This window comes from Diorhabda sublineata, chromosome 6 (genome assembly GCF_026230105.1).
Source record: "Diorhabda sublineata isolate icDioSubl1.1 chromosome 6, icDioSubl1.1, whole genome shotgun sequence".
Classification (NCBI taxonomy): domain Eukaryota; kingdom Metazoa; phylum Arthropoda; class Insecta; order Coleoptera; family Chrysomelidae; genus Diorhabda; species Diorhabda sublineata.
Genome location: NC_079479.1, coordinates 32,551,521 through 32,623,609, shown reverse-complemented (window position 1 = coordinate 32,623,609; position 72,089 = coordinate 32,551,521). Strand labels below are relative to the sequence as shown.

The following is a 72,089-nucleotide window of genomic DNA, read 5'->3' as shown; positions in this document are numbered from 1 at the left end:
AATTCTCAGATTGAGTCATAATTTTTGTTATTTGCATACAATTTGTATTCTTATAAAAAATGCACAGGTAGAATTGTATCAATATTGAGATAATATTCATTACGAAATTAATAGTGCTGAAATTAACTTCCGGAAATTATTTCATGGTAATTTCAATTAAAATCTGAATTCATAGTCGTACTTCTATTTCTTGGCAAAGTCTTTCGCTAGGATATGTTAAACAGTGATATAAAATGATGTGTCGATGAGCTTGGATCAGTAATATTAGCAATACAGTATTTTCTCCACGATGTTGAGATGTTTAGGTAAATCTTGAGAGAATCAGTCGAAGAATCACGATTTAATTGGCTCCAGATTTGTAAAATTGCTTACAATAGAGAAGTGATTAGAATTATAGATTATATAGATATAGACGTGTCCGTTTACTGAGCTATTTTTGTACCAACTTTTTATCTTCTTCCAATCCGGATTGAGATGATATTCGGTGTTTTTTTGCTTAACCCGATCGTGGATTCCGAAAATCTCTGACATTTCCTGTATAATTGTGGACGCTACTGAAAATTTATGAGAAAATGGATATCCCAAGGTAAAAGGTAGATATCAACCGACAAAAGATATCGACGGATCCTTCAAACAATGGTTCGGCAGATTTTTCATCTGATATAAAACCAGCCATCGACCGACGAGATTGCGTTCATTTAAGTTAGAGATAAGTGAATGAGAGTTTGATAATACTAAAAAGAAGAAATTGTGAATTAATATTGCGCAAATGTTTGATATAGTAAGTAGAGGTGTTAATTAATTTTAACAAAACAAAACAATTTGAGTAATTATATAAAGGTAATGAAGCTATCTCAAGGAATGTCAATTGGATCTTATACCGCTTCAAACTTGTATTTACCAAATTTGGGTTTTTTTTTCAAAAATTTAAATTGTAGGTACAAAATAATACAAAAATTTGTACAAAATAGTTTGATTATAATAATCAAATTGTATTTTTTATTCCCATTATACTACGTTCTTCACCAAATGATACTGGACGAGCATTATTGATATATCAAAAGAACGATTTTGCGATATATTGACTGAAGAAGTATGCATGAAGATGAAGCCTGCATCCACTACCATACTACTGAAGTGAAGACAGTGCATTGCAGATCTGCTCCGAAAAAAGCAAAGACGGTTTTGTCGACCGGAAAAGTGATTGCAACTGTTTTTGAAGCAGTTGAAAAGACAATACAAAACAAAAGTTGAAGGAGGAAATTGCAAAGAAAACACCGCATGTGAAGGAAAGTGCTTCTCCATAAGGACAACGTACCTCCTCATTTTTCAGTGATCACCATGGGTGAAATTCATGAATTGGTTGACTACCCATCCTTTCCATCTGATCCGGCCTCCACCGACTTTTTCTGGTTTCCTAACCTAAAGAACTGCGGCACATGCCAACGCCTATTTTGAATAAAATATTTTTCTTCAATAGGATGGAAACTTTTCAAATAATCGTCGTATTATATGAATTAAGTTTGTCAAATATATTACAAGACGAATTTCTAGATATGGGAGCCATAGAAAATCTCGTAAACTTCGATATAGGACTACTACGTGAGTTTATAATAATAAAAAAAATACAAAACTAATTGAAAATTGACATTATTGATAAAAATAAACGAAGAATCATCATTAATGGTAAAATAAATGGGACGTAATACAATGAAGTGACAAAGGCCGATTCGAAGTTTGTGTTGATGATAGCAAATCTTGACTTAATCGCATAAAACATAGAAAATTTCTTCCAAAACCTCATCGCTCATAGTGTAGGGTAGTATATTATCAAAAAGTGTAAAAAAATCGAATTTTTTAAAAATATTTCAATAGAATAAAGCAGGGTTTCACACTTGTAAAAAATCCCTAAAATCAAACGTATTTTGGAATTGTGTAAAGTACCCGAATTTAAACAAAAATGCCTCATTTCTTGTAAGGCTTTATTATTATTACTTTATCATTTATTATTATTTATTTCAACGATTTAATATTCATCTTCTCGCCTTATATTTACTCATGCTATTTTTTAGATCGTTGCAGAAGAACTTTTTAGAGGATCTAGTAATAATAAACACCTTCCAGAAGCATCTAGATTCCAGAACATAGTTCAATGGTTACCCAATAGATGGAAACACGCACCAATAAAAAACTGAGCACTTAATTAAATTAAATTTTCGATCTACAAACACAAGTTTCCAAAATTTTAATAGGTGGGTCAACTGAAATGGGAAGCGGGTCGTGTTCAACTTTTTAAACCTTTCAAATTATTCAATGTTACGTTCCTGAATATAGATTTCAATGTTTGAGCCTCATTTTTATTTGATGAATGAACCCAAGAAGTTACGAATTTATGCAAGTGTATAAATTAAAATACCAAAAATTACTTGGTAATTAGCTTCGCCAGTTGAACTAATGAATCATAATAATTAATACTACAAAAAAGTACTGTGGATAGTCTAAGGATAATAACCGCAAGATATTCACATAACAGGATGAAATATTTTCTTCTTCTTGCATTTCAGTCGATACTTTTGACTATGTCACCTTTTTAGAAAACGCCATCTCGGCGATTTCGAATTTACACGTTCAAGAAACTAGTCTACTGGTAACGCCTTTTTGAAATACGAAAAAGGTGTATTTCAGTATAAATGGCAGTTGCAGAATTTGTTATAATCTAAGCTGTAGGTATCTAAAGCGGCGTTATTGTGACAATTCTATTCCTGATGCATTCACAGATCAAAATATCATCAAGTCACATCGTGTAATCTATTATTTAGTAAAATGAAATTTGTTGAAAAGTAATCGCATTTCAGTATCGAAATGTATCATTTGGCCTGTTACGATTTCCTTCAAATATTTTAATATTCCTCAGTTCGATTCGAATTTGTTATCATCCTCCCACTTCATTCAAAGAATTAAATAAAATCCCGGTTTCGATGCTAAAACGTCCTCTATATATCTACATGCTTTAGTTGTAGAACGTAGAGAGATAAAGGACGTTTTAGCAACGAAACCGGGTTTTTATTGAATTCCTCGAATGGGGTTGTACGTTGATACAAAATTAATTTCATTAAAAACTCTCACGTTAGAATTAATAAATCAGAAGTGGCATATCACAATCCTTAACGCAATCTGCTTATCATACAGGGTTTGTCCGGAAAGTAATAGGACTGATTTTCTTCCGCCGCGATTGTACTTCAGAGCGTGTGCGCACCGACTGGATTCGGTAGAGGGCGTTCCTAGCTAACAAACGAGCGGCTGGTCAGTTGTCTCCGAGCACCTGGAGAGTCAGGACAGGTATTTTCGCGCGACGTGTTTCTGTGAGTTGTGCAAGCCGAAAATGCAGCGTTCGTTAGAGCAGAGGTACGCGATTAAATTCTGTGTGAAACTCGGTAAATCTGCGACAGAGACGTTTGATATGATCAAGTAGGCTTACCCAGATGTTGCTTTAGGAAGAAGTGGTGTTTCGGTGGCACCAGGCCTTTTTGGAGGGCCGGGAAGAGGTCGCCGATGAAGACCGTGCTGGAAGACCTTCGACTTCAACAAACACCGACAATGTGACTCGTGTGCGCAAAGTTTTGAACACAGACCGTCGACTGTGTCGAAGTGCTCAAGAGGCTAAAACGAAGGGTCAATCGGGTCCGACAAGACATCGCAGCAGATTGGAAGTTACACCACGACAACGCCCCGGCTCACACCGCCTTTCTTGTGAACAGCTACCTGACTAAGGCCGGCATTCCAACACTTCCGCAGCCGCCCTACAGCCCAGATGTTCCCCCCCCCCGGACTTTTTTTTGTTTCCTCGCCTGAAAAGGCCGATGAAAGGCAAGCATTTCGAGACGACAGAGGGGATCCAAGCAGCATGCACCGCGGCTCTCAAGGCTATTCCGGAGAATGCCTTCCGTGACGCCTTCAATGCTTGGAAATCGCGTTGGTAGCGCTGCATCGACGCAGAAGGAGCCTATTTTGAAAGTTTTTAAAGAATTGTAACGATTAGCTCAATAAATTTTTTTAAATCGACTCAGTCCTATTACTTTCCGGACAAACCCTGTATGACATGTTGAAAACGTGGTGTCTTTAGTTCAAATGTGGTATACAGTTGATTATGCAGGTGGAGCTTAAACAAGAAAAAGTTGGTCCAAAAGTCCATGAATATTAGCAAATTCGAAAAGACATCTGTATTAGTTTTTTAAAGAATTAGAGAATGGATAAAGATCATTGGAAGTTTGACTAAAATGATAAAAATTCTGCAAAGTTTTTTTGGAAATTACTACGAGCTAATTCTCAATGGATTGAGTCAACACTAAGATATAAAGATCAAAATACAGAGTAAGGAATCTATGAGATGATTCGTAGAAAATGAAAATATTTACAACATGAATTGTTGAATGTTTCATTTGTAGATGACGATGAAATTAAGATAAATGGAGTAATATATAGTTGGAAGTAAAAAATATACGAAATTTTTTTCGCCCACATACTAATTAAGAAAATGATAATTAGGATTCACAACAATGAAATTTCCTTTATGAACATCATAAAAAATATACGTACATATTGGTATTCTCTACACCCTTTTGTATTACCAAAATACATTGTTGGTTTAGATTCACATTTTAGTCAACTCACGAAATAAAAATTTAAATAATAGTCAATCACCTGAGGGTTACAGCTACCATTCGGCGGGCTTCAAAAGGCTTTAAAGGGAAGTTCGCGTATTGTTGCTACTTCAGTTTGTCATTATTTCATTGTTTTCAGAGGTCGGTCGACATGTACGGCCCTGGGCCGTTTTGATGTTCTCTGTTTTTCGGTATTTTCTTCTTTGTCTCTCCCCAATTCAGTTTTGATATAGGAAAGACTTTCAAGTTTTTTCGTAATTGATATAAAACGTCTCCGATTATTTAATTCCTTTCAATCATTTTGTTTTTTGACTCGATAGTGTTAGAATACTCTGGAGTTTTTTAGTAACATTGCAAGTTAATTGATCTTTTTGAAAACGGATTTCTATCTGACCCCCCATTCTAAAACAAACCTTTTTTAAATTAATTAAGTGTAATCAATTTATATCTTGAAATTCAAATAAGTAAATTTTGAAAGTTAGCAAATAGGAAATCTTCACCGTTCCACATTCTGTTGAATTGATTTAATTAATATATGAAAATCGATAAATTAAGAAACTTGATTCGACCTTGAACTAGTGGAAAGGAAGTATTCAAAATTGATAACAGATGTCAGAAGCTACAGAGGAGCGGACACGGATTCAGACAACATATTAGGATATAGGAAAGCCTCAGGATGTCGTAAAATAAGACATAAGGGCAATTTGAAAATGCAAATCTGAAATACAAAGGGAGGGTATCGAGATATGTTGACAGAGATTGAGAAAAAAAGGAAGAATGTGACCCAGCAAGAGCTAGGAACATTGGAGAATAAGATGATTTGATTAAAACTGCAAACTGGAATTACAAGGAAGAAACCAAGCAAGACAGAAACTGTTTAAAGACCCAAAGGACGAAATAAACAGGAGTACGCCTAGGAAAAGAAGAAAACAGAGAACGAAAGCATCTGGAGGAAAACTGGAAAAGGATTGTGAATAATACAGCATTATACAGAGTTTTTATATATATTTTAATTATTTTTATGCATCTCAATGATAAAGAAAGTACTTTTCTAATCATTTAGCTGCTTTCGGAGCTTCTTTAATGGTCGGCGGATAAATATTTATTGTTTGTCTTCCCTTTTCCGAATGCTGCTTGTTCTTCTTCCAGTTTCTTCATCCTCTTTAAGCTTCCTTCTATCATCTTAGTGTATATTATGTAGTTTTTTTGTTCTCCTTTTTTGTAGATTGGAACTAGCATCCTTGTGACATTGTTTCTAACATTCATGCTTCCTTCATCATCTCCCATATCCATTTCTTTTCCTAGATATTTGACCATTTCTGGATCTATGTTTTCATTATTGGGAGTGATATTATAGAGAGTATCATTACATAACAAGTTAAAATAACCAAATTAAAGTGACTGAAACTCTTCAAACGTTCTCGTTAGTTCGAGTGACGTTACATGGAGATTGCACTGTGTTTATAAATATTCTACTTTCAATAATTGATGGAGTATTGCGTGTGTCCCGGTGATAACCATCACACTTGTCTCTTGGGTTTGTTTACAACTGATCGGAAAGTAGGATGGACCGAAATCCCCGGCTACGAACATATAAAATAAATCTAAAATAAATCACGAATTGCCCCCTCCTTCCGGATGCTCCTCCTCGAAAACGCTCTGCCACGGGAGACGTTTAATTACAATAAATGAAAACCAATTATAAGATATGTAATTTATGAGAAAGGACAGTAGCGGGTTAGTTTCTAACCGTTTTGAAACAATTAAAACTAAAATTTAGTTTGGGCTTTCGAGAGGAAAGATATAAATTTGTAACAGAAGAAAAGGTAATTAACAATGGTAACTTTAAATATTGAAGAAATATCCACAGATATGGTTCTTCAGATATAAATATATAAATAATATAGTGAAGAGTTGGTAATATAACGACTCCTATCAATCAGGAAGACCAACTAAATTAGAGAACGAAATTCTAAGGGCAAAAATAGAAGGGAATCCGTGCCATCTACTCAAACGCCCTTAAGCAATCTTGGCCGACAATCTACTCACATTCAGGCGTCAGTCGGCGTTGTGCTACAGCCATGTGTGCATTGTGATTCGTTTTCTACAGACTGAAGGCCATAAAGCCGCAAAAATCCATCGGAGAATGAGTCGTGTGTATGGCAAAAACTTCATGAGTGATGGTGTCGAAAGATGGCCGTAGTCATGTGTCGTTTCCGATGACCAGGTTCAACGAATTGACAGAATGATTAAAGAAAGCCATAGATTGACAATTACTGCTTTGTCTAGGAAATTTCCGGAAGTTTCAAGGTCTGTAGTAGTGTACCAGTCTTTTAGTAATAAAATTGTTGTTTTAAATAAACTTGTCTTTAATTTATAGCCTATAGGAAGTTGAAAAAAAAAAACGATGAATGAGAGATGGGACGTTAAAAATGAAATAAATCTGTAAAAGATCGTCAATGCCAACTAAACAATAAAATCACAAAACAGAAATGAAATTATTTAACCTCTTATACATAAAATTGAACCCTCGTACATATGAATTCGAAGTAACGATAATGAATTTCATAAATAAATAAAACCCAATAACTTCAATACATTATATCATCTTCGTTCACTCGGTATAATGCTGTTTGTATCAGATCAGGTAGTTAAAACATACCACTTAATCATGTTGGTTTTTAGTAAATAATAGCGTAACCGCCTTCTCATTGATTATCATTGATAAAAAGACTAAACCCGGTCGGAGGAGTCTCACGAATCCGCTTCGGGCAAACAGAAGCTCAATAGCTTGTTACTAACCACCAACAAAAATATTTTTTAATCTCTATTTTGGTTGTGTTACACCCTAATTGGTAATTGGTTCAGCGTCTTATTTTTTATATGTTTTTCTTGCCAAATGGTATCTTTTCAATGAAAATTGTATTTTAAAACAGGAAGATTGACGTTTCGAACTATAGATATTGTTATGGTATAAATATATCCAAAATAAATTATTAAATAATAATAAGATATAAATAAAGCAATAAGTTCAGTTCTGTTATTCGGTTATTTAGAGCAGTTTATCACAATAAAATAAATAACATTCTTTATATTAAGTTTTGGCCAACACTATATTATAAATTATTATTTAATTTTGACAAATCCTGTATAATCAAAGAATTTAATCCATAAATTGACAGATAAAAACAGGAGCACCAACTTCAAAAATTTGTGTGACATACCAACATAAATTTTAAGGTTATAAATGATAAAATATAAAAATTTTGACAACTGCAATGATAAAATTAATAACATAGGAATGAAATAAATATAACAAAGAAATTATAGAATAATATTATTTGAATAAAGTCACAGTAATTTAAAAATTTAGAAATGACAATTTAGTAACTAACTTTTAAAATAAATATCATTGGTTAAATAAAAAAAAAATGAATAAAAAAAAGAGAAGGAAGAAGAGAATCAACAACGGGAAAAAAAAATTTGTTTTGGCAAGAAAAGAAAAGAGTAAAATAATTTTAATTGAAATTTAAAAAATTAAAATCTTGATAAAAAAGGCATAAAATATTCAAAGGATTGATAATTAATAATTGTATAAGTGTAGTAATAAGAAATTAGTGAAAACAATTAAATAAAGTGAAATAAGTAAGAATACTCACAAAGGGACAATTTCCAAGATAAAGAAGTTGTAAAAAGGAAAAGAACGGGAGTGGAACTACAGCGGAGTATCCGTTTATTCTGCAAGGCCGTAACAATTACCAATTTAAAAGAAAAATACAACATAACAAACACTTTAGGTACTGTTCTATTAAGTTTAAGTATTTCTTCTAGTATATAATATTTAAGTTCACATTTCCATATAATCTAGTTTTATGAGTGTAATTACGAGTATGAATGAATGAATGAATGTTTGTAAAATAAAATAATTGTAATAGCTAGTTAAGAAATTGTATATTTTGAATATTTTATTCATTATAAAGAACAGACCCGGTCTTAAAACTATTAGCATCTGACCTTATAACCATAACAATTTATCGCAATAAAATTTTTCAATTTGACCTCACAATATAATACCCTGAGAAGAAAAAAAATAATAATAACATAATAAAATAAAGAAATTCAAATAATTATTAATGGCGCCCAAATTAAAATCTGATTTTATTTAAAAAAAAAAATTTATAATAATAAACATTACACATTATCATACCATATATATATATATATATATATATATATATATATATATATATATATATATATATATATATATAACATAAATATCAAAAAAGAGATCTGTTAACTACAAAAAAAATTTTCATTAGTTGTTAAATTAAGCAGCTCTCTCCAATTCTCTATTCCAATTTTCTATTTTTCATGTATTTGTTTCCGTTTCGTTAATTTTTGTGATTGAATTTTTTGATATTTCATGCTTTGTTTAACGAATTACATTTTTCATCGTATTGATGATCTCTTAATCTTTTTTCCAAACACCGAGATGTCTGTCTTATGTAATATATAATTTCGTGTACAAAACTTCCTACCACGTCCGATGCCTAATTGAAACTCTTTCCTGTCGGTGCAGATCGTACATTAATAGATATTCTTGTTCCATGCTCCAGCCATCATAATCTCGGTCTTCCTTTCTCTATGTTCTCCTGTACGATCCACTTCATTTTATACTTTGCCATCTTCAGCACGTGCCAGTACCAAATCAACTGCTCTTTCTCAATATGTTCTAGCTTTGCTTGTTTCAGGATTATTTGAACTTTAATTGTGTCGTTTCTGACCGGTCGTCCATACTCTAAGTTTCCGATTTATACTAACGTCTCCTAATTATTGCATAGTAGATCCTCAGTTTTCCTTATTTTCCTAATTCAGTATTCCATTTATTGATTCAGTAATTATTTTTGTTCTGTTTATCCTACATTTGATTTCGGAGTAATCTATCCCTTCTTGACATTTCGTTATAATTTCGTGGGTTTTATCCTCTCCTACACACAAGTATTCTGTCTTTGCTACGTTCACTTGCAAGCACGATTTTTCGTATTCTAAATTTGCACATATTATCTAATCATCTGCAAACTGGAGAGTGTATAGCCAGGTGTTATAGTCGATTTTGATCCCCATTCCTTTGCATTTCTCCTTCGGAGTTGCTAGAGCTTTCGAAACACATGTTTTGAAAAATATTAGGAAGATCTAGCAGCATTATTTCGGCCCTTTGTTAATTGCGAAGGATTCCGATACAAATATATACATTTTAATGATTTTCGATCAACAGCATTCATTCATTCATGTAACATCGGAGCTGGTGGATACATAGTTTTTTTCTACTACTACAAGAATTCTTTAGAATGTCATAAAAATAAAAACTCTTTCAGATTTCCTTTCCATATTTGATAGATCTTTATTTATTTATACTTCTTGGACTCCCAAATGCATCGTACTTCTTTCTATATTCTTTTTCAATATTCTGTTGTCTTTTCTTGTAATCTTCCTTGCTTCAGTACTGCAAAGATATACTTCTGCTTTTTTCATTATTACTTTATTGTCTATAATAATTTTTTCATTCTCCATTATAACGGTTTCATTTTTATCTGTTTCTTCTCCTTTGATTCCCTCATGTTAATATTTCATTTGCTTATTAAATTAAGAAATTTACGAACATACATTACATCATAATTATTATACTTTTTCCCTAATTTGCAATCCTTTAATTAATCAACTGATTTGATTATTAGCAACAAGTACCGCAAAAAGTATTTTTATCCAGTTTTGCAATTAAAAAAAAAACACGTGTCGGTACTCACAGAGCTTTTCTTTCGTTAATGGTAGAGCTTTATCGACTTGACTTATGAATACACATGTCTTCACATCAAGGTATTCAATCTCGATTCAAATTATTATAATCCTTTTACCGCACACGAAGACAGATCTTTACAAGGACGAATTACTCCAGAGAGAAACTATGATTCATTAGAAGATATCATTCAAAAGCATACTCTGGAGTTTAATATTTTCGCAGAAATAAATGTTTATTATCAATTTTTTTATGTTAATTTCAATTCCAAGTTTTTCTATCTCTTCTAATGAAATTTTAGCTAGTGCTTATATAGTAAGCCTTCTAAGTTTATATCACACGCTGTTTCTTTGGATTAAATCGAATGCTGTTCTTAGGTCTATGAATGTTAAGCTAAGTTCAGCATTTCTCATTTTTCGTAACATTTTTCTATTATATTTCTTAGTGTGAAAATAACATTTATTGATAATCTTCCTTGTTATTATTTTTCCTATTAAATGGTATTTTTAGCGATCGTATTTTTAGAATCGATATTATTTAAAAAAATCTTCAACAGCTGCTACATCGAAAATTATTTTACACATAAGCTATAGTGCCAACTTGTCAAAAGTTAGATATGATAATCCCGATAATAAGTAACTGTCCGGGTAGAGAATATGATACAAATGTTAGCAGCAGCAGTTATCTTTCATATGTAATAAATCATATTAAAAGATATCAAATGGCCAAGAAAGTTGTCAGCCGAAGTTGAAATGATAACGAACTTATGGAATTAAAGAAATGGAGACAAGAAAGAAACGATGGTTCAGAAAATCGCGTATAGATGGAAGACGTACAGGATTTAAAGCGTCCACTAGAAGTTGATCGATGCTAACCGAATGAGATAGTGTAAACTTCTCGCCACAAGCAACTTCCGTTGTCCGTTTTTGCGTCCGAATCGAACAGGTCTCGAACTTCGAGCAAAAGCTGCTCGTGAGGTTGCGTGAGTGTGTGGACTTTCCGCCAATGAGACGATGCGTGGTTCATAACAACTCCTGACTTTGGTAGAATATTAAGTAGTAGTTGTTCTTTGAGTCAATGTTGAAATCAACCTGCTGTCATCTAACGATAAGTTAATAATTTCTGAAACCGTTGGATATATTCAAGAGACTGAAGGTGAACTCTTTCGGGTATGAAGATGAACTTGCCAATCGAAGCTCCCATAAGAAAATGTAATAGTGAGTTTTGGTGTGGTGGTAGGTTGATGGTTGTTTTCATGATAATCATCCAAGCGTAGTTTTATAATGAAAAAATACAAAATCATTCCATTTAGAGTAGATCCCATTATTCCAGCAATTTCTGTTATTTTCTATTCAACCGTAATTTACTACATCATTTTTGGTCACAAACATAAATGATTAATAGACGCCATTTTGTATTGTTATTAATTAGTTAATGAAATTTTCTGAATACTATTAAGGTTATGATCCCATAATTCAATTCATTTTTATTTTATAATTTTGACTAACTGGCCTTTTTTTAAACACCGTGTAGACCGAAATTTTGACACAGAGTTGGTAACACTATGGAGAGGCATTTTCTGTCATCGTTGGTTCGCCTTACTGTTAATAAAGTTAGGTTAGGTTGAGTTAGGTTAGTTTGAGTTAGGTTATTATCAATTTGTATTTCATTTAAAACCTCAACCAACTATAAGGTCATCAATCTATAAGTACTATGCAGTCAGTACTAATATAACCTGAGTTTCAATGTTCTCTTTACTGGGTAGGGTCTCGCAGCTCTTTCCGGGGGGAAGGGGCACTCCTCGCAGCTCCTTACGGAGGCGCTGAGAACTTCTAAATACGTTTGCATATTATACTGGTCAGTACCTACTGATTTATACTGGACATAACCTCAAACATTACCTCACAATTAGAAAAACTGGAGGGCTTCGCAACCCCCTTCGGAGCAGGACCTTTCCCCGCCCTCAAATCACTATAATGAACAGTGTACTGCATATATCACATAATTATTCAAGAAATCATTCCGTTTCTCATTTAAACGTCTCCAATTTACGACGACATTTATCAAAAGGACGTTTGTCAAACCCAACTCATGCTACTATATTTTGATGTCAATTTTTTCGTATATCAAAATATCCTTTAGGTATAACGTCATGTTGTATTGAGCATATTTTTTAATATGACGCGACGTGACAAGGAAGCTCCGGATGATTAAAATTCTCAGTCGAAACGATACGACATGAGATTAATCTGCTGCTAAATATATAAATTGCTCTGGAATTCGACTATTTACAAACATAGTACCTACAACCTATTTCAACATTAAATTTCAATGCCCGTCCCAGGTTTGGTTAGGACGTCATATGTTTTTCATAGTCGTCCGTAACTATTGCAAGAGGAAATGGAAAAGTAGCCTATTGAAATTTTTATAATAATCGATAATTGGTTCACTTAATTGGTACAAAAGTGTGATGATCCGAGCATCAAGATGACCACCAGTGCGTGTATTCAGACCTTAAGGGATACGCGTAATATTTATTCTGTTCTCGTTATTTTTGTTAGTATAATTAACATGTACTGATTGAATTTCATTCTAATTCTATTTAGTGATGTTTGTATGTTTGTTTCGTCCCGCATTTTCCCTGATGTCCTAATAACTGTGTCGTCTGCAAAAGTGTTTTAATTTAGGAATATCACAAGGTGAAAAGATATAGGGTAATACATTTTCTTGTGGTACTTCATTCCCTCATATCTCAACTGTGCTTTTTGCTTCATCACCAAGCATTTTTTTATGGATATATGATTCTAATAATTGGGCCTACAGTCTTTTCATTTTCTATTCGAGTATTTCGAATCAGATTTCTTGGAAGATTTGTGGCTACATCGTGGAAATCCGTAGACCTAAACTTCTTTTCTTTCAAATATTGGTAATATCCGTATTTATGGATTGTGAATACTACAATAGGAAGATGAAATTAATAAGAACATTATTAGAAATCAAGAACTTATTGAAAAAAAAAATATCAACAGAAAAACTAGAAGCCATATGATAATTTGTTAGTACTAAATTCGTTAAAAGAAGTTTACTTTTGATTGACTCATGTTATCTTTTTCGCAATGAATGAATTCTTCTACAGATGGTTGTAGTTTTTACTATATCAGAATATATAATTCGATGGCAATATATTACATCCGATTCTTCTATGTAGAGTGATTGCAAGTGTCATCATAACCGGCAAATTAACAAACTGATTATATACTCAAGACAGTAAACTATTTACGAGGGCCGTTTTTTTCCAACCTCCGACACACTCCACACGCCATTATTGACGTTCAGGCGTCAGTCGGCGTTGTGCTACAGCCACGTAAACATGTCCGCCTTTATTGATGCTCCCGCCAAGTGTGCTTAGTTTTCTAAAGGCTGAAAGCCATAGTGGCTGCAGAAATCCATCGGAGAATGAGTCGTGTTTATGGGGAAAACTTCATGAGTGATGGTGTTGTGCGTGAATGTTGTCGAAAGTTTATAGATGGCCGTAATGATGTGCATGATGAAGGGACGCAAATCTCTAGTTTCAGAAGACCTGGTTCAATGAGTTGACAGAATGGTTGAGGAAACCGAAGATTTACCATTACTTCTTTATTTACGGAATTTCCAGAAGTTTCAAGGTCTGTTCATTGGTGGCAACTTTATTTAAAGAGGGTATTGAAAAGCTTGTCCACAGATATGACAAATGTATTGATCTTTTCGGTGATTATGTTAAAACTTGTCTCTGTGAATTTTTGATATAAAATAAAAAAAAAACTTAATCTCCGCCTCTGTACGTGATTTCAACAGCATGTGTTCTCTTACAAACCAGACATTAGGAATATTTTTGTGTATAATAGTGTTATACAGTGACAAATAGATGCTTTTTACAAGACATTTTACTAGCGATACTCTAATTGGCAAAAGTTTAACACAGATTTTACATTTTGAATTATGAATGTTCCAATTAGTTTTTCCAAATTTGAAACCAACTAGAGAGCGCATAGTTTTAAGAGCGTTGTCATGTAACTCTGGAAGGGACAGTTTTTTCTTTTATTTTCAAATATGAACCTAGAAAAAATTTATAGTAGTCATGCAAGGAACATAGTACATAATAGGCCAATCAAATTAATATATTGTGAGGAATAAATTACTAGCAAGCTGGAAATAGTTTTAGAACCTTTATTTGATCCTAAATGCGTTTAATCTTGGTCTGCACCATCCCAGGTGGTGAGCTGAACATTTGGTAGCCAAAAAAAGGTTGAGAATTCCTGGCCTAAGATATTTCTCGAAACCGTCAGGATATCTGATAATTGTCGTCATTCAATCTAATTTAAATAAATTGAAAACTTCGTTTAAATAGAAACTTTGTATATGTAAACTAATAAATTAGCAAAGTATTAATAAGTCGCCAGTTGCAATTATAAAAACTAACCTGCATACTCTGAAATGGCAGGTGTAGCAAATGATTGCTCACACATTATTACTATCAAATAACTTGCGAAAACAAAAAATAGACAAAATGGCATATACAATGCTATTGAAAAACCTTTTGCAATATTTATTTAAGACATAAATGACAAACAAAAATTTAATATACATTATACAGTAGAAAATGGAAGAAATGCACGTAGAAGACACTTACAAAAGAGGAAAACTTTTGATAGTATCCGAAGATAGTCCTTGAAGTACCTAGCCTGACCTAGAGCCGGCGGTAGTTGCTTTATCAAGATTAAAGACGCCACGTTGTTTAGTATTTGTTTGGCAGCCTTCAATAGTGAAGGTTTTCAGTGAATTTGGAACTCCAGAAATGTTGAAGTAAATCCAAAAAGCATAAAATATTTACTCGGCATCTAACCAACGTATTACGCCTTACACTGGACTGGATACAGAGTACCTCTCCATTTAAACGATATGTACTATAACGTGATTCATTGTAAGTCATAGAAAAAGCGCGCAGACCACGTTAGTGTATTCCAGATGAATAATAATACTGCAAGGACGTGAATTGCTACTTGCAGCTATAATTTCATCTGTGTTATTGATCTCAGCTAGCATCAACAAACAATAAACCAAATCAACTTTCATCATGAAGATTTGGTAAAAGAGGTCTTCGACATTCTACTTAACGAAAAGCTACTTTATTTGGAAAAAAACTGATGGGTTAAGTAACTATTGAGATTAAAAATACCAATAAATGATTGGTTGAAGCCACATATATATATGGGTTGAAATCTTAAGCTCTGTGATTGAGATTGCTACCACTACCGCCTTTAAACAAAACTGGAAAAGATGAACATTGCATTGCCCAACAGAAAATAACTTTACCAGCATAATGATAATATTATGAACATTGATAAAATGGATTACACACCGATTGACATTTCTAAGGTTGACAAAAAAATATTGCAAAAAATTATACGTGACATGATTTTTTTTAATTTTTAATTTAAACGTATAAACCGCCACTGATGCTTATAATTATGTAATACCTGAAAAATAACCGTCCATTTTCCCACAAAACAGTTCGCTGGTATCCGTTAATAGAAGAGTTCCCGAATGCGGGTCACACGTGCAGGTATTATATTCACCTGCTCTTAATTATTTAATAATTAATAAATGTTTTAAGGACGTTTACTACGAACAGTACTTACTTTGTATGGAAAGAACTTTTTTAGTTAGGAATTATTCCTCGGATAAAATATATAGGGTGATTCGGGACTTATACGACCCCTTTCTGAATTATAGGCATTTGAAATTCAGAAATGGGAACTTATATTTAAATATATTTTCTAAATTATACATTGGAACAGGCAGTAGAGCAAAAAAAGCAATAAATCCAAAAGAATGGAAAAAGTGAAAATCAAACACATCTTTAAACCTATGGGAAAAAGATCTCAAAAACTGGTGATATTATTGATGATAAAATTAAGGGATTTACTTGCTGCAACCGTTGTTGTTCCGAAAAATCTCGCACGGAAGAATTTTTCTTGTATTATTAGAATTTAGATTCACTGCAAAGACAACATGGTGTCTTGTAATGAAACACTGCAACTGAATTTCGCTGCATTTCTACTGTATTTAGAGTGAAGTTTAACAGAGAAAATCGCGAAAGGTGGAAAAATAAAATAGAGTTTTGGTAAAATGAGATATACCTGTTTTCAGATTAGGCTAAGAAATCTTATTTGTAGATCAAACTACGTACTTATTACAAATTTTTGTTTTATTTCAATAGGTCTGGAACGTAAGGATGAAGAAAGCTTAAAACGTTTTTAATACTTCTACAGAAAGAAATTAGATCAATTTCCTTAACTATCAAAAATTGGAAAAAATAACATTACAACAAACTGTTTACTTAGACTTGAGATGATCTTTGAATAAAAAATTACAAATTTTTATTTAATATTTAATAATAAAAGAAAATCAAGTTAACCAATACAGATGAAATATCCCTAAGTGAAATAGGAAAATTCTAATAGATTTCCAAATTATTATATTTAGGAAACTTAGGGAATTTAGGAATTACCAATTTCTTGGCAAAAATAAGCAAGCAGCCGCTGAGACGCTGTCGGCGTTGTCTGTACGATGTTTGTCGTGTTAATTAGTGGGTGCTCAACGAGTACACTAATTGCGACTTTAATTAAAGACCTTCCGAGCCCTTATCTGATAAACCAAAAAGAAGAATGTGTTATTTTTGCGGAGACGACGGCAAAACTGCACAGCGTCGCGTAGCCGACAATTTTTTTAAATAAAAGCAGTCCACAACTGCACTACTCGTATACAATATAATTCTGATATCAATGAGTAAAGTGCAGTTAATGAAAAGTTAATAGGGCATAGTTCAAACTTTAATATGAAACTGAGAATTCCAACATACATTTTTCAAATTGTTCACGTTTTCACGATTCTTTCTCATTATTTCCACTACGAAAAACACAAAATTTTCTCTATGACTAAAGATATTCACTTCATATTTGATGATGAAGAAATTATCAAAATTGTCGATTTAGAAAAAAAATTAAAACCAAGGCAAACGAATTTTTATTTTCTCGGAAAAGTCGGGTTATATTTCAACCGAGGAAAAAATGTAAAAATAAAACATTTTTGCTTATTTATGGGTTGTCAGTTAACGCTATCTATAAAACGTGAAAAAATCGGTATCTGTAGTTTAAACCGACGTTTGAGGTATAAACTTTACTTGTAAGTCCGTAATCTGACCCACAAATCCATTTTGTGTCATATTTCGAACGCTACCTCTGAGATTTTAATAAAAACTAATAGTCATCTAGTATTTTTTCAATCGAGAAAATACAATTGAGATAAATGATTTGTTTGAAAAGTATCATGGTCTTGGAAAATGAACCCATTGACTGGAATGAGCGGAGTTCAAATATGAGCTATGATGCTCAATGATCGGGACGTCCAAAAAAAGTGGTTACAACAGAAAATTTTCTTGAAAATCGTAAAGGGAAAAATTTTAGAGAAGTGACCATAGGTGAAACCGAAATTCATCAAACACAAGCATTCGAGTGAACTGGCAAAAGCCGTCCTATGTGATCAAAAACGCAACATTACTATTTTCTTCAACCAAGATGTTCTCATTGACATCTTGGTCAAATTGAGCTCCGAATTGCTTATGCACCCACCATATCATGCAAACTTGTTTCTTAACGACTACAAGCTGTTTCCAGATCTCAAAAATATGGTCAAATGTGAAAATATCGATGGAATGAAGTACTAATCGCTGAAGCAGACATCTATTTTGAGGCCAAAGATGGATCGTTCTATAAAAATGTGATAAAATACTTAGCTGGTATGTGTATTATCACAAAAACTAAAGTTTCTATCATTTGTATGTTAAAATTAAGTTTCTGGGTGTATTAATCATGGTTTAAACTATTTGTAGTGAGTAATCACCAATTTGCTGATTAACAGATCCAAGTATTTTGCACTATCTTCCTTCCCACCCCTCAAAACATACTTCAATCGTTAGAATTTCTACAATTTCTAAATTCTTACATCCTTTTATTTGTTTTTATTGCTAAGTCGTCTTGTCAATGAAGCATGACAAATTATTCGAGTTTAAATCAACAAAGATGGAAATCGGTGAAATATCATTAATTGAATGTCATAGTTTGTATTTTTTTTGGTTATTTCTATATTTAACAATATTTTTTGGATTAAAATAATTGCGTAGTTATTACGTGCAGTTATCCGAGCTTACATTTCGATATTTTAAACTGGTCGAATCGACTCAAGACTCAATGGAAAACGCCACGGTACACGCGTTCCCATCTTATATTGTCTCCTTAATTTACTCGAGATACCGCACACGATGCCGACTTTACTGCTAACGATAAGACAGTCGATAAGGGGAATTAATATCTATTTTATTAAATCTCTTTCCACGCAATTTAAATAAAAAAAGCTGGGGAGCTGGGATACATTTGATTTTCGGTTTATTTATTTTATTTTTATGAATGTTTCTTTCTCGATTCGGCTCAATACCGAAATTTATTAAATCCTACTATCATCGACAAATCTATTGAGTAGATAATTCACAATGTTTTGGAACTATAAACTGAGAGGCACGAGCAAATTTTTGCCTCATTTTTTTAGAAATATTTAATGCCTATCTTCAAAAAGAAAAAAACTATCAACGGTGGATACTTATTGTAACGTTTGAGTAAAAAAATCAAAGCCGCATTTGGCTAAGAAGAAAGTGAGAAAGTGTTGTTTCATCAAGACAATATATATATATATATATATATATATATATATATATATATATATATATATATATATATATATATATGGTGGCTAAACACCCCAGATGGGGTAACGCCGCTTTTACGAGCTTTCTAGATCTTTTTTTTTTCTTTGTTTCGGGGTAGATCAGTCCCCATTCTCTTCTGTTTATATCTTGTGGCACATATCCTGCCAGGCTCGTCTATCTTTCGTTTTTTCTTGCCAGTTCCACATCCCAATTCTCTTAAGGTTGTCTTTTACCTCTTGTCACCATGTAGACCTTGGTCTTCCTCTTCTTCTAGCACTTCCAGGGGTCCAATCTAATATTGAGTACGCTACTGTTTTCTCTCCTGCTCTCCATACATGTCCCAGCCATCTTGCTCTTTGTTGTTTAATTTTTCTTACTATGTCCTCTTTAATTTCTTGTGCTATTTCATGGTTCATTCTTCTTCGGTACTCATTTTCTGTTAGTTTTACTGGTCCTAATATTGTTCTTAATATTTTTCTCTCAACAATTCTTAAGTCTTCTTCTTGCTTTTTTGTTATAGTCATAGTTTCTGCAGCATACATCATGACCGGTCTAATAACTGTTTTATATATTCTCATTTTTGTACTTTTTCCTAGTATTTTGTTTTGCAGTAGTTTTTTGTTAGTGTAATATGCCCTGTTAGCTGCTGTTATTTTTTCTTTGACTTCTGCCTCTTTATTTCCGTCACTACTTAAGGTTGTTCCTAAGTACTTGAATGTATCTACTTCCTCAAAATCAAAATTTCCAATTTTTATTTTGTGTTTACGTCCTATAATACGTTTATCTAGCCTCATTATTTTTGTTTTCTTTTCATTTATTTTGAGACCCATTTTACTTCCTTCTAGTACTATTTCCTTTAGCATTTCTTCCATTGTGTTTCGACTTCTTGTGATAAGTGCTACGTCGTCTGCATATGCTACTATTTGTCCACTTCTAGTTTTTATTGTTCTCTTGTCTATTTTACGCATCACATATTCCAGTGCCAAATTGAACAGCGTCGTTGATAAAGCATCCCCCTGTCTTACACCCTGATTTATTTCAAATTCTTCTGTGTTCCCCACTTGTGTCCTTACTGTGACTGTTGTTTTCTTCATTGTACACTGTATTAGTTTTCTTAGTTTGGGGTGTATTCCCAGTTCTTTTAGTGCCAACATGAGCTTACTTCTTTTTATCGAATCAAACGCTTGTTCAAAATCTATGAAGAGTATTTCCACTTCCATTTTATACTCATGCGCTTTCTCCATTATCTGCTTGACCGTATGGATAGCATCTATTGTAGATTTTCCAGATGTAAACCCGGTTTGGTACTGTCCAATTATGGTTTTGGTTTGTTTTGAAATTCTTTTTTGTATGAGCATCAAGACAATGTTCTAGCCAAAATTAAAGATTAAAGTTTGAATTGCTAGCTCACACACCCTATTCGCCAGATTTAGCCCCCTCGGATTATTTTCTGTTCTCAGACTTGAAACAATTGCTGGATGGTTAAAGATTTTCGTACCAAACTTATTGAACATCGCTGGGAAAAATATATGGAGCTAATAGGAGATTACGTTGAAAAATATATATTTATTTTCCCAAAATTTTTGAGTTTTCTCCGTTGAGCCATGTACTTTTGGAACCATCCTCGTAAATAATTTTTTATAGAAAATTATTCACATCATTCATCATATTTCCAATTTAGAGATCATTATATACGTTTTTTTTAATGTATTCCGTTTAATTTAAATTAAATATATAAAATAAGACGCCAGGGAGGTCGTTTCAATATTCTCAAGAATATGTTAATAGAAAGATAACGACAGCTGAACTGGGTCCATCCATTCCCCGCCTTATGTATATATCATGGTCTACTAATTGCATACAAATCAAAGAGCAAGAGCGACCGCAGAATTTACGTTCGATATACCAAAAGATGCGATCTTAATCTGCGACCGTCTACTACAAGGAGCAAGCCGAATACAGAATACAAAAAACGTTAAATAAAAGAGAACAGTTTTTCCGCAAGAAAATATTTTATATGAGGATGTCTCATAAGTAATGAAAATTGATGGGCTTCAATTAAAACGTGTCGTAACTTGCTGAGAAAATTGTTTTAATTGCTTTTTATCATCCTATTTTTGATCATAGATGGAAACAGTAAGTTTTTATAACAAATAGTATGGAATACAATCAATATGATGTTCATAGTTAAGACATTATTGTAAGCAAAAGCAGCTGTGGTAGCAAGGTAAATCTGTTGAAGAGGAAGACACAGTTAATGAGCAAAGCGTTGATTTAATCATCAATGAAGATGGAAATTTGGAAAAAAAATCCAACTATAGGGGTAGATTAATAGTATGTTGGATCTACACGATATCTCCTGCATTCAGAAACACATCGAATTTTTTCTCAATGCATGTCATTACAGAGAACTTATACTTTATGTCGAAGCGCCGCTACAGTCTTAACATCTTGGAATTATTTAAACCAATAAAAAACACTTTAACGTTACAAACATTCATTGCCATACAATTGTTTCAATATTTTATAAATTTCAGGTTCAGTTTTTTTAAGTTTCATGTGAAATTTCACAACAATTCGTTCATTATTTTCACGCCACAACAAAAAACGGCTAAGGTCAAAGCCAAGGCTAAACTGATTAGTCTACAGACACGGTATAGATCGCATTTGAAAGAGTAGGCTTCGGGCTAAATAGTTGACAGTTGCTACCATTTGCAACATGCGTTTCTTTCCTGTAGAAGCGCTAGTTTCGTTATTTAATAGCCACACCTCGTATACAGAACAAGCGTATAAAACAAGCGACGAGAAAAACAAAAATAAAAATCTAAACGTTTTAATGTTTACATGCATTTAAGGTCGTACGTTGTCGATTTGACGTCACCTGAATGTTTTCAAGAACTAATCGTCACGTGTTTTTAAAACGTTATGTTTATCGTACCGCTAACATCAAAGCTAGCCGATTCCCAAAGGAGCAAAAACTTGAACTCCACAGGAAATCGATTCCTTACGCAAACCTCAGGATGCGTCCCATTGAAAACGACAAAACAAGTTTACGTTTCTGCAGAAAATGTGACAGTATTAGGAAATGTGTTAATACATTACAGATTTGGAGTTTAGGGCCGTAAAAGTTTGAAAACGACAAGTCATAATATCCCGCATTCATTTTGAGCCCTCAGCCACGTTATTTATTTTTCCTTATACTATATAATACTGAGAATATATAGTAGATATAGTTCCACTGGATTTCCCTCTCTACCACCATTTATTAGAATCGAAATAGATCAATGTAAATACAAGAATGAAAAGTTAATAGAAAAACAACAAATGTGAAAACAAAGTGTTGAGTCATGAAAACTTTGACAATTATATGAAAAACGTGACAATTAGGAACAATTTAAGAATTTCTATTTTATCTAATGTAACTAATTATGGAGTCAATAACAGATACAATGAGAAAATAATGAATCAGTTCACATATCTACTAAAAATATTAATGACTAATTGATTATTACATAAAAATCTGTTTGCCTTACGAAACACCTTGTACATAGGGTTACTTTTATATACTCGTAAATATCTTGTAATAAATATTGACGAAAACAGTAACAGAACCACAAATTACCCATAACTTAAACCATTTGTCTTCTCTAAACGAGTATATCAAATAAATTTAAGACTCAAATTTTTCGAGTGTCGTTAATTGCTTAGTTGTTTCCAGATGTCTGTTGGTACGCATCTCACACATCAAAGACTAGCAACAGTAAACGAGGAAATAATTTAGCCAACAGTAAATTATTTACCGAGCCATTATCGTAAAACAAAATCTCACTAATGTCACTGGATCATTAAAAGTAAATCTGGCAAACATAAAGAGCTGGAAAGATTCACATTTCCGTAGACGTTTTTCGCAGTACAGAAAGTATTCACTGATTTCTTAAAAAGTTCAAACATTCCACAGATTCTAGTAGGTTCAGATGCTGGGTCAATGAAAAGTATCAATATAATAGTAAACTGAGAACTAAGTCTCCAAAAAAAAAAAATTATGAGATTCCTTGATATGATTGGTGACAGACATCTTGTCATTTAGAGAAAAGAATAATAAATCATAGAAACATTTTAGAAATAGACAGAATTAGAATTATTGTTAAGACATAATTAGCTGAAATATCCACTATTGAGTAAAGTTAAAATTATTAAGAAATGATTGTATGAAAAAATGGCAAATATCTTCGGAGTTTTAATGAGATTTGATCTACACGATCGCAAAGATTAGCGGCCAGTTAGAGAGTACATTTTTTTGTAAATCAGGCCAAGCTGTAATATCCTTCGCCATATTAGGCATCTGTTTATATAGACACAAGAGTATTTCACGTTTTCATTCTTGTTAGGAAAAGTGTATCTCTTAATGGTGAAAGTCACATGAAGAGGTTTGGAGGTATTCGTTCTGATCCTCTAGGTCAACGTCTGGAGGTAGTATCGACGTTTTTGTTAGAATCTAGAGCCGCTGTATCCACTACAATCGCTGCCATAGTAGTGAGGCTTGTTTCAGAAGCACTCTCTGCCTTTTGGTACCCCAAATTTTATCGGTATTAAATGATTCCTTTTATTTCACGTTTTTCTGTATCTTGTGAACGTATTTTTTTCTTGTAGCGCCATCTATTAATGATATATTAATTTTAAAAGTTCTATAACATTATCATTAATTTTATGAGAGTAAGAACAATTTCAACTCATTTTTTAATAATTTTTTGTATAATGAAATTTTTATTTTGATAGTTGAAGATATAAAAACTTTCTATGAGTGTCGTAGATCAGGTTATTTCAGGTAATAAGTCGAAATGTAGAAAATCTATAAAATAACACGAGTTTTATTGAAAATTAAATACATTGTTGTATCAATTTTTGGAGTCCCCGAAATGTTCCAAGTCAAAAGTCTGTAAAAACGTCAGTTTTTTTATATAGAAAGTTGATTATATTCATTATTTGATAAGAAATATGACTCGAACGACCAAATTATTATCGAAACTTTTTTTCCAGTGTAGTTAAAGAGTTCATGTGAGAGAAGACAACGTAAAAACCTTCAGTTACATTACGTGGCGGTTTCAAGTTCATTAATCTGATGTATCACATCAGATTTCAAATAATCAAGAATGAATTGAACTAGGGATTACAGAACTAAGGTTTCGAATATTTTTCGTTTTGACTGATTCCATGCAAAGTGAATACATAGAATTGCCACCCAAATTGCAATCTAACCCAAATATATTGAATTGATATCCGTAAAATATCTTTAAATCCCGATGGTAGCTTAACATGGCACGGAATTTGATATTTCTACACATTGTAAATGTGAGATAAAATCCATAGGTTGATTTTTCCGTGATACAAGAACAGGTATGGATAATACGAGGGTTGGTGTGTTAGTTTTCTATATAGGAATTTAGAGAAAGCAAACGGTGAAGAAAATCAACTTCAATTCAGCCCAGATCAAAATTTTCTTGCCACATATTGGATATCAAAAGTTAAGAAATACAATATACCAGTTAGTTATTAGACAAAAACTGTCTATCATGGACGAATTACGTCATTTGAGATGCCATAGACACCATGACTGAAAACAATCGTTTTAGAGATCGTATTCTAGATAAAATTAGCTATAGTATTGGAGTTTTTAACGTGAGGGAATTAACGATAAGAGTTTTTCAACACATCTGTCAATGTACTCGTGTTGGATATTTCAGTATTTCATATATCGAGCTATTTTTTTAAACAATGCTATCTACTTCGAAGCGATTCCCTTGGGCAGATATAGACCTCTCCCTGTCGTTATTCCCCTTATTGAAAGCAGTGCTAGACAACTTTAACTGGTATTAAGTTCTAACTGGCTGATTTCGTCTCCCATTTTCCAAAATAAAATCATTCTAGGTTTTGTTTTATTTCGAGAAAAGTGCTAGGATTGGAATAATGTCTAATCGATTTTCTTTTGTTTAGTTGAAAGGTTTCTCCGCCTAAACCGTTTGTTAAAATTTGATGTTAAATTAAATTTAACTATTTATTCAATATCAAAGACACTTTATCTATCTACCAATCCTCACTTGGTTGCACAGCTATAAATTATATTACCCTCAACAGATGTCACTGTTAAAACTAATACGTAAACTTCACGGAACGATAGAGTGATAAAAAAACCAGTGTAGCACAAACTGGTAGCTGCAACGTTGGCAGAGGGCCTGCACTGTTGCCAATCATATTACTTTTCTCACAAACCTCGTATAAATTGATGTAAATCGCTTAAAACGCTTTTAGAAACGATTAATAGAGAATACATACCATAACATAACATAATTACTTAAAAAGAATCCCTTAAAGATGGTGAAATATTGAATTTCGTGCCATGGGAAACTATCATGCCATGACATTTTAAATGATCCAACATTCAATATACTTGGGCGAGATCCATAATACGGGTTTGCAAATTTATGTATTCCCTTAATATGACACCATTCAAAATGTAAAATATTTGGATTGAAACCCTAGTTCTGTTATCCTCAGTTCATTTGATCGATATTTGATTCTTGAAATTTGATGTGGCATCAAAAGGTTAATACGTTCATTAACTTCACAACGATACTCGATATTTCAGTTTTACGAGTTATTTGGGTTTTTAACATGAACTTTCGATACACTGAGAAAACTAATATAGAATTATATTTCTCAACTTTGTATCAGCGGTTTGTAAATATTTTAGAAATATAACGAAATTTATTGATCAAAAACATATTTCTAATAGGAAGTAGCATAGAAAATATGTTCAGGACTTATTCAATGAACACATAAGGAGAATACGGGAGTCGATGTACTTCAATTCTGTTTTATTTTGTTCGCATATCTGTCTTCCACTTAATATTTTTTATAAAACTTTTTCCAAACATCTTGTCATATATTTATTGAAAGCAGATGAAATACGACAGTAAAGAATGGAAAAGAGGTTCAATGATTTTCTTCGGGTGATTAATCAATTATTTTCAGAGTTATATAATATTTATTACAGTAAAATTACAGTTATAAATGATATGTTAAGCGAAAGACCAATCTCAAACATTTTGCCTTAGAAGTTAGTAGCATTTCTCACACGGCACACATCACTGGGTTCTTACCAAATATTGATATAGATATCTTCAGTAATTGTTGTAGCAGCTGTTTCAATCCTGTTTCTCAATTCAGAAATATCAGCTTGTAATGGACGTATTCAAAAAGGATCCTTAATGAAATCCCAAAGGTAGAAACTTTGAAGGCTAAATAATGCAAACTCTGTCCTTAGGACCCACGCATCCAGGAAAGATTATGTGATTCATTTTCTTCCAATTGAGGAAAGACCCATTGCTGCAGTATATCGAACAACAGTTACAGTTTCTTCACCAAAAAAGAAAGTTCCGTATGGCGCAAAAATGATTAATTTTAGGGAAGTCTCGTTGCACTTGTAGTATCTCGTGAAGATTTTCTGAGCCCCAAATCCACAAATTATGAGAATTTTACTAATACGCAAGGTCCATTCGTGACGGATACTATCTAGAGCCTGAAGCAACTGCAAAAGACAAGGACGTAATTGGAAGTATTTCCTTAAAATCATCCATCCATCCATCCATAATCAAACAGAAATCACTAATTTGCGACTAGCCTTCCGAGCTTCTTTCTTTGGGCTACAACTAACAGTTTTTTCACTAAAGCCTTTCACACACGGAGCTACCCAGACAGACAGACGTTAGTAAATAGTAGCGCCGCCTGTATGTTTTATTGAATAACATTGGTAGTGACACAACGGGGACTAGTTAGTGATTTGCGTCTCTAATTAGTTTCTAAAGAATAGCTCCGTGTATAAAAGGCCTAACTCTTGGTCGTCTCGTGCAAAGGCAGCCATAATCTTCGAACTAATAATATTATATACCATCACTCCAGAAATACTACGAATTTTATATTATTTATTGAAACTAGTTTCCTTTCTTGGTGTTATAAAGGGAGATATTGAAACTGGTAAACGATTACGAAAACAATTAATGTCTAGAACGGAATTGAAAATCGATTTCTTCGTCTTTAAAATCTTCTAAATCGGTTTCGGTTACTATCTACCAATATATTTGTTACTACGACTATTCGATATTATTTTATTTTTCTTCATGGTGTATTAAATACAAATCGACAATAATCTATTATAGTCCAAGCTGCATTACTTCTATTGAATGTAATAAGACAAAGCGTCATGAATTATTTAATTCAAAAGATGAAGGACAATTTTGATATCAGTTAATGTTACTACGTCAACAAGATGACAGAAAATAGAACAGAAGAGCTTGGAAAAGCAGTTAACAATGGACAGAAATTGATAAATACTTTGAAAACATGGATATCGGACAATTTGTTATTAGTATTAACATTAGTAGGAGTATTATTGGGATTTATTATAGGTAAGTTACAATTACAAGATTTTCATACTTTATTCAAGTTCTTGGAGTAAAAATAGTATAAAAAAATTAAAAAACACGCTTTTAAAGCACATCGAATTAAAAAGTTGAAAATAATTTCTTAAATAAGCTTAAAACAATTATTTTATAATTTTTTTAAACTTGATTCATTTTTTACTTTTTAGTTTATTAATTGTACCTACGTCTCGTCGAAACTTGTATAGAGCCATAACGGTGTAGTTGGTCAGGTTGTCGAAGTGCTTAATTCTCAACACCAAGATTCGAATCCTTTTTCGAACGATTTTTTCATTAAATAAGTAACTTTCTCTTAGTTTGAAGGAGAGTTATAGACTAGCTCACAAACAAACAAACTCACATACAAGTGTGTTAATAAAAGAGAAAATTCCGGAACGGTTGGCATAGAAAATTTTCTATTAGAATATTATCGAATGAAGAGTGGGGCGTTTGAAGTTAAATTACTTGCGTGTAACTATGGTTGTCAAAATTTCATGCAGTAGGGTTTTGGTAATTTGTAAATTGTGGTAAATTTTCTATCATTAATAGAATTTAATAACCAAATGCGCCAATTCGAAATTTTTAATACCCACCATAAAATTTCAACTTTAGTTACAATGTACTCGTGATCGTGGTTCTCATGAAGATTAAACAACTCGTGATGGAAGATTATGCAGTTCGGGTTTGCAAATACAAATGAAAAACAATAATAAAATAAAAAGTACTTTGGATAATATTTAATAGTTTAGTTAAATCATTGTCCAATAAATACTATTGTACCCGGTCAATTTTTAAAACATCTGTATTATTTATAAATTTAGGTTAGGTAACTACGAATTCTAAGTTTTAATTTTTGGATTTTTCAACTTTACCTATTTTACGAGTTGTATTATGTACTCAGACTACCTTTTCGTTTACCTGAAATATCACCGTTCCGAGTTGGCGCATCTTTACGGATTAAAAATCGCCACGAATTGTAGCGCACCCAAATAAACTTTGGGAATCGACATCTATGAGACACCCTCTATATTATTTGCTTGCTATATTTATCTTTATAGAAATTTCAGCTAGCAGTCTGTATAAAATATTGGATCTAAAACTTGCTTCTCAAATTATTGAGACTACCGTTTGGTTCGCAAGCAGTTTTTAGGTTTTTATTATACTATTCTTTGTTTCTGATTTGCTAAAGACATCTATGACTGTCGATAGTATTTTTTTTTGGTTAAATTTGTTGTCGTCAGTTTCAAATGTTGAATTGGTGATTGGCACTTCAGAAAAACAAATATTTTGCGTTAGTCGCTTGTACACGAAGAAAAAACTGCTCAGGTCTTTTCCCACAGCGTTCCAATGCAGATAGATTTAAACTTAATGAACTATTAGCAAGTTCTTAGTTAACTAATTCAATGAAATCGATTTATTTTAGGATTTTGTTTGAGGATTTTAGAATTATCCGATACAACCGTTATTTTAATTTCTTATCCAGGCGAACTATACATGAGAATCCTGAAATTAGTTATAATGCCATTGATAATATCCAGTTTAATATCGGGATGTTCAAGCGTTAATGCGAAATTGAATGGTAAAATAGCTTTAAGAACATTTACGTATTTTTTGTTAACGTCTACTTTTAACGCTTTGCTCGGTGTTATCTTGGCTGTCATAATACATCCCGGTGAACAAGGAATAAATAGTCAAATTATTAGAAATGTTTCGTTGAAACAGACCAATTTCGTATTGGACAGTGTTCTCGATATGGGAAGGTAAGTTTTTATTTTTTCTATTATATATTTATATACATAGTGCGATCTATGAATTCTTAACTTCACGAAGTGAGAAAAATCACAAATTGACAATAAAATTGTGATTATTTTTCAATATATTCTACCTTTATTTTCATTCACGTCTGACAAAAGTTTCTATGCTACCATTTTACCCGACCTTCAGCTTTACGAACAAAAAATAGTCTGACGGTGCCAGATCAGAACTATATATTGGATGTTCAATCTCTGCGACGCCACATTCGTGTACAGTAGGCTTGGAAAGCGAAGCAGAAGTATTTTCGTGAAGGAAGCGCACACCTTGGCTGGATTAATCACGCTTTTTTGTGATAATTTTTTTATGCAACAGCCACATATTGTACTGGTGCTTTTCGTGAACTTTTTCGTAGTCGTTCAACCTCTACTATAATAAAACGGATCGAAGCATCAAATTGAAACTTTGTGTAAAGCTTGTTCAGACTAACGCGTGCATAGAGATTTTCACGAACGCACCCTATTTACTATAAGATACCAAGAACTCATGGACCGCACTACGTATACTCACAGAACTCTTCACTGAAGTGGATATAGAATCAATTGATTATTTCTACAACAGATCGAGAATTGATGCGATTAAAATTATTTTATAGGAATATTGTGGCGGATAACATTTTTCAAGCTACGTTTCAACAAGTGAGTATCCCAATATCCAAATATATAGTACCTAAACTTTGCTGTTTGATTAATTTTGCCAAATTGCCACTACGAAAACGCTCATAATCTAACTGGCAAAGACTTAGTTCCAATATATAGGTAAGCGTTCTTGTAATGGGTTTGTGGGAAACACCAAAGTGTACTAACTTTAATATATTTCCGAGCTTACGAATACATCTGTATTCGAATTGACGATTGATTGAAATATTAAGCTAAATATATTTATTTTTAAGGTATATACAGATTACACATGGAATTCTCCGGATAATGTACAAAGAGTACTAAAATATAGGTAAGTACAAAGAACTAAAATATTATGACAAAATTAACAAAACTTCATTTTCGATTCTAATCCATTTTTTTTCTCAATACGTCAGTGAACTTGATTAAATTGGCCTCATAGTATGATATAGAGATATAAAGTAAGTATAAAGCAAAAAATTCCAAAAAAGTAGAGTTTTCATGTTTGAAAAAAAATCCAAAAAAGCGTTACCTAAATCAAAATAGAACAATCCGGACAGACATTTGGAATTTTGTTGTATTGTGATGGAAATTTTCTCAATAGTTTAGTATTTTCATGCGAAACAACGTGGTACAATAAATCGAAACAATTGTCGCTACTGGGTTCGGAAAAATTCCCACTGGTTTTAAACAAAACCCACCTAACGTTCGCCAAAAATTAATATCTGGTAGGAATCGTCAGGGAACGAATTATTGGTAAATATTCCTTTCGCGAGAATTTAACAGCCGAAAGATCTTTTAAACATCTTGAAATAATCAGTACCTCCGGACCTAATTGCGGCATTTCCGGGTCTAAATAATAAGAAAAACTCGAATCATAGTATTTGTTTCCAACAAGATGGTGTTCCACCACATTCTTATCTAAATATTCGGATGTTTGCGGAAAATCAATTTGAAGAAAGGTGGAATAGAAGACATGGATCAATGGATTGGTCACCTAGGTCACCTAATCTTATCCCTCTTGATTTTTTCTGTGTAGAAATTCAATCAGTTTGTTCCACGTTAACCGACCAAACAATTTAGAAGACTCATTGGAATTAATTATGACTCGTGTAAGTCCGGGCATGATCGAAAACACATCAGGTCCACTATTCTCTTATTAGATAGTGAACTGGACACAGTTTGAGCAATTCCAATGAGAAACAATTTTGATTCAATAAACTTTTCATGATTTTAAGTACCAAAAATAGTGTTCTGAGTTATTTGAGGTGTGAATACGTCAAAATTCAAATCAAAGTTATATCGCGAGATTACGGAAAAACAAGTGTGTGTGAATTTCGTGGACTGTGAAGATTTATTCTCTGTCAAAATTACTGACATTTATTTCAAGACGTTGGAAATACGTTCATTGAGGGTCACTAGAAACAAAACAACTGTAAAAATTCACGATGAGGTTTTGCTTGATAAGATGGAAGGGTAAGAGATCCGGGAAGTCATAAGTAACTTGTGGTTACCTCACAATTAATCAAAAATGCAGACGTGTAACTGTAGACTAAACTTGGATTTACTACAGCGCACCAGAAAACAGACTATACACAAATAAGTTGGTTTCTTATATGAATCTGTATTATTTAGTCAATAAAGTCATTCTTTAGACATTGAATAGGAAATCTTCTTTCTGTGGAAGCTGTATTTAGGATAGATATCTTCCAGTTCATTTTTAATTATGTATTGAATTATCTGACTGGCTACCTGAAGGTATTTGATAGATTATGCACTAAAAGTTGTAGATCTTTGTAAAGTTATATCTTTGCTTTCTCAATTTTAAAGTATTAGACCTAAATCATTACAGTGCTCAAAAACCTCAATATTTTGCAAAGATTTTGAATTATTTATGTCGTACAAGAATACAAAATTATAATGCCTTGTATCACGGCGTCAACAAATGTAATAAAAAAATCAATTCTGAATTTATATTCTGAATTCATAGGGTAAAGCTTCAATAATTGAACATTTTCTTTTTGTGAAGCCTATGTTTTATGGATTCTTAGGCTTTTGCGGTACATTTATTAAAGCCTGTTTCCCGAAATTTGCGAATGCGGTTACAAAAATATATATTATAATCAAATTGCCATTACGTTATCGATAATAATTCATTTCCAGATCAGGAATTAATAATCTTGGTATCGTCTTCTTCTGTACCTCATTCGGAATCATACTAGGAACCATTGGATCCAAAGGGCAGATTATAAAAGATTTTTTTTCGACAATATTCGAAGTTATCATGAAAATGGTTAGAGGGATATTATGGATAACACCCGTTGGACTTTGTAGCATCATTGCGGGAAAAATTATATCAGTTCCGAATATACAATTAGTCGTTTCTCAATTGGGATGGTTGATATTCACTGTAATACTGGGCGTTTCAATTTATCAATTCATACTTATACAACTTATCTATCTCGTTATTATAAGAAAAAATCCTTTCAAATACTATATAAGTATATTACAAGGTGAGTTTTAGATTTAGTTTCAAATGAATTTCACTGCAATTATATGATTTTGGATAGGAAGTTGTCAAAAATTAATACTTGACCAATAATTCGAATGACTATCGATTTGGATCAGAATCGATTATGATTCGGAAACAAAGTATTCACAATGAAAACATTGTGAATGTAAAAAAAGCGGATCAAAATCGAAGCAGAGTGAAGATAATGGTGACTGTCGTTTTACATCATGATGGAGTTTCATGCAGCAAACTCTATTAAAAGAAAACTTTCGAACCAAAAACCTAGACACGAAAACGGTTCTTTGTTTTGAATAGTAACCAAATATTCCTTTGTTGCATTTTGAGTTTTTATATTTTCGTTTAAGGAACTCTCACCGCTTTCTCCGCAGCTTCTACAGCAGCCGCATTGCCAATTAATATGGATATTCTAGATAACGTCGTAAGAATCGATCCGAAAATTACAAGATTTGTATTACCAGTGGGATGTAATACTAATTTAGATGGTACGGCTATGTTTTTAGCCATTTCCACGATATTTTTAGCTCAGATGTCGGATTTTCCTTTGGCTACAGGAACTCTTATAACGATATGGTAAACAAATATTTATTTTATAGAATATCCCACTCAGATTATTTCTCATTCGATTTATTTTTATAGGTTTACATCGGCAATAATGTCTTTTGCGGTTACTAGCGTGCCTAGTTCAGCTTTAGTAATTTTATTCATGGTATTGTCATCTGTTGGTATTCCAGATCATCACACCCCTCTTCTCTTCGCCGTAGATTGGCTGTTGTGAGTAATCTATTTTTTTATGTAAAAAGCAAGCACAAGAGGGTGAATTCTTTTACTTATAAACAGTTCCAAGTGTAATAGTAAGCTGTCCAAGTTAGTGGTCAACTATGGATCACATATTAGTCTAATACTGATTCGAGCTGGCTCAGGGTATGCTTGGGAGCCGAGCTCCAAATATGCGACGAATTTAGACTTCGTAACAGTTAAAGAGATCATGTCAGAACATGTTGTTTCCAACCTCAACACCCTAATAACGAATTTGCGATGAAGGTGATATTTCATATCCAAACTGAATTAAATCCTGAGCTGCAGCTCCAGCATCCTTTGTAAAAACAGTAGCCTGTGTCTCTGCTGCATTAAACTAAATCAGATTACTTCTACCCCACTCAAGAATGTTTTCAAGATTGGTATTGATGGTAGTGATCTGTTACTGCCTACGGATTTGAGTGCTGACGAGTTGATTGGAATGGTTGATATGAACGACGACACCAGTGTGCTATCGTCGGCAAAGCTATAGATTGGGTAAGAAGTTTTCCCTGGGGAATACCAGCGTTGACCTCAAAATCTTTCCGAGGGGTGTGTATTAGAAAGCTGGTAAACCAGACAAGTGAGGTTGATAAACTGTAAGATCTGAAATAATTTAAAAGTTTGGCGTATCACACCGTGTCAAAGGATATGTCCATTGCGATTGCTTGGAATTTGCGTCTGCTAGCTGCTAGCAGACTCAAGATATTTCAAGTTTTGCTTGTTAATGACTTTCTCCATTACCTTAGAATTGGCTGGGAGACGAAACCAATCGGAGGGTAGTTGTTAGGAACTATCTTTTTTCTTTTTCTGAAAAGAGACCTCTTCTATATGATAGGGAAAAGTGCATAGCGGACTTGTTAGTTCTGTAGCGGATTTCTTCAATACGATTGGTGTTATTCCATCGGAGCCAGTGACTTTATTAATGTACAAGCCTTTTGTCACATCGTTATGTCAAAATTCTATTTCTGGTAACGATGAACCAGCTCCAGGTATGCTGGGTGATAGTTTTTCCTGCGAAACTATAGTTGAATTTGAAGCAGCAACAAGTTCGATGTTGACATACAAAAGCCTTTGTTGACCGCTTCTGTTACAGACCAGAAAGACCTTGATTCCATAGCTCGTAAATACAAGATTACTGACCAAATTTTAGTTTTTGAATTACCCGTTTCGTATGGGAAGAGTTGATTAAAATAATCAAAGATAAGATATGTTTTTTTCAAAATCTTTCATGATGTTGTTATTGTACCTGGATAATTAGAAGTGAATAATGTTTTATAGAGACCGATTCCGGACAACAAACAATATGTTGGGCGACTGCTATACTGCTGCCATTGTGGCAAAGTTATCCCATGAGGAACTGCAAATTTACAACAATCAAATTGAGGAAGTGAGTAAATTATCGAACAATTGACGTTGGAGTAACTATCAAATTAATTTTAGGATAACACGACGTTCGACGATAATAGAATAATGAGGAATAAAATTTTTATAGATAACGAACACAATGTATGAATTTATTTTATTCAATAAATGTCTTTTAGTGGAATGAATTAAGTATAAACATATTTATAATTTCTCCGAATATTTCGCAGAAAAAACAGACTTTTTATTTGAAAAATATGTAGTTACTATTATTTCATTCAAACAAACAATTTTGAAAGGAACTCGAGCTCTATTCGATGGCGTAGAAGAAGTTGTTGTAGCAGGTATTGATTTTGAGTTCTATTTAGTTATTGCCGAGGCTAAATATCCTCACAATTAATAATTGAATCAATATCAATAATCAGCTAGGACTTCTAATGGTAAACCCAAGATAACAATGAGAGTTCAACTCTATGGCAATTTTTTTGAAGAAAAATATTTTTGTCGTATACGTGTTTCCAGAAATTACTAAAAACATGAAAATTACTACGAGGATGACGAGGATGTGCCCTGAAGCATCTGGTCTCACAGCAGAGGTTAAACGAAGCCGTACGACCTACGAAGACCAGCATCGCAATGGTCAACCAAATGAAGTAACGACTCCAAAAATGCTGAACAGAAATCACTGGATGATCATTTAAAAGTGCGTATTTCAAAAAGTGAGGTACATAGCTGATTAACTGAAAATTTGGACACGAGAAAGCTGTGCTCAAGATGGGTGTCGCGTCGTGAAGATGTTTCCATGTTTCACAGAAATAAATCTGAATTTTTGCGCCGTTTCATAACCAAGGATGAAACGTGGGCTCATTGCTCCAAATTTGAAAAACAAGAAGAACAATCAAAACAACGGACTGGAGAGAGAGAGAACCGGCTCCAAAGAAGGCAAAGACCGTTCCGTCTATAGGCAAGTTCATGGCGTCTTTTTTTTGGGATGCACGAGGGATAATTTTCATTGACTATTTTGAAAAAGAAAAAACAAACAACGGCGAGTATTATGCGAACTTATTGTAACCTTTGAGCGAAGAAATCAAGGAAAAACGGCCGAATTTAGACAAGAAGCAAGTGTTGTTTCATCAAGACAATGCATCAACTCATACATTCGTTATTGCAACGGCCAAAATTCATCCTATTCGCCTGATTTAGCCCCCTCGGCCTATTTTCTGTTCCCAGACTGAACACATAGCTCGATGGTCAAAGATTTTTCAACAATGAAGAGCAATTAATGGCTATGTTGAGGAGCTTGACGATTCTTATAATAAAAATGGTATCGAACTTGGTATCGAGCTAAAATGCAACAATTTGAATTTTTAAATCGTTGGATTCGAAAATCTTACGTGGCATTATAAACCATTAAAACTTGTTACAAATTAAACGAATCAAAAGATCGAATGGAAAGTATGTTCCGATAGTAGAGATTTAAAACGAGAAACGACTCATCCGAACAGGACTTTTAGTTATATAACATGTTGTGATCGATTCCCGGCATTCCGTTCTCGTGTCCGCATTATGTTTGAGTACGCCATATTTTTTCGCATATATTCGACACGTAAATGCACTTAGGGAGTTGCGGAGGCGGAGAGGAGGACGAGGACGGCAGCAAGGGGTCGATTACTATTCTAACACCCGAATGGAATGCACTTATGTGCACAAATTATATGGGCTTTCCTCTCTCGTAACACATCTCCGTTGTTACACATCTGCATCGGTCTCCGCACATTCTAAATGTCCGAAGGCAATTCTTTCATACATTCTCTATGAAACAAAAAGGAATACTTTGAAGGGGAAGGTTTGACCACAATTTAAATAGAAATTTTTCCCAAATTCTACGTTATTAAATTGTATATACCCGATAATAATTTGAATTAAGGTCAATTCGGGTGAAAGATTCGTTATAATGCTCAATCCAATGCCTAGACGAAGTTATAGACTATTTTTATGAATGATAGAGTAATAAAATGACGAAGCATACGTAAGCCATGGGCGTATCACTTCTTTTAAGAGACAGATGAATCATTATTATATTATTTATGAATATTTTTTGAATTGATTTACGAATAAAATAACATTTGTTTAAATATAATGAATAAACCAGGTGTACACTTACATTTTCAACTAATTAACCAGCTTATAGATTCTAAATAGTACAAATGTTTTATGTTTTAGAGAGAGAGAGAGAGAGATTTGTTGAATGTATTCGATTGGAATGAGGAAAATTTTTATAGAGAGAAAGGTTAATTGGAATAGGTCCTGATATCTCCTCTTCAGGGCTGGGGTTGTGGTGATAGGTTTGGAGAAGACAAAAGGGAAGCCTATATTTTGTGTTTTTGTTTATTTTTAATAGAAAAGTGGGTAATTGGGGGTGGGAGATTACAGCTGCTGCTGTTAAACTGAAATAAAAATAAATGTTCGCATGCGAGTTACATCACTGCATTAAGCGAAAAAAATCGATTAAAAATCACCAAACAATCATATGTCTGTAACGCATACATAGATTAATCACAAATTAACAATAAGGTTTAGCCAATCAAAGCTTGTGGAACGTTTAAGTCGAGCGGTCGGGAGAGCCATAAAAGTATTTAGCTGCTGCCGCATTTTTGGATTTACTTTTGTTTCTACAACGTACTTGAAGGTTTTCCGCCGCATATTATTATCGATCGTTGAATTTTTTGGCGTTTGTTGAGGGTTAAAATGCTTCTTATTTATTTGAATTGCGATCGATAATAATATGCGCCGGAAAACTTTCGAGTACGTTGTAGAAACTAAAAGTAAATTAAAAAATGCGGCAGCAGCTAAATACTTTTATGGCTCTCTCGACCGCTCGATATGGAGAAACTTAAACGTTTCCACAAGCTTTGATTAGCTAAACCTTATTGTTAATTTGTGATTAATCTATGCTTTATTGACATGTGCTTGTTTGGTGATTTTTTAATCGATTTTTTTCGCTTAATGCAGCGATATAACTCGCATGCCAACGTTTTGAAACACCCTGTATACACTTAAGGATTTTTCTTTTTGATTTTCCGGTAACTACTAATACTTACGAATTTCTTATTTATTTTGGTATTCAACTAACTCCTTTTTTTTTCGCTTTTTATAGTTTTTTTAACGTTTGTTACTTTTTTAATTATGTTCTTTTAGCTTTCTATCTATTTCTCGTATTTTACTTTTCTTTTACTTTTTTTTATATATAATTATAAGGTTACAAAATCGACAATGTAAAATTTATTCATTAACTTATAGGTTATAAATGATTATGTTATTTAGAAAGTTAATGTTCATTCTTTCATCTTTATAATGAACATCCATAAATTTTTTAGTCTGCTACCGTATATTTAATTTCAATATACAACTACTTTTTTAACTATAACCACAAAAAGTGAAGCGATTGGTTTTAAATGCAAATATGTAGTTTTGTTTTATTTTGTGTGAATAATTTGGAGCAGGTAACGTGTGTCGAATAAAAATTGCGATTCATTTTCAACGATCCAACATTGAAATCGAGACACTTCATAAATTTATTTAACGGCACCCAACTGGTAACGTTTAATATACATTATTTATAGTACTTTACACTCCCTTTTCTTAATTTAACTATTGTCGTTCAATGAGGAAAATACAAAATTAGATATTAAAGTGAATTCAAACTCTTCAATTATCCCTACCTCTACTCTATTTACAATACTTCTCCATTAGTTTGTGTCCTCTGTTCTCCTTCTCCAATCAGTTATTCCTACTTTTATTAGTTTTGATGTTACACTTTCTACCCATTTCATTAACGGTTGGCATCTTCTTTTCTTGATTCTTCTGTTTACTTGTGGAATATTAGCCTCGTTATATACTTCTTTAAACTCCGCATTCGTTCTTCTTCTTCACGGTAATTTTCATTCTCACAAGTATTTTTGGGAGAACTTTCTTTTCCCACACTTCTAGGTTAGTATCTCCTCTGCTATTCGAGATCTTTTGTCTCATTGTTATCAGTCAAAGATTTAAACTTATCAGAATTATATTTCTTGTTTTCCTTTGTACGAAGGTTTCTACAAAGTTTTGAGATATGGCAACGTTGATGTGAACATGAACAATAGCAGTGTGCTGATCAACTCGCTTCGAGCATTACGAGTATTTCGCTAGTTTTTCGAATCCAATCGCGCTCGCACTTCGCTACACGATGAATTTCGTAAAGGTTATCCAAAACCGGCTGTTGTGCCAGAAAAAATCGATGCTTTGCGTAAAATCGCTACCGTTCCATTAAATCAAGGTAGAACGATCAATTCTGAATGGTACACCAAACTTTGTTTGCCAGAAGTGTTCGAAACAATCAGGTAGATCAATCGCAGAAAACGAATCTCACATATCGGTTCAAACAAAAACGTTTTCGAACAGCCAAAACATCGAATTGATGGGTTATATAATAATAATAATAAATTCTTCTTACTCAAAAAAAAAATTACGAGATCAACTTGTTTCTACACCCGTAGAAGCGGTTGATACTTCACATGGTTTGGAAGTGTTTGGACAATTGGTCAAACGCATACAAAAGTGTATTGATCTTAATGGAGAGTATTTTGAAAAACAATGAAGACATATCCAATTATAAAAATTTGTTTTTATTTGTCCAACTCAAAAGTTAAGTAGCGACCCTCGGAAAGTAAAATAGATAAGAGATACCCTGCATTAGGTTTCTTTCATAATCAGTAATATCCCGAAATAAATTCTGAAAGAGTTTAATAACAAAGATTAATTTCTACTCTTCTTATCTGTACTATCAAACTACTCTGGCCGAGAGGAGATGTTATCAAAATTCATTTGGAAACTTTTGTTGTCAAAACCGAGAAAAAAATTTTAAAAAAGTTCGTTGTAATATGAGAAAATGAGAACAAAGAAAAACTACTGATGAATCCGTTTACGACCGTGAAGGGAAGTCGAATGGACCACCTAACAGAAACTAGCGTTTTGTGTACCCGACCAATTATTTCCAACATGAGGTGTTATTGAAGCCGCGGATCGTATTTCACTCGTAATGAGGCAACACCAAATACCAGTAGCCTGACGAGAATGAATGGCATTATTGCCCGTCGTCCGACTCTGACATCTTTTTGATTGTTCGATTATTTTAATTATTTCTCAGTGTCTCAGTGACGGAAACACTGAGAAAAATAAAAAATCAATTATTTCGAAAAACATTTTTATTGAAAATCATTAAAAGAATAAAAGAAGTGAAGATTTTATATATTAGCTGATCTGAAAATTTGTCATCATAGATGACGCAACAAGTATTAAACTCGTATGATTTTCAGCTAGCCTTAACCTTTAAAAGACAGGCAAAATTGAATGAAATAGGCTTAGAATTGCTTCCGCATCCACCGTATTCTCCAGATTTGGCTGTGATTTTTTCCTGTTCTCCAGGGGATGGTATCAGAACAAAAATGTTGAGGTTATCGACGCAACTCAAATCTAGGGGCTCTCGACATGATTTTTAGTGAGCGGATGCGGCAGGATTGCTTGCCATCCTCTCGATTTATTCTATATTCACGTTCTCACGTCCTTTGACTCGCGTCGAGGGACAGAGAATCGAGACGAATCACACTCTCGCAATCGCGTTCCCTCGTGGAGAGTTGGATTGGGCTTTTGGTAAGTCCACCTATGACTCATCAGGACTCAGTATTTTTCATCAATTGGGTTAATGAAGAGCTTTCCTCAACTAAAATTCTTCTTCTTCCACTTATTTTAGGGCTTGCCCTATTTCTCTAGTTTTATCAGCCTCGATCTTGGGATGTCATGTCCATGATTTGACCCATTTCCTTGGAGGTTAGGTTGCTGATCTTCTGATAGTTGGCTTCTCCTTGAATATTTGTTTCGCCAACTAAGATCAGATGGACAATTTTCTAGAAATAACTGTAAATTCTCTATATTATTGTTGCAGATCTATACGAACTTTATGGAAACAGAAAAATTATTGAATTGTGTGTATTTACTTCAGAATTATCTTTTTTTGGAGTAAATTCTCTAGCATCTATTGGAAAACATTCTATCTTCGCTTTTATTATAATGACGGCAACTAATTAAATTCCTCTTCTTCTTCCTTATTCCAATGAAAAAAATGAATCCAAAACCAATTTAGAGTCGGTATTATAATATTCGGTCGAGATTTAATAGTTTGTTGAAGCCAAATTTACGTATTATAATCAGCCAAAGGTCGAACGAGTGATTGACTGTCCATTGGTTCAAAGTTTGAAGTCTCAGTGCAGCCAACGCAAATTTTGCAGCACAAAGTTCCGGTTGGCTGCCGGATGGTTGCAAATGCTGACACTTTAATGAAAAGTAAAGAGCAGCTAAAATTTCTGTAATACAAGTGGTGTAGTAGTGTATGAATAAATTATTACCTACAAATTCTATCTATGAGTCTTTCAACACATCGGTCATTGCATTCGTATGACACGAAAAAAAAATTAGTACGCACAAAAGAAACCTTGAAATATTAAAGGTTACAAGGTTTTCCAAGTTTAAATTCTAATTGAACAAGCATGTAAATGATTTGTTTATACAACAAAACAGTTTCATTACATCGCAGATAACATTCATCGGTTTGGCTTTCGAATTAATCATATCAACTTCTTTTTAGATTTACATAATTCAATTATTAGTGGTTTATTTCTATTAAAAAAATCATTGTGTATAGCTTTCAAGTGCTAAAACAACACACGATGGTACTCAAGCAAAGTCTTAGTGGTCACACTGATGTGATTTACTGATGTTCTATAGGTTAGTGCTTGAGTCTTATAGAATCTGGTGAGTGATGGCTGCAAGATTCAGCTCGTTTGGGTGCCCAACAAAGACGGAGTGAACTCACTCGCTAGATTGGGATATGCGAACCCACCGATGGATCCAGAACCTATCCTGAAAGCGTTGCTATCGCGCCTCTCAACGGTCTACTCGCAAGGCGGGCTCGACAGACATGGATAGAAACACCTGGCATGAGTCAAGCGAAGGACAATATAGACGGAACTCGTGCGTCTCACACCAAACAATCGCTGCAACTAAACCGGTGCAAAATCCGACTACTGACCGGAATTTCAACCGGATACTACCATCTAAGATACCACCATAGACATCATGGATGATGATCTGGAGTGTAGCGCTGTTTAAACACCTGGGTAAACCTCCAAACTTGCCCCATGACATCAAAGCGCCTGATCGGTATCTCAAAGGACATCGGCCTTTGTTACCGTCAAGTGGGGAACGACGGGCCCATCAACGGTTCCCTGGCCGCCTTCAGCTATGAACGTTATACAACTGTTGTGCAGGTGGGCAATGAGTACTGAGAATACTTCAATCGAAATATGGCTGATGAAAGCATTTGTTTTGATTCTTAAATTATTAAATTTCCCTGAACTGAGTCTCGAATTGTTACAACACCCACAATATTCTCAAGATGTGGCGTACATCGTTTACTAAATGTTTTTGGAATTTAAAAAATACTTCCAGGAAATAAATATGAATCAAACGAGAAAATCGTCGTTGAAACAAACATATTTCAAGTTGATATTCTATAAAATGGCACGGAAACGTTGAGAAGATTCCCGTGAAGGAAATTCAATTAATAAGACCAGTAGTAGGATTAAAAAACTTTTTGTTTGCTAAACCGAAGATTTATTTCTCTAGATGACAAATCACATAGATAGACTATTATATGATCCCTTTTTGGTTAGGAATCGTATTCATAACTACGAATACAATTGAAGGTTCTTCAATAATCCATCCGAGAGCGTGGTATTTGTCAATACATATTCAGACCAGGTTAACAGAGACATCCTTCACATAATCAATAATACAATAGAAGGTGCCAACGGAGAGCGACATCATACATCACATGAATAATTGCGGCATGGTTGTCAACGCCGCCTCCGGGGTATTGTACCTGTGTGCGTATTTCGTATGCGAAACCCCCAAGAGAACAGAGCTTACGGCCGTCGTTGATTGCGAGGGCTTGTTTCATTAACGGTCTGTGTATATATGAACAGGTATCAATAGCTTGGACTACTGTAACCATCTCACAACACCTCAACCCCCAATATATAAGCCTTCGTATCTAAATCAGCAGCATCCCCATTTACAATTGATAAATTATTTTCGAATTGGGGGGTCACAATAATAAGTAATGTCGATTTTCATACGTGAAAACGAGTCTCTAATTCTAAGGCAAGTAAAATTTGTAATTATTTACACTTTTTCTGTTCGTGGGGCGAATTGATAAACACGTTCTCAATTTATTTATACACTATAACTACACTAACTTATAATAATTCACTTGACACTATCACTTAGGTAATTTATTTAAACTACTTTGCTAAAGCTGCGTTTACACAAATCATTTATATACCTAAATGAAAATCTACAAAATTCCATATGAAAAATAAATAAATAAATAAATAGACTTTCCTATACAAATAAACATCAAACGATTTTGGGCCATTTATACAAAATGTAAAAGACGCCGACCGAAAAGCGCCGCGCGAATTCGCCGGATGTTTAAATTTCCATAGTAGCTGGACAGGACCGGTCTAGTGAACCAATTTTTCCAACCTGTTCGAAACGTTATGGAATTCATTTATTGTTAAGATATGTACGTATGTATGTAGATATTGGGATATCATATAATGTTTGTATATGCGGGATGTTGATGGTTATTTTTATAATTTGAAACACTTTCTGTCAATATGAAAACTTGAGGTAAGTTACAGAGGGTTGTGGTCTCAGATCATCCCAATCTTGAATATGTACAAAAACCTGTCCTTTTTCTCACTAGGCTTCGCACATTTTTTTTCTTTATATCATCTGTCTATTATAGATGAATAGAACACGGAAAACGCAGTAATAAATAACTTCCATGGTTAATAAAATTTTGTTTTTATATTCAATCTGTGTTTTCGAATGGAATATTGTGTTTTATTATTTTGAAAAAATTAATAACCGTTTCAAATGTTCAAATTAAAAATTTCGAAGCATACGACTATTAGTTTATGTTTACTTTGATCGACCGCACGGAATATTCACAACAAAAATCACTTTTAGTAACATGAACCCTTAACCCACAATAATCCTACATTCATTTCGAAAGCTTAACGACCTAAGCCCATTATTCGATGAAAAAAACCAAATAAAAAGAGACTTCGAATTCGTTACAACTCTTTAAAAATTCAAACGGGCAAGAAGAAGAATTTATACGGCGCCTCTTGGGATTTCTTACTCCTACCTCTTCTCTTTGACTGGACTCTCACAGTAACGGTCTAGCACAAATTTTCATTTAATAAAATCAAATCATTTAAAAACTGTTTTTTTATCGGCAGATTGTTGAAAAATTCTTTATTATCATAGAAAAATAATAAAGTTTGAACAACATAATATATCGCTCGTGTACGAGGATGATCCCAAAGTATCTGGCATAACAAACAAATTTTTTTTGCAACCTAATCTTTTAGCTCCTTAAAGTTTTCCCAGCGATGTTCAATAAGTTCGTTGCCCTCGTTATAATAAGAATCGTCAAGCTCCTCAAACTCCTTTCCATTGTTGGAAAATCTTTGACAACCGAGCCATTTATTCAAGTCTTAGAACAGAAAAGAATCCGAGAGGTTTAAATCTGGCAAATACAAAGTAGCAATTCAAACTTCATAAATTTTGACCACCACAATAACGGATATATAAGCTGGTGCTTTGTCTTGATGAAACAAAACTTTCTTCTTAGCCAAATGCGTCCGTTTTTACTTGATTTTTTCGCGACGTTGTTTCTGTTTCATTGTGAGCAAACGCAACACCCATCTTGCGCACACCTTTCTCATAATCAAATTTTCAGTTAATATGAGATGTATTTCAGTTTTTAAAATGTTTACTATGTCTGCTAGATCGTGCTCCTTCAGTTGCCGATCATCCAGCACTTCAAATAAAAGTATTGTTTGACAACGTGGCTTCCTCAAACATACGCTGCCATCTCAAGGTCGGGCCATGTACTTCTGGGACAATCCTCGTATATAGAACATTATATATTTAATTGCAGTATCTGTTTTATTCTTTTTATTAAAACAAATATGATGTGGTATCTTATTTCAACGAACTAATAAATTTTTAAGAATTTTTTGTTGGTAATGTTAGCGAGTTCGTCACTGGTTAGCTTTCGCCGGATTTAAACAGATCGCAGTCTAGACAAGAGACAGAATAAAGAGAAAGAGACCAGGAAAACAAACGATTTGTCCGATTGTTCCAAAGATAAGAGAAGTGGAGACGTATCAATCGGATATCTTACCTGCCACACGGGAAAGACGTCGATAAACATCAATTCGGATTTTCGTTCCACCTCCTTTTGCTCTATCCGATTGAAAATAGATCGTTACCTTATTACACCGCAACTAAATGGTAAAAATGTTGATAGTCATTATATTGTTTGACCTGTACTATACGATATACGGGGTATTTATTATTTTAAATTATACTTTTTATACCGATTTTTTCAATTTAGCGAATGTTTAGACATGCTCTACGTCAAAATTGTACTTCTGGAACCATCCAAACCCAAATAATAGGAAAAGCAGTGAAATCGTGTCCAACTGCTTATAACATAACTATTCAAAGATTGACGACTTATTAGTTAACGTAGAAATGAAACAATACAATCTCAAAATTCTACTTTTTCTAGCTAATTTTTCTATCCATCATTGTCTAATGTGAAACTCCCTTTTTTTGTCCAAATACTATTTTTATTGAATAATTTTAAGGCATTTTATCATAAATATCACGATCCTGGATTTTAATTTATTGATTGGTAAGTTATAAAGAGCTGTAACACTCAAATGCTCGACTAATTCAAAGAAGAAGACAGCAAATACAGACGATAGAAGAATTAGCACTGGTTGACATCAGCGTTGTGTTCAGGTGGATGACGAAATCGTTGTCTCAGTATTTCTTACCTACCCCGAAATTTTATTTGCTACATATACCATTAAAAACAACAACGTTAAAGATGAGGATGGGAGACTTTGGCAAAGATATCAGTAAACGAAACCTTACTAGGTTTATTACAAAGATTGTATCTACAGAACGAGATAAAAACGCATTTCAGGTACTATTTTTTTCCACAAATTTAAAATCATTTTATATTTTAAACTCTCTGATTCAAATGAACAAGATTAGATTGAATATTACGAGTTATAGTGATCATTTCATAACAAAACACATACTAGAGTGAATAACAAACAAAATCTTACCTTTTTATTGACAAGTCTTGGTTCTTTGTTGGCCAGCTTGATTAATTCTTGATAATCACCCCTACTGGCTGTGACGTACCATTCCATACATTTCTTTGGTTCTAACTGGAACAAATAGAGAACCAAATTGTTCACGGAAATAACAACAAGATGCGTTAGAACAATCAGAATTGATAAATTAAAGCCTAAGTAAACAGATGGAAGGTCTAGAGAAAAGATGAGACAATATGATTATATAAATGAATAAATTTAAAAAAAAATAGATGAAACTATAAAAGATATGAAAAATACTTAATGTTCGAAGGAAATTAATTTGAACGGTTGCAGGAATTTATTTGATGAGCAAATTAGAAAGACGAGTATGAAATTCTACGTGGAAACAATAGACAACAGAGAAATTTTGGGTTTAGAATGAAAGAAAACGACTAATCTTGTCAATGAAAAAACTTTTATAATCTTTTCTATTTCATATTTTAACCTGGAATTTTTTTTCATATTTGTGGTTTCTCAAAAATTGAAACGATTGTCATCTGTTACCTTGAAGCCTACCCTTTCGAATGCGATGTCTGTAGACAAACCAGTGTAGCCGTTGCCTTCATTTCTTTGTTTTACCGTAAAAATGATCGACGTAAAAATAGAACAACGGATTATTGTAAAAAAAATCGCTGAAAAGTTTCTTGAATCCACGTGTTTTTGAGTGGTTTCCAAGATGATTTACGTTCGGGTGGCCCTTCCACGGATAAAAATCGAAGAAGTTCGATCTGACCGTCGGCTAACTATTCCTGCGATTGCTGAATCTATAGGAACTGACAAAGAATGTGTCCGATAAAATTTACATCAAAATTATTTTAACATGCGTAAGACGAACTGGTGCTCAAAATCCTCACATTTGAATAAGAACCAAAAATATTTGTATTGTTACTTTGAATGCGATAGAAAATGACATAAACTGGTTGGAAAATATGGGACGAATGAAATCTGCATTAAAAGGAACAATATTTGAGTCTATTGAAGCTGTGAAAGAAAACGCGGCGCGCATCCTGAAGGAACTGACAGAAAAACTCTTCCTACACTGTTTCGAACAATGGAAGATTCGCATAGAGCGATGTAGGGATAGAGGAGCGGTATATATTGAAAGTTATAATAAATAAATATCCATAATATTAAAATAAAATGTTTTATATCGTCAGTATCGTTGTTCAATAGCCGTACCTGACGATTATTTTTTCAGATAACTCATCACTCAATAAGTCGTGACTAACTAAGAACAACACAAATCGATTTTATTCTTTTTCTAAAGCAATACAATCATTCCAGTGCGACTCTATCTTCTCTATGGCATGCTTGTAGAGGATTTGTCTTACATTTGAGTTGAATTTCTTACCAGTGAGCATTTTTTTGAGATCATTGAATATCCAGTAGTCACTGGGGGCCAGATCTCGACGATATGGTAGATGAGGAACCAATTCGAAGTTTAAATCGATCCAACAACTCTATATAGTATTCACTATTGATTATATCCCTCTTTTGGAGATAGTCTATGAGCAATATTCCATGTGCATCCCAAAATACTGAAACCATAACTTTTCCAGCTGACTGTTGTGTCTTTGGACGCTTCGGGTGTAGTTCACCAGGTGCAGTCCTCTCAGTTAACGATAGTTTTGATTCCGGAATGTAGTGATGGATTCATGTTCCATCCATTGTCACATATCGACGCAAAAAATCTGATTTGTTACGTGTAAACATGGCCTAATACTGCTTTGTGAATTATTACGATGTTTTCTGGAGTAACCACCACAAATGGGCGACCAGAACGTTCACCATCATCGGTGACTGTACGACCCCTTTTAAATTCAGCAAACCAATAACAAATTGTTCTTTTCTTTGTACAGTGAGTTTTTCACTAAAAAAATGTTTTGAAATTAACGAAAGTAGCATCACTTAAATGGCCGCCACCTGTTTTTGACTAATCGAAATTTCACACACAGTCTTTTGAAAGTTGGTACATCATAAACGTCATACGGATTTGACAATGGCAGTGCCATCTGTGTGTCAGTCATACGACTTATTGAGTAATGTTCCTTTTGTTTATACTTCAGTTGACAAATGATTCAATACAAGGTTGGAATATTTTGGAAGAAAATGTTATATCACAAAATATATTTCAGAATAATGTAAAAGATAGTTTTATGTAAATATAACCATGCATAATTGTGAGTGGACATGTTAACAATATTTATGCCTTATTTAATTCAGTCAAGGTTTATTTGTTTATATGTTTTAATAGTTAAATTTATGAATTCTTGGACACAAAATAGTAGTATTCTATGTAATTTTGTATCGTAGTTCTCAAAAAGTACTAAAAACCGTTGTCGACAAGGAGATCGATATGTTTTACTTCAAAGTATACAAGGGGTTTTGTAATTATTATAATATCATAAGAAAATCTAGATTCAAATTATTTGTGTTCTAAATCTTTCTTGCTAACGAGTTGGTGTCTCAATTTCCTTCCAGCATGAATGGAAACTCGATTTATGAAATTTTTCGACATCAATTTATGTGAAACCCTCGAATCCCAGCTTCTTTTGGAATTCAGTGCTTCATACATGATTCAAAATTGTTATCTGATCGACTTTTAGTTCTATAACGATTTCGCGAGATCTTTCTACCTCGATTTTTTAAGAATCTCTTCCATAGTCTCAACAATTGGTCGATCAGGGCGAGGTTCGTCTTTAAGATTGAAGTTTCATAAACTGAAACACAAAATACTATCAACAGAGAATGAGGTTGATCGAGAAAAAAATATGTAAGCCGAATAAGAGAAATAGGGGATTAGAAAGGGAAAACCTTGGATGAAAGAAAAGGATTAGCAAAATATATAATAAAAGTATTGAATATGACAGGTAAAAATGTGGAAGTAGACGAATTACTGCATCAATCTTATCGCTTTTAATAGCGATTTTTATCGCAATCTTTTTTCTCGATTAGACGACGTTCTATTTGAACGAATCTACATTAGTTCGAATTCACTTCCTTGTGGTAATTCTGCATCAATTTTTTCCTTTTTTTTGCCCTCGCCATAGTTAGATACACAATTATTATAATTGGCATATTTGACTTTTTATTCATCGATGTAATTTCCTTTATTTTTTATTATTTCGGTATATTTTGATGAATAATCACGGTTTATTTGGTTCTTCTCGTTTTTCAAGATATTTCAAAGATGTGAAGTGGCAGTAGGACACCACATTCTGACTTCCTTGTCCAATTTGTCCCTAAACAACTCAATAGGGTTGAGTTCGGGCGACTGTGACGGTCAAATAAGTACTTTTTAAAGCATTTTTCTTCATAATCTCTAGTTTTTACCAGGTCCCCAATCGCCCTTCTTCCAAAACATCCCCAAACCATCACTGAGCTTCTGAATCTGGATCTAACACCGTTTCTTTCTTTAACCTTTGTACTAACTTTAACTCTTCTCTTAGACCAAAAACCCTCAAACTTTGACTCTTGGATTTCGTTTGGTTTCAGCAGTAATGCACGAATGGAAACTCGGTCTATGAGCTTCTTTTGAAATGCAGTACTTTATTCAAAATTATTTTATGATCGACTTTCAGTTCCGTCACTTCACAAAACTCTTTCCCACTCTTCATGCGTCCAATTTTGGTTCTTCAACCCAATAAAACTTCTTAATTTTATTTTGACGTCTTATAGAAGGGTTCTTCGTTGCCACCATTCCGAAAAAGGCCAGTTTTTCTTAATCTCTGTAGGGGTACTCGAAGGTAGATTGATCTGAGCTGCTATCTCTGGATCCGTGTGTCATCGATCAGGTTTACTGATGAACACAATACGTTTATTTTCAGTGGTTGTGGTTTTTCGAGGCCACCCTCAACGTTTTCTGTCGCCAAAGCTCCTGGCAAATGTCGATTTTTTCATTTGTAGTCCACGGTACGTCGAGGTAATTTTAATTCAGCGGCAGACTACCTAGACTATGAAGACTTGCAATTAATGCACAAGTTTGTTTTTAACCAATTTCAATACTCTCAATTTTCGAGAAAAAACAAACATAGATACTTCACAAAAAAAGAAGTCTTGGTCCAAAAAGGATGAATAATAGCACGTTCTTGCGTCTAAAGGGATACTAACTTACCGAAAAATTAAAAACATGCCCTCGTATAAGTTAAACAAATAACGAACACTATTCTTTTTGGTTTGTAATACACCGTTTCGAACTTCGCTTGACAATATGAAGAACAAATGGATGGATTATGGGGTGGGCAAAAAACATTGACCGGTAGTTTATAACGATATGAAGAAAATGGAGAAAAGAACAACCGTTGTCTAAAAAAATTTGCAATACTCAAACCACTCAACGATGTTGACATGAATTTTATGGACACGTAAAAATAGAATGAGAAAAATTAATTCTAACAACTTTATACTACACGTGGTTGTAGAAAAAAAATTTTCGCTTTATAAACGACATGATCCGGGGACAAATTCTAATACTTTATGCGGTTTTGTCATATCAATCATGTCGCCCGAACGTTAACAACAACACCGTTTTTAAAACACTTACGAATTTATCCTAGCATTTCATTGTAGTTGCTATTTTCATAAATTAAATTCACCGAAGGAGGTCTTCAGCTTGGGCTCTTTTTCTATTAAGAAAGAAAAAAAAATTAAACGATTCGCCTCCGGACATCGAGTTTTTCTCATACCAACACAACTTTCAGATATGTATCTCGATTATTAATTGCTGAATTATTATAACTACTATTAATTTAGTTTTTTCTTTCCTTCGATCGGTATCTCTCGTGTAGTACGACGGTACTGTACGCGCTTAATTAAAATATTAAAACGTCTAGTTGTAATTACTTTTGATGTACCGGGTGGACAAATAAAGATGCTATTACGACCAACACTTTACTAACTACACCACACGTTCTTATTCGGCCCTGGAACTCGTTCCAAACTGATTCGGTTTCTTACTTGTTCCGATGTATGTATATCCTTCGTTTGTGGTAACACCCCGTATATTTTTTTCCTTCAATTCCCAGTAGTTTTGTTAATTTAGTCCATCCAGTTCTTCTTTGGTCTCCCCCTATTCCTACTTCTTATTGTTCTGGCTTTGAATCTTTTTCTTATTATTTTTTCCTTCATCATCATCATCATCTTTATATGTCTTAAGTATTTTTGTTGAAATTTCTCATTTGGCCTCTCGGTTCATCCCAAACTGATTCGGTTTTTTATTTATTCCGTCTTCGGTTTTTTGCGCAATTCTGATGTGGTAGCATGTAGTCTCTTCCCTCTGGTCTTAATAGCTTTATTGATTTCGTCCATCCAGATCTGCGGTGGTCTTTTCCTATATTTTCCTATATTACCTATATTTGTTTTCTAAGTTTCGATGTCATATATTTCATTGTTTTCTATAAATGACGTTTTTATTGGTTCTCGTTGTTTTCTCTGTGATTTCTATGTCTAATATTCCATCTCCTGCTATTGTTTAATTTAGTTATTGAAAGTTTTCTATTTGTTTTATTGTCTATGTCCTATTTTGATACAATGCGTCTTTGTTTTTGTGCTAATGATCATTGTCTTGGTTTCTTCTGTTGATGTTCATACTATATTTTTTCAGTGTTTAGTTGATTGAAATCTGAATTCATAGTTTTTTCGTCCTTTGTGTTAGTTCATTGTATCTTTCAAATATTCTTGATGTTTCTTGTTGCGTTCTGACGGAATGTTGTTGTTGATTTTTTTAATATACGACGTCTGGCTATTAAATAACTAGACTGGTTACGAAAAAGGCTTTAATTATAAAAGTTATTCTACTTTCTAATGCTCCCCTTCCATAAACTCCCCTCCCCTCGCGAAACACCTTTTCATACGTTTTTTCCATTGATCCAAGTCTTCTTTGGTGAGTGCCTTTAGGAGATCTGCCGACTCAAATCCCAGATCTTTTTCTAACCTTTCAAGAAAATCTGAGCAGACCCGTTGACGCAAGAGCTTTTGGTCAGGAGTCAGATTTTTTGGTACCAACTTTGTCATATGTAATTCCTTGAGTAAAATTTTTTTAACCGTTTTATATCGGCGTTTACAGTCTCGGCAGTCATCCGGATGCTCATTCGACGATCTGCACGTACAATTTGGTTGATTTTGGTCACTGTTTCCGGAGTTGAAATAGTCACAGGACTACCTGGGCGCTGGTCATCTTCAGTGCTCTCTCGACCCTCACTAAAGCGCTTACACCACTCAAAAGCACGCGCACGAGATACGAGAATTGTCCCCATAGGTCTCTCGCAACAATTTATAGCACTTAGTCGGAGTTTTTTCAATTCAACGAGATATTTGAGATTGATACGTTGCTCCACGAGAAAAAACACATTCGTTTCAAATCGCCACTGCACAAATACTAAAATAGTGACGGAAACGTGTCTTGGGCGCCCTTTAGTTATTTAATAAACAGACCATTATGAATATAGCGTCTAATACGGTCTCTATCGACCAAAAAAGTGAAAGACAATAAGAACGTCTTTAAACCAATGCAAAAGTCAAAGCCGAACAGGGGAAATCCATCCGGAAAACGATTTAGAAAATGATTTTAATCGTTGGTTAAACATTAGGATAAGTGCGGTACGTATTTTTCCATTACACTTCGTATTTTACTTTTGACTTGGTATAAACGAACGTTTACCCTCGTATTTCTGCAGCTATAAGACTATAAATTATATTTAGCGCGATATCTTTTATGGAAAATAAAAGTAAAGGTAAATACACTCACCGGGGTAAGAGATACTCCATCGTCTTCGTCTGCCCCCTGTGAACAAAACATAGCAATAAAGAAAAGCGAATCATATATAAATTAGCGCGGTTCGGCGATAACATCGTCACAACTTAACGGGTCACTCTTTACACTCCATTTTTATTTTTTTTTTATTCAAGAATTAATACAGAGCACGCGGAAGTCATTTGTAAATTCAACATTCTTCAAATTAATTTTTGACGTCGCCTTTTGAATCGCTCAAATGACTTCATTAGTAATTTCTACCTGTACAATATAAAAATTGGAATTGTTACGAGGGATGTCTCAAAAAGAAAGAAACAAGGCAATTTTTTCCAATCAGTCCTTACACCTCTTCAGAATAGGCATTTATAAATGCCTAAAATTACCTCAATTTTTATCAAGACGCATCGATTTGCTTGAAATTTTAACAGACAATAGTAAAGACCTTAAAAAGCAAAGTTTACATAAACGTGCTTCTACTCTAGGGGTGAATACCATCCCGACTGGGATTGTTGTTGAAACTAACCGTAGAAATTGATAGATAAAAGCATTATAATTACAACTTACTCTATGGAGGTTGTTCGAAAAATCAATACTGAAATTTTGAATTTTTCATAAATAAATCGAAAACTTTAGATTTTATGAAAACAATGTTTTTTTGTTTGTTATAGACCTAATACTAACCGAGTTATGATTTATTAAAGGTGAAACTTATTTAGTGAACGAAATATTTTGAAAAATTGAATAAGTGGAAAACGGTCTACTTTACGAAAAAAATGTATTGAATCTTTTCGAAAAAACATTGAAAAACCATTCAAATAAGAGTTTAAAAGACTTTATAATACATAAAATATAGAAATTATGACGAAAATAAAATCACTTCATTCCACAGAAAAAAACGTCATTTCTACCCTTAATATTGCTACCCTAGTTGACATAAAATTTGCGAATCACTTTAATTGAATTCAAATGATAGGATCGACAAGTTTGAATGGTTTAGAGAGATTGATTCAGGAAAAAATTATGGGTACAAAAAAGAAAGCATTTTAAAAAATTGTCTTTTGTTAAAAACCTGAAAGATACGTTAAAACTGCTAAAGAAGAAAAAGTTTAGTTTTTTTTAATAAAAATTTTCTTTCTTATTTTTGTTCTTAACTTCAGAATTAACCGTTTTGGAATCCTTTTTAACGTTTCCTTTTCGATGTATTCGAAATCTTTTTAGTCCAATAGATTATAAATTTTCCTACCAAATGGTTTTTTAATCGACGACCTAGCTTGTTCCAGCAGTTGATGCACTTGGACATGAAAATATTAATCTTTCTGTCATGTACCACAAGGATTCATTCGAATGATATTGCAAAATAGGATGAGGTGCATCATGTACCTGCCGGAAAATTAGAATTTTTTCAAACTCAACTTGCAATAGATGTTCCGGTGAAAACAGTCTGAGCAGTGCTCCAATAACTGATGAAGAAGAGGACGAAGACGAAAATACAGATAGTGATAATGACGATTTTTAACTTTTATTTATTTTGTAAATTAATTTCTTAAATTTTTTATACACAAAATGCAATACATGAAAAATTTATATTAGAATATTCTTTTCAGACCACAATCTTTAAAATTTTTAAAGATTTCAATTTTTTTTACACGTGAGTGGTAGTTTTCAAGGGATGAAATATGCATATAATAAGATTAAAAAGTTTTTTTTTCAAAAATTTGTAATAAAGAAACATTAGAGTTGGATACATTAAAAAAAACACTTTTAATATAAATTAAGTAAGATACAGTACTATAATTGCTTTTTTTTCAATTTTTTCATAATAGGGGTTGATTTTTAAGAATTGAAATACATTGATTAGGAGATGATAATATCCTAAAACATCATTTGATCTTTATTTTCATCTTACAAATGTTTTTTCAACTTTCTAAATACTGGAACTTTTATTTTATTGAATTTTGACAATAAGAGGTAGTTTTCACCCTTAAAAATAATTTGCACAAATTGGCATAGGGTAGATTTTGAAGTGAAGGATAATTAGAACTAAATTCCACCATTTCACACAAATCTATGCGTCTTAATGGAATTCTGAGGTGAAACCATATTTTTATCGTTGTTCACTAGACTAAATATACTTTTACTAGCGCTCATTTTTAACGAAAAACAATTTTGGTTTCTGAAAGACTGGACTATTTGATACGTACAACAGAACTATGCAATTCATGGATGTATTAAAACTAATGATATAAGAAAACGAAAGTGGAGAAACTTTTTGGATATTCAATGTAATAAATCGAAGAAAGAGAACCCGCGATCAACAAGTGTCGTTCATAATAATTCGTAAAAAACGTACACGAACACAAATTAAATATTTGTCCTTGTATCGGTTTAATATGCATGCGAGAACGACTGATTCTATCAGCTACTCTAACTTATGTGGTTTTTCGAATGAGAAAAATTCTGATTTACGTGTATCGTATTGCCGTTTGTTGTCAAGACAGTCATAATTCGAGTTATCTTCTTATTTATTGTGCACGCAAACGAACGCTGGACTTAAACGTGTAAAAAAAAATAAATAAAACAGTAATTTAATACCGTTTAGCTTCTGTAGATTTGTCAAATTAAATAGACGATCTATAAGATAAATTTTTAAAAATACGTACACTCATTTTATGGTCTTGTTGAAACTAATAAGAAGAGAATGACATAAGTAGTATTATAATATGAATTTTCAGCCAAACACGTATCAAAAATTTTCTTATGGGAGTTTGAAGTTGCGAAATCAGAGTTCAGAGTTGAACAACGGGATTTAGCTCGCCCCCAACGATGGCCAATAATGGTTCAAACCTGGTTGAGGTCAGTTTAAAGTAGTATCAACTATCTCCTCTGATGATAATTGGTTCTTCTTCTTTTCTGCAGTTAACGTAAAAATCTCGATAAGAGCTGTAACATCGCAAGGATCTGTTAATCTCAATGTAGCAGATAAATATGTTGCTACATCCTCTAACTGACATATTAAGTGTGAAACAATTCATCTGATGTTGTGAATAAAAACTTAGATTAACCGTCATATGTGGCGCCATTCATGAATACGATAGAGAGAAAAAATGTCGCACTACACCCGACCTCCCACAGATAGACGTACTATTCCATCATACCACAAATTAATCTCATCATCGTTCACATAAAATCAGCAGTGAATAGAGCATCACTCACACTGTCACCTAATTGTGATACGAACAAAGAGCCAATTGATTCTATAATCTTTTCAATTTACTACATGTTATTGGTAAGACACAATAGAGATGGACAAGGCAGATAAACGGAAATATCGAAATCATGCTGAGTTGAGTCACTACGTGGCAAAACCGATGGACAAAAAAATAAAATAAGATTTGATGAACGACGGCGCCCAGTTTTTTAGTTATTCCATTGAGAATTATATCTGGGCGAGGCGAAACTAACTTTTGATGGGATTCCAACGAAATTTATAAGTGGTTTCATTGTTAAAAGATTCTGATTTTGATGAGATACAACAACGCATGATACGCGAAATGTTATCACTGAAAAATTACAAAAAATACATTGGTAGGTATTTCTATTGATACTCAAATAAGATAAATTTATAATTTATCTAGTAGCTGCGCATCTTTGAGAAAGCGGATAGTTTAATCAATTTGATACATACTATGAGGATGTATTGATATTTAGTTAGCCTAGACCAGTCCCACGCATAAACAAAATATTGCGTTACCATAACAACGAACAATAACTTATTAGAAGTGTTAGTGTAAAGTTTGATGTCAAAAAAGTAAACCAATAAATTAAAAGGTCAAAAATGTCCAACGAAATTGTGAAAATCTAAAAATTGAAGTACCGAGCCATCATCAAGTACCTGTATTTAAAAGGGTTAAGAGGTAAGCAGATTTACGAAGATATAATTAATACCCTTGGTGATCAATGTCCTTTGTATGCGACCGTGAAAAATTGGACTTCAAACTTCAAAAGAGGTAAATTTTCCATTGAAGATGATAACCGATCCGGAAGGCCAGTTTTTGTGTCAGCCCCCGAAAATATCGATGCAGTTCATGGATGATTTTATCAGACCGTCGAATTGGGCTAAAACGGATATCTGAAGCACTGAATATTCTATACGAACGCGTTCATCATATAGTTCACGTCAATTTGGACATGAGAAAAATGGATCCACAAATGCTTGAATGTTGACCAAAAGCGTGCAAGGGTAGAAGCATCGCGTTCGATCTGTGCTCGATTTGAAAACGATGTAGACTTCTTAAACCGAACTATTACTATGGATGAGACTTGGGTACATTTCTACGATCCAGAAACAAAGCAACAATCGATGGAAAGGCGACACTCTGGATCTCCAAGACCTAAGAAGTTTCGTGTCCAAAAATCTACTGGAAAAGTTCTTGCTTCAGTTTTTTGGAATTGCCATGGAGTAATCATGATTTATTTTTTTGGATAAGGGTAGAACAATAACTGGAGATTACTATTCGACATTACTGACCAATCTACGGGAAAAAATTAAAGGAAAAAGACGCGGGAAACTATCCAAAGGTGTTTTGTTTTTGCAGGACAACGCCCCTGCACACAAATCTCATGTTACCATTACAAGAACACCCCCCTTATTCACCAGATTTGGCTCCGTCCGACTATTATCTCTTTCCTCAACTGAATAAAAGTTTAAAAGCTCGTAAATTTTCTTCCAACGAAGAGGTAATAGAAGCTGTGGTGGTCTGGTTTGCAGAGCAAAAAGAAACATTTTTTTGGAAGGTCTAGAGACGCTGCAGGTTCTCTGTAATAAATTTATCCAATAAAGAGGAGAATATGTTGAGTAATAAAATATTTTGACATTGAAATTTTGTTTGATTCTATAGTAGGATAAGAATTTTTCTATATATTCTCGTATTTAGGTTAGATTTTAAACCAGGAAGACTTCTTAAGGCACAATTACATGACTATCCCGAAAATCAGTCGCCAACACTAAAGCAGAGCAGATTCTTCGTTTGAAATCCACTGTCTTGACTGTATTTTCGTTTCAGAATAATGAAAGACACAAAAAATCCGTTTAGGAAAATGTTTATTCGAATGCACTTCAGCTTACGCATGATAATTCTTCAGTAGCTCTGTAACCTCAATCTAATGGTCTTCCAATAACATTTAATCAACTGTTTAAATGATATCGCCAATTTTTTCCATTTACATAAAAAACCTCAAAACGACTCAAAATCGGTGGAATTTTAGTGAAATGAAAATATGCAAACAAATATGCACAGAATTGACAAACATTTCTGTTCAAACAGGCGATACGGGAATTGGAACATTTGCAAAAAAGAAACCTGGATAATAAATCAACTGCTTTCTTCATCATTTCAAAAACATACGCCTCACTTACCAGATCTTGCACTACGTAACTTTTAGACTGATATTACGAAGGCCATGATAGAGGAGGTAAGAGACATTGCGCTTCTATTTATACATTCCAGTGCATTGGAAAGGAAATCAATTCAATTTTTTTTACCAAACCTCGTATAATTGTGGGAACTTAATCTCCTTATTTACCGTACTTTATTGTTCAATGACAGGCAAGCGTGCGCCTATTCATCCACTAACAATATGTCCTAATTGAAAAGCCTAAAGTGGCCATTAAATTTTCAAGAAGTGACTGTATACAATGAACCTTCGCATCGCCCACTTATGATACTTACATAAGACACGCGCAGTTATTGTAAGTTTTCAGTTACATTGTTAACAAGATACTCTGTATTTAAATAATTAATCGGATGTATAATATCCTAATTATGTGGGAAAATCGGTTTTTCCACGTCAAAATTATTGATAATAGTTCTTTATAATTAATTATACAATTGCCAACCAACAACTTCTAAATTTTGATGTACACAGAAGAAAAGACGTTCGAAATATTCTAATCCGATGTGACAGTATGAAGCCACTCCGAATTTACCCAAGGGTGTAAAACTAGATGACCTTTGGAAGATGCAAAAGCCCAACGCGATCATTTTCATTCACTGCTACCCAAGGGGAAAATTAGTAAATGGGGAAAATTACTATTTTTAATAATATGCACAGTTTATCTGTATATATTTAGATTGAACAAAAAAAAACAAAGGAGATGGTATTCTGGATGAAAAATATTAATGTTTCAGAAAGATAATTATATAGTTGGTCAATAACTAATACCAAAAGTAATAAAAACAACAGTTTTGAGACTCAAATTGGCTAAAACCTTCCAATTTTCTTCAAAAAATAACTTCGAATTAATAAAAAAATTGGAATGGTTACAACTCAAAAATGGTTTTCGCGACACCCGAAATAGAGGGAAACGAAATAGATAAATCAGGTGTAGACGAACCCTTCATAGGACATTTACCTGTTCATTGGAAAAGATAGCAGCAAAACCAAATATTGGAACCTACAGAAGTTGAGACAGGCAAAGACTTTCGTGGGAAACTATAACCAGAGAAGATATGCTGAATGTATCAATCTAGGAATACTAACAGGAGTTCTATCGGGGCTCTGTCGCAGTAATGGACATCTGAAGACGCTAGACTTAGCAGATACTGCAGCGTGTAGATTCTGTTGCGCATAGGACGTAATCTCTATCTACATTCCCTCGAAGCCATCCCACATTCTGAACTGTTTAAGAGAAGTTGGATTAACCAGCTGTCAACATTGAGCTCTCTGATATCGTAGGAAGAAAGAAAGACATAATAAATCTGTTGGGTTGCGGTTTATATGATATCCCAATATTTATATACATACAGTATGTATGTTTGATCTGCTTCTTCCTTGAATTTTCCGTCGTCATTCTTAATGTATCAATACTATATTTCCTATTACGAATGTTATCATCAAAATTAATATATGGATATATGAACTTTTTCGTTTATATCGTTTTTCGATATCAATACCCAGTAAAAAGAATGTGGTTCTAAAAAGAAGTTTTCCCCTCAAACTGTTGACTGTATTGAAATCTTTTGTTTCTTCTTTCTTCTTTTGGAGGTGTTTTAGGAGGAAAGATTGTTTATATTTGGAAGCAGATAAAGGAAAAAACCTACCCATCAAACCTGAGTGTTTTCCAATGAGGAAGAATTTAACAATTAAGTGAAGTACAGAAATTGAAGTTGGGGAACTTTTAATCTAATTTGATGAAGTCCCTTATTTACCAGCGTGCCGATCCCGTAGACCTTGTAGTAAAAAAATAGTTTGGGGCAAAACTATTTCCAGTACAACAACGAATTTTACAGACGAAGGAACAGCAATGGTCCTATCACCATTTATGCTTCAAATGTTCATGAGTCATTTTGAAAAGCAAATGAGTCAAGAGTTTTAGTATTTTCCCCGGTTATTTGGATGATTATTACGCTATATTCATCAAGAATTAATTTTGGATCTTAAATCAAAATATCCATCTATAAAGTTCACATATGAAAAGGAATACAATGGACAGTTTTTGGATACTTTAGTAATAAGCTAGAATTTGATGTATTTAGTAAAAACACCACTACGTGCAGGTACATCCCGGCAAATTCTTTCCATTGCATCCAACATAATATAAGATAGCCAGTCTCCATTTCCCGGTACATCGTTTAATTTACTTTCCACTGAACATCGTGAGATACAATATGATAAGGGAATTATAAATAGGTTAATTAACCGTCAAACGAAACGACCTTTTTTCCAAAATCAGAATGAATTTGCTCTGGCACCTTCCAATCCTGTTAGGATAAAAGATAAAATACCAAATTTGGAAAAGAGTGGTATATATTGGGCAGACTAAGAGATCCGTTAATATCCGGTTTAAAGAGCACATAGCTCATTCAAAATATGCGCTGATCACGCTGATCATGACATGAATATTGATAATAAAGTTAGTTCAGTATCTGAAGACGATAAATTGGTTATCGAAACGCGCGTCAGACAATGTAATTGTGAGTGTTGGTGTAGTTGGGGATCTACCTACTCGTGTCCTCCTTAAGTGAGGAGTATATCTCTGCAGTGGAAACACTTTAAATATGATTTATAATTACGCCTGACCAAGGACACAACGCTATATCCGAAAATTTCAATACTTAACGATATCAAAAAAAGTTATCCCAACTTTTTATATAAAAAGGCAGTCTGTGTGTACAGACGTACTATATTGGATGATTTCGTTGGATGATTGGACGCGATCTATATTCCGGTATGAAAAAATTATTTGTAAAGAACGTTCATCGACACTCGGCGTTATGCGGTGTAATGGCGCGGTTTAAAACTTGCTCGTAAATAACACGCGAATCGCAAATACAGACAACGATTTATAATTAGGTCGTAAATTTCGTAGAAAACAAATGACGACAGGAATGCATGTAGACCAATAGGAAAGGCAATTTGTGACAAACAAATTCACATGCTAAATAACCTCGAGCAAGGTTTGTATACGTGACAACTACACGGACGATGAGAGAGAGATATTAAATTGGGAATAAAACAATTAGTCTGGAACGATTCGTTTTTATACGATGAAATATTGCGATTTATTGAACTCGTATATATGTTTTTAAAAATATCCCGGTATCAACAATGGAACCGGAACGGCGAACATGTGTTTTTTACTAAAGAATAGACTTTTACGTCTCTTCGTTTTATTTATTTCGTTTTAGTTTGTGTATACATAACAGCCCGATATGCCTCTGGACTAGAATTTTTTCCCCATTCATTATAGGGTGCATGAGGTAGCAATTCAAACTTTAATTCATTAATTTTGGCCAGCCAGAGCTGGTGCATTGTCTTGATGAAACAACACTTTCTTCTAAGCCAAATGCGGCCGTTTTTGCTTGATTTCTTCGTTCAAACGTTGCATAATAATCACCGTTGATAGTTTTTCCTTTTTCAAGATAGTAAATAGAAATTATCTCGTGCGCATCCCAAAAAACCTACGCCATGACCTTGCCAACAGATGGAACGATCTTTACCTTATTTAGAACCATTTCACCCTTTTCAGTTCATTGTTTTGATTGTGATTGATTGATGATGATTATGAAAATCTTGGTTTCAATTCTGTGAAACATTGTTGCCAAATAATCGATTGGAAACATCTTCTCGACGCTGTTTTTGTTCCATTTTGAGCAAACGCGGCACCCATCTTGCGATGTACTTTTTGATAGAAGATTCATCCAGTGGATTGTCTTCAATATTTCTGGAGTCGTCACTTCATTTGATCGACCACTTCAATGCTGGCCAAACTCTGCTACCCAATATTATATACTTCCTAACGAATGAGCAGTCTCGCCCAAAGTAGGAGCTAGTTCAGGTTTTATAATATCTAGGCTAACGCCTTTCAAATAAAAGTATAACGATGACCAATTTTTTCCAATTCACTAAAAACGTTTACAGGCGTCTCCACACTTGAAACATATTATAGATTGTGTAGGTACTTGCTAAGTAGTATTTTTCAAGCAATATACCACCATCTCTAGATAAGGCCAGGTACTTCTGGGACCATTCTCTTATAACATTTGTTAACGTCTTAATTTCTATTAGAACGTGATTAAATTCGGTTCTTTATTGGTGATAACTAGATTTTCTTGTGGATATTCTATGAGTAGCTTGCTACTCTTCTTTTGTACGGCTTTTGCACTCCAATTACACATTTAACAACAGATTCTGGTATTTATTCCAGTTCTTCATTAAACTTTGTAGGGTATCTTATTCTTTGTCCTTTGAAGAAGCACGTGTATTAACTTATATCATTTTGCTGTATTGCAACATATCCGAACAAGATTTAGCTGCTGCTTTAGTTGTTTTGTTTGTGGATAAACGTAAACGATAAGCGAATACGTCTGTGGTCGAAAGATTGGTAGAAGAAAAGGCAGAATTACACTCAAGAAAATCTTTTAAAAGATTTGATGATATCTGAGGAAACAAACATTTTGTACGACTGAACTTGGAACAGTCAAAATCTACTAGAATTTGTCACGCGATTGATTGAGAAAAAAAAATACAAACAAGATGGAAGCAATAATACTTTTTCATCGGCTTTCTTAACTTTTTCATTCTCTTTATTGTACTCCTCATCAAAATGAAACACAGACTAAAAAATATTGCGCAAAACTGACCCTACACAATGGAAAAATTTGGTGCAATAAAACATAAATGTACTCAAACTTTTGTTCAATCATTGTACAATCTTCAATATTAACCCTAAACGGTCAATAATATTGCACAATTCTTAATATTGCGCAATAAAATTGATTGTCCTTATTCTACATAGTCTATTTCAATAATTTTGTCTTTCGCTTTAGATTAACTCAAACAATAACTTTTTCCGGCAAACAAATCAAGTTTATATTTAATATTATGTAATTAGTGATCCTTTAACAACCCTTAAAAATAATGAGCTATAAACTATGGCAACTACCCACAGATATTTTTCGATCTCGTATCTTTATATATGTGTCTCTGTTACCACTCTCCCTTTCTCACTCCCTATCCCTCGCTAGGGCGAAAATTAATTTTCCAAATGTAAACGACAAAAACAATAAACGCCTGAGCTAGAAACTGACACGCTTTTGAATAACTGCTGTAAAATTTTAATTCATTTCGTGTATGCGCTTGAAAACTTTCATGATTTACAATTGTTTAATTCAAGTGGGCGAATATTAGGCAGTATATAACAAGCATGTTGAATATGTAGCGAATTTTTCTCAAAAAAAAAACGGCCGGGATAGTCGTGCCACGCGCTTATTTATTTCAAAAGTCGCAATGAAAATATTTAATTTCTTTAAATTTACCACCTACACTACCGGTCAAATGTTTTTGACCATCATATAGTTGATCCACTACATAAACACTACTAAATAATACAATCTAAATATAATAATACAATTTTGTAACAATTGCTATAAATAATCGGCGTCTCTTTGGTTCACAACTTTCTGACTTCCCTGTCCGATTTTTCTTACAACAATTCAATCGGCATGAATGGCAACTCTCAAATACGAGAGTTGCCATTAATGTTTCTGAGATATGGCAACGCTGATGTGAATATGTCAATTTGATATTGCTCATACAGTTTGACGTTTTTAATGGTGAACGTACTCAGAACGTGTTGCCATACGAGTGCTATTTGAGGTACTAAAAACATTCATCTTGTGCAGAAAATCAAATTAAATTTCCGTGCTTTGATTTTGTAGGACTTTCGACGTGGATTAAACCGACACCAGTGTACCGATCAACTCGCTTTGACTTTTGGCGATGAAGCACCTCGAGCAACCGTCTTTTCAGAATTTGAACGTGGTGTCACTTTGGTACCACAATTGAATTTCGGAAAGGTTGTCCAAAATCAGCTGTTGTGTAAACTGATATTGAAAGATCGCCATGTGACGTAGAGATTTGGCTGTCAAAAGATCGCGTTGGATACCGCTCAAAAAATCTCGTGTCGATTGGTGCAAATAAATGCTGAAAAAAACCAATCGCCGTTCCTCAAAAGACGTTTATATATTCATATGACTTCAAAATTGAACCACAATCGACTCTATGGGTCTTTCCAGACCAGCCAAATCCAACAAGACTTGTTAGCGAACAAAGCACTTCGAAGCAAATATCGTTGCTTGTTTTTTCGGAATAACTGGACATGTCGCCAACATACCATTAGATGAACATAGAACAGTCAATTCTGAATGGTATACCAGAATTTTTTTGACAGAAGTTTTAGAAAATATTGGGAAACCAATCGCAGAAGACGAAAATGCGACTTCCCACTCATCAATTCAAACAAGAATGTTTTTGAATAGTCAAAACATCGAATTGATGGTGTGTTACATAAATAAAAATTTGATCTTCATCTAGGATATAGTTCATGGTAAACTTTACTAGCAGTATCTATGTGCTAGCTGTTTTTTTATTGTGAAATACGAGATTCTGATTTCGGAAACCTGCAAACTTTTATCAAGTTTTCGATTTTTGGTAATCATATCCATTTGTTTGTACCCAACTGACAATACTCACTACTCCTGGTGCTGTTTAAGTGTTCTAAGTAGATATCAACCCTTTTACTAAGTCTAAAAACCGTGGAAGTGAAAGTCACTAAACATTCGTATTGATATTTTTTTTAATTGAAGCTCGAAATCGCAACGTGTTAACACCGCCTTGAGTGGCATTTTACAAAATCCCCATTACGAACTCGTCCGAATATTAATAAAGTAAACGCGAGCTTTCTTAAAGAAAAAGTCGCAAGTCATACTACATCGCGTCATTACAACAAGATGGCGGCCGTAGTCGAGGTATCGAATAAGGCACGTGGGTTTCCGTAAACTAATTTGTGGTCGCAGCGGGGTTAAATAAACACACGGAAAAAAAAACTAAATGACTGAATGACAGTCCACATTCTTATGTTAACATCATTAGTCATTTCGGAGATGCGTTATCTGGACATCGAGGTGTACTCTTAGCGATGATTACATGCTAACGGACAACACATTCGCTATGCGTATCGTCCTGTACCGGGATTCAATTAGGCTTTACTTTTTGTTCGTATCGGAATGACTACGTCGATTTTAAAGAACTTTCAATATTTTAACTGTCATTAATCATCTACCGATAATCAAAATATTCTATTGACAGTGATGGTGACACAGATGAAGAATACGTCAAATTTTATTTTTCCTCATCAAATGATTGGAAAACTGACACTTTGAAGAAAGATGTAAAGTGTGGATACGTTGAAACATTGGATGACTCTTGACGACTTTTGAATGCTGACAAAACTGTCTTTTTCCTCAATAAAGTATTGGCTGGACGAGGAGAGAAAATAGATAATAATGACGAAAAGAAATACTTAATTTCAGCAAATTCAAGACGTGATCTCGCTCCCCCAATAATAATATTCGAATATTTAAGAATTCCCAAAGAGTTAGTGGGAAGTGTACCAGAATTCGGGGGCATTGGGAAGTCGGTAACCAGATGGATAACCGGGGAATCAATTTATAAATTTATTACAATTTATTCTATCCATGGATTGATCAAAATGAGTTTTTATCAAGGGTGATAATAGAAGAAAGCAATCAGAAAAAGGATTTCACTGGAAACTAAAATGCAAGTGAATTTGGCAATTTCAATAATTAGGACAATTCTTAAGGATAAAGGAAAAATACTGTAATCGGCAACTGTAACGACGTCAAGTTCTGCAACTAGAATTACTCATTCTAGAAATAACATTATAGAGGAAATTGTAGAACGACTGTCTAAATAGATTGTCGACGACATTGAACGCAATATGCCATCAAACCAATCTATCATAATGGAAAAGGTTTGAAGAAACTTTCCTTACTAGTCGAGGATGGTTTGATAGGTTTAAACATCGAAATAATCTTCACAACATAAAGATTACAGTATCAAGTCAGAATGACCGAAAACGGTTGATTTCACAAAACAAAAATTGGTTTTTAATATTGATGAAACAGGCATGCTTTGAGAAAGAATGCCAAAACGAACATGTCTATCCCGTGAAAACGAGCATCAGGATTTAATGGTACGAAAGATCCCTTAACACTTCTACTTGGTGGTAATGCAAGCGAAGATTTCAAATTAGAACCACTACTAGTTTACCACTCCAAAAACCCAGGTTTGAAAGGCATATCTAAATCAACTTTATCTGTAATTTGGAAATCTAATAAACAGTTATGGATAACTATGTAAATTTTCCAGGATTGGTTCACTGAAAATTTCTGTCCCTATCCAATTTATCAGCTTATTACTTGCGGCGAAGATTTAAACAAATGTTTGAAAAAGCAGACAGAGAAGAGCGATCAATCAGCAATTGTGGAAAATCTACAATATTATTATTATTATTATTATGCGAAAGACTTATGCATTACTCAGCTTAGAGCCCGTACTATTTACCTATCATGGATACAAAGTATCAAATGGATTAGGCACATAATGAACTTGCGCACTGTGTGGCAAGTATTCAGTATTACAGCCTTCTGGATATCGGCGAAGGTGTTTTTTGGTAATCCCAGTTTGGCGATGTTATCGTGCAGGATATTAGGCACGACGCTGACATAATAACTGGGACTATTTCCACATTTTCGCTGTGCCACATCTGTTTAATCTCAATTGCGAGATCCGCGTATTTGGCCAGTTTCTCCTGGTGTTTGTTGAGTGTTCGGTATAGCTACATCGACAAGAAGGACTGAATTGACTCTTCTTTCAACCACCACGATGTCAGGTCTGTTATTCGTCACCTGTCTATCGGTGACAATGGACCTGTCGTAGTAGAGTCTAAAATTGTCATTTTCGAGCACCTTCTGCGGCTGGTACATGTAATACGGTGTATATACGTATTGAGAAGACCGAACTTGTTGGCCAGTTTCTGGTGGATTATATTGCACACTTGGTTATACCGGTGTAGATAGTCGGTATTAGCTAACACACTACAAGCAGATGTTATATGTTGGATGGTATCTAATGTTTGTTGGCACTTTCTGCATTTGTCAGATTGAGTGTTCGGATCCTTAATCATATTTTTCTTGTAGTTATTTGTGTTAATAACTTGATCCTGGATAGCCATCATGAAGCCTTCAGTCTCTGAAAAGAGATTGCCGTTTGAAGCTTCCTTGTCAACATGCGGTTGGTAGAGGTCATGATGATGTCCACCGTGTAGTGCCTTTCGTAACCACTGTTCCAGCTTCTCGGTGTCCAATGGATATAATCGGTAATAGATATAATCGGTGGCTTTGTATATAATCCAGTGCAGAGTTGAGACTTCCGATATAATATGAAAGAATTCACGTATTTCATTATCTGTCGAGAGTGCAGGTTGATAAGGTCGATCAAGCCTCTTCCACCCTCCTTGCGGGGTAAAATTGTACTAATAGTGGATGAATTCGGGTGGTGATTGTTGTTCTTCGTCATCATTGTTCGTGTCAACCTCTGAAACTGGACTAAGTTGCCTGCATTTAATTCGGATTGCATAAGTGACTTCACTCTTTTGGTGTATTGATCCTGGATTCTAGCTTTTGCCTGCTTGTGGTCCAGCAGCTTAGCCTATTGAAATCCTAGGTATTTGTAGGTTTCTCCGTTTTCCATTGCCTGTACGATATCTTCGTTCATAATAATACCTTTTTCGATATGTAGAGTACTGCACTTAGACAGTCCAAACTCCATATGTATATCGGTGGAGAATCGATGTGTGGAGATGGTACAGTTGGTGTCTCTGTTCACTTTAATGTTAAATCCATACATTGCATTCCACATATATACTATACGATTTGTCAAAAAGTTCTTCCGGGGTAACTTCCAGTTTCTTTCCTTAAATAGTTTTCTTGAATGCCTTCTTAACTACTGTTTTGTATTCATATGGAAAATGTCCAAGTCGCAAGTGTAGATATGCGCAAGAATTTTATAGGTGATTTATCAGACTGACTTATTTTTGGAAAAAATAAATGTTTGGTTTTATTTTTATTAAAGAAGGAGTATGGAAGAACATTTGGCCAGATGTAAGTAAGAGTGAAGATATTAGACACTCTGTCGAAATGGATGAAGCAGTAGAATTAACGAACAAACCGGTTTAGATGATGTAAAAGTGGAAAACGTCGAAGATATAGTTCAAGTAACAGCAGCTAGTCTTTCTAATAATGAACTGAAGGAATTAACTGAGCAAGAAGAAAACAAAAATATTGATAGTACTGATTAAGAAAAAGAGCAAAAAGATCTTTCGATGGATGGAGTTTGATCACTATAAATTAAATTATGGACCAATTTGTTGGAAATGATCCAAATTTTGACACAAATTCAGAAGCAAGACGTGATATTATAGATGCTTCATCCACTTTTCAACAGAATACAAAAGAAAAACTCAAACTTCTTGACAAAATGGCAGAAAATAGGAAACATGAATAGACTGAATTATCTGACTGACTTATTTTTGTCGGTCAGATCGCTTCAGATGTCAGCACAATCGAAAAGTTCCAAATTATAAAATTGTTGGTTTTTCCGAAAATGCGTGCAGCTATGGATCGATTGAAGCACGAATTAGCTAAAGATCTTGATGTAAATCGTTAAAAAAATCTTAATTTTAAATTTTTATTACGTTTTTTGTACTCAATACCCATTCAAAATCTATATTGCAAAAATTCCTACTTTTTTTTACTTGACAGGTATTCATTACCGCCATAAATCAAATATTTTATGACAAAAATAAACAATATCTTCCACATTAATAGGGTACTTGCGTGGTTTTAGAGAAAAAAGTACTTTTTGATAGTTTATTTACAACTTCTAGTATAATTTTTCTTAATTCTCTAATCAATATTTATAGAAAAATATTGAAAATTTAACAATTTTATAGGTAGTTTAAACATTTCAGTAATGCCGCCATATTTGTGACGTCATAGGTATAAAATAAACACTAAACATATGATACAAAGTACATACGACAGTTGTTCTCTTAAAAAATGCAATTTAGTAAAATGTGAATGAAGGGACATTGCTAAGCATTAGAAAAATGACATTTCTTTATCCATGTTACGATTTTGTAGTACTATTTTCAAGTACTAAAATATATTTAGTACCTTTAGATAATTTGTTATTAGGGAATCAAAAACAGTAAATAAAGACTTTTTTAATAACGAAAAGAACATGATTAATCTGTCAAATTATTTTAATCTTAGAAATTACAAAAAATGACAATTTATAAAAAAATTACTCACCCTATTCAATTTTTTTTCAGCAGACTTTGAAAGTCGTGGACTAAGTTCATCTTCTACAGAAGCAAGTCTATTAAATTTCTGAGTTCGTTCTTTAACACTAACTGTTTTATCATCTGCTGCAGATGCAGATTCTGGTTCTGATATTGACTTTTTTGGAGTAATATCATCACGTTTTTTATCCCTTGGAGGTGCCTGAAATAATGGAAATAACGAGGTTAAAAGTTTTATTTTTGGTTATCTATAATAAATTTCAAAAATATGATAAAACAATTATCGTAAAAAATTGTCCTTGGCTTACTTGTGGAGTTTTCGGAAATTCATTTAATGAATTAATAGAACCTACAGACATGGCATCCAATGAAGAAGATGATGGTGTACCTTGTGGTGGTGGAGGAGGGGGTCTATATGGCGGTGGTTGTCTTGATGGCGATGAATCCATTAAATTCATTTCTGATGGCGATAAAGGGATTCCAACTGAATTTCTTGGATCAAATTGAGGGGAATACATACTTGTGGAGCTCGAAAATGACGTTATGGCATCAGAACTACTATATTTGCTTTTCAATAGTATTATTTTATCATCTCCTTCTGTTTTTGTAGTTGCCAAAGTATTAATGTATGACTTAAAGCGAACTCTATTTTCATCTGAAATGAAAAGAGCACTTTTTTCAAGTTTCAATTACTGCTTTCGAGATAATTTGATTTAAACTGACTATTATTAGTATTAACATATAATACATTGACTAAAATAGTTGAAAAGATCAAAATATTGCTTGATATTATTTATTTATCGAAATTGTATCAATGTTAACTTTAGGTTCAATTCTAAACAAATATCATTGATCCCTATACTCAATTTTTCTTGTAAATAGCATTTACAGTTTTGAAACTCACTTTTATTATTCCTTTTAAACATTTTAAAACTCATCGGAGCACAAAAGATCACTAAGAGGAAAGTTAATAATTTGTGGTATTCACAAAATCAAATGATTGAATGAGTTTGGTGCAAAATATTTCAAAAGTGATTCATTGATTGCAAGTAACAATTATTGAGACAGGAAATAGAACATCGGTGAATATTTTCAAAATGATTGTATCGAACATGAATTTAGTGATAGCAACTTAACCATATTTTTCGCTCCACAGCTGCACAGTACACTCATACATACAATTCAGTAGATAGTATAAGTATTTATGGCTTTTTAATCAATAACTACAAAAAGTATTCCAAGTAAGAAAATCAGAAGACGATTTTTCTATATAATTTTAATTACCTCTAATGTTCCAGCTTTGTTTTTTTATTAATTAAATTAAAAGCATTTAAAGTGAGAAAAACAAACTAGATAACCCACGAGTGAGTTCTCTTGGGTATAAAACAATAACGCATATGTTTTTGTATATCAGTTTTTTAATACTTGCAATAAACTGTGAAATAAATTGTCATAAATGATTTCTAACCTCAAATATTTGATAATGCATATTAAATAAACGTATTCTATATTTAACCCTTGTTAAAGTAAGTACCTTAAACAATTAGATTCAAAATAAGAGATTCGAAAAAGTCATAACATATTCCACAGGTTGTAAACACAGATGTAAACAAAGGTATTTCTTTGGAAAACCTGTAGATGATCATTATAATTCAACCAACCTTTGCTTAGGGGATCCGTTAAATAATTTTTAAAATAACGAACTACATCCCGATTTTTCACTTTACCACCGTTTTCCAATAAATAAACATGAACTTGTTCTAAATCTAATAAACTGTCTTCCATGTTTTCTATCTGTCAGTCATCTGTTTGACATATGACAATGTAGGGATTAAGGATATTTTAAATAAATATATTTTATATTAATATTGTAATGTTTATTGATGTCAACTCTTATTTACATAATTTTGTAATATAAATTATATTATTTTATTTAAAACAGTATGAAAAGCTATGCATCAATAATTACAGTCAGAACATAGATTAAGGTAAATGGATTGTGTTCAAAATTAATTCATGACGTATGTAACAATAGCTAGGTACTATTCTGCTTCATTATATGTTTTGTAAATTAGAAACATTAAAAGATTATTATAAATATCGTTTCATTAACAAAAACGATCAACATGTCTTGCATGTTTTATACCGATATAAATTTATTAATTGTGCCGGTAAAATCAAATATTTTAATTAGTTAAAAATAACGTTGGCAATTTCCTGCAATTGAATCTGTAAAGCTCATCAAAATAATAAATATCGCATGGCGGATTTGAATAATGGAGGAAATTTAATAACCACTTATTTTTTTTCAGTCACATAACATTTAATTGTTGTCAACTAATTACTCGAAACCAATAGAGTCTAATTAGTTTGGACTTGTGCAATTTTTTCATAATAATTGTGTGCAGTT

General features: G+C 33.5%; 2 protein-coding genes across 2 annotated transcripts; one reads left to right on the top strand and one right to left on the bottom strand.

The window, feature by feature from the left end:
- The first annotated feature begins 27,486 nt into the window (after positions 1 to 27,486).
- Positions 27,487 to 35,088, top strand: LOC130445377 (excitatory amino acid transporter 2-like). The gene is made up of 9 exons (XM_056780968.1): positions 27,487 to 27,720; positions 29,156 to 29,492; positions 30,140 to 30,182; positions 30,437 to 30,495; positions 32,328 to 32,677; positions 33,042 to 33,267; positions 33,334 to 33,468; positions 34,774 to 34,882; positions 34,936 to 35,088. The coding sequence occupies exons 1-9, from the start codon at positions 27,582 to 27,584 to the stop codon at positions 35,005 to 35,007; spliced, it is 1,470 nt and encodes a 489-aa protein (XP_056636946.1). The 5' UTR covers positions 27,487 to 27,581; the 3' UTR covers positions 35,008 to 35,088.
- Positions 35,089 to 45,724: 10,636 nt separating this feature from the next.
- On the bottom strand, positions 45,725 to 71,486 carry LOC130445378 (uncharacterized). The gene is made up of 5 exons (XM_056780969.1): positions 71,341 to 71,486; positions 69,988 to 70,334; positions 69,690 to 69,881; positions 52,948 to 52,983; positions 45,725 to 46,274 (listed from the first exon to the last, which is right to left on the bottom strand). Exons 1-5 carry the CDS (start codon positions 71,462 to 71,464, stop codon positions 46,125 to 46,127), a joined length of 849 nt encoding a protein of 282 aa, XP_056636947.1. The 5' UTR covers positions 71,465 to 71,486; the 3' UTR covers positions 45,725 to 46,124.
- Positions 71,487 to 72,089: the final 603 nt, after the last annotated feature.

Bases quoted from the DNA above. Each gene is read 5' to 3' on its own strand.
- LOC130445377 (XM_056780968.1), top strand. From the start codon at position 27,582: ATGACAGAAAATAGAACAGAAGAGCTTGGAAAAGCAGTTAACAATGGA. The intron at 30,183-30,436 runs GTGAGTATCCCA...TTTATTTTTAAG, and splicing joins TTCAAGCTACGTTTCAACAA to GTATATACAGATTACACATG. The intron at 33,268-33,333 runs GTAAACAAATAT...TTATTTTTATAG, and splicing joins GGAACTCTTATAACGATATG to GTTTACATCGGCAATAATGT.
- LOC130445378 (XM_056780969.1), bottom strand. From the start codon at position 71,464: ATGGAAGACAGTTTATTAGATTTAGAACAAGTTCATGTTTATTTATTG. The intron at 69,882-69,987 runs GTAAGCCAAGGA...CCATTATTTCAG, and splicing joins AATTTCCGAAAACTCCACAA to GCACCTCCAAGGGATAAAAA. The intron at 52,984-69,689 runs GTGAGTAATTTT...TTTTGTTCACAG, and splicing joins CTGAAAAAAAATTGAATAGG to GGGGCAGACGAAGACGATGG.